We start from the raw sequence: 72,089 nt of genomic DNA, 5'->3' as shown, positions 1-72,089 counted from the left end.
TTTTCTTAAAATCCAGAACAATAACATTAATGACCACGACAATTTGTCGGGCCTAGCCTGAAAACTAAGAGATCACTAGATCGAACACAGTCGACCCACGATTTCTTAAGTTTTTGTGTCACCCTATCCTTCGCCTCTCAACGATGTGACTAGTCACCAGAAATGACGCGTGTTTCAGGTTTCACTTAGTCTGTTGGTCCCTCTTCCTCGATTGGATAATTGGGGTTGATTGGGGACAAGCAAGTCGCATAAGTGTCGTCCATTTGAAAGACTTTCATCAGGCCATTGAGCCACACGAATATATTGATATTATTACCATAGGAATTTCTCTGTAGTCTCGTGATCCGTTATTAATATTAAAATTAATATTCATTTTTCTTTTTGATGGTCAAATTATTGTGAGCAGTATATGGAAATGCAACAAAAACGTAATACACACAGAACACGAATCATCAAGATTTGTGTTTGTTGACCGATGTTGCATCAACTGGTCAGAATGAATAATTAAGCTTATCTTTCTAGCAAAACACGGTGCTATCAACTGTCCTTTCCAAATTATCGAATGTGTTAGTACAGTATTAGGTCACAATATGTTATCATATGTTTACCACTAATAATTAATAAAATTCCTATTTGGATCAATTAAGTACTGTTGTGAAGGTTCAAAATCGATTACCGACAGATTCAGTTGTGGGACTTAACTGTTAATTCCGATGATTCATGTCCTGTCTAAATAATGTTTTTGTTACATCTGCATATGCTCCTCACCATTACTTGACCGTCTAAAAGAAACACGCATGTGACATGTTAATAATACTATTGGATCAAGAGTCTACAAGGAAATTCCTCTAGTAATAATAGTAATAAGTTCGTGTGGCACCATGGTCTGGTCCAAGTCTTTCAAACGGTGCAACTTCGGTGATTTGCGTGTCCCTAACCTACCCCTGGTATCCAACAGAGGAAAACGAACCTACACCACAATTAACGGGCTGTAGCTAGCTACTCTGACTTCAGTAATCAGAAGATTTATTTTTCAGTTATCCGTGCTTTCTAGGCGCACTGTTGATAAAACTAACAACCACTGTAAGTTGCGACTCAAAAGTCTATTTTTCTTTTAGTTCCGTTAAAGTATTATTTCCACATTAATCCATGATTCCCGGTATGTTATTGTGTTAGTAATGTATCTGGAAAAAACGCTCATCAAACTCATCACAGATAGCTTGCATTTTTATTACATTTCAATCAATATTTTCCTTGCTACGTCTACTATAAGTGTTGAAAACTAGGTTAATGAAACAGTTGAAGCCATTCCAGCCCCTGATAAAGGCGATGGGCGGAAACTGTCACCCTAACGATCCTAAATTTGGTTGCGATCTGTGACCTCTACTGACTTGTAACACAGGGTGTATAACAGGATCACTCTTGTCCATCCCACCAACGAATAATGTCCGTTCGTACTGGTAAAGCTGTTCATAGGATTTCGTTTAGCCATAATTTGACTGTTAAGAACAACAGCAAAAATTTGCGTGGGTCTTGCTATAAGGACTGTCTTTAGACATAATCTTGTTCGCATACAGACATAATATCATTTTAAAGCCAGTAAAGAAAAAATCTTACGGTTTTTGTCTCATCCCTCTATAAAATTCCCATTATCCGTACCTTTGGGATACACCGACCGTCCTTCTCCTCATTCACACGTGATCAAGGTAACAGAAAGCAGAAGTAATAGCTACTGTCAACAGTTCACTTCCCGTCAGCACCGAATGTACTTGTCCTCATTCATGCGTGTTCAAAATGACAAACCAGAAGTACTAGCTAATGTCAACAGCTCGCTGCCCATCACCCAGTTCACGGAATTCCATCTGATGTTCACACCACTTTACTTCAATTCTTGAGAAATGTCAACTAATGCGGCTCTGATCAGCATTATTTCGCGAGCAGGTCTGTAGGCCGTGCTGTGCGCTACTTGGACAGTTTATGAGTACTGAGCGTGTCTACTCACCGGTGTGAAGCATTATTTAGGAGCAATTTACTATTCTGTACTGAAATTATGAGTTGGTTGCGTGTTTGTGGGTTGTGTAACATGACCCCAGGCACGTCAGGGCGGGTGTTTTGTATCAGTGTGATGATAGATATACTCCATCACTAAATAATTTGTTTCAAAATAAATGGAGTGCACTCCTTTCTTACTCTCCCCAGCTGCTAAGCGCAGCCTGAGTCATTTTGCCACCATTTTCCTCCTACATACCACCATATGAATTAGGCCAAGGAGGGTTGACAGTACCCTGTGGTGGCAGTAATGTGTACTAGGTCAGTTGGAGTCTAGATCTCGTTTTGGAGACATTGATTGCAAAATAGAAACTTATGTCCATAGTAGAGAGTCGTTTACCTGTCATTTTGCCTCACCATCTTGGATTATGTAATGCACTATGCATGTTAGTACACGTTAGTGCATGTTAGCCTGGCATCATGGGCTGGTAAGGGGATGTGGGGGTCGGTTGAGGATCGTGGTGGAGACTTTAACTATTTGATTCCAAGTCCAGGTGAGTGTGGCATTCGTGAAAATTGATTCCAAGTCCTAGGTTCTATCAAGTCAAATTGTGTGACTAATGCAGTAGCCAATAGGAGTCCAGCATTCTAGGGGTGGGGGGTGCTAGATCATGAATTGACACTGCGCTCATAGTGGGAAAATGTGGAACTTGTCATTTGATCATTTAATATTGAAATTGTAAATTGACTTATTCAATATGATCAAAATTGAAATGGAGTTAAGTACTTAGCTAATTAATACGTTAGATGGTCACTGTGTATGTTACTTTAGTTAGAATATTTATAGAAGACTATGTCCAGCGCGAGTATGAAGGTCTAGGCTGGAGGCTGTCACATCAGCGGCCACTTGCTCGTGGGCCGCTGACGCGACACGTGTCTGGTTATGATGCGAGAGAGAGAGAGAGAGAGAGAGAGAGAGAGAGAGAGCAGATGATCTTGTGTCATCACCCGATGTCACAGTAGTGCTCTGTGGTGGCCATGATATGAACTAAGTCGGTTTGGCTCTGGAGCTCATGGCGAACAGACTGGGTGCAGCCATCTTGAATAATGGTGCTTGCGCCATGATATGAAGTCAGGAGAGTGCTCTCTGGTGGCACCGATATGCACTAAGCCAGTTGGAGTCCAGACCCAGTGGCGTACACACGTGCTTGAAGTTGGTTAAATAGTAAAGACAAGTCCTTATTTCTCGCCATTTTCTTTGCTTAGGAGAGATAACCAGGGTGTGATGTATTAATATGTTGGAATTTGAACTTTGTGCCATTTTTCTGGGGGTGGGGGGGGGGCGTGGCACTTTCCCGCCAAAATTCAAACATCCCGCCAAAATCCGCCATCTTCATTGACATCACAGCCACTATCTTGAATGACATAATGCACTGTTGCCAAATCTACACGACGCCATCTTGGATGACGTCATCGGCGCCACCTTGGATACATCTGGCAACAATGCGGAGTGTTCCTGTACCGCCCGTGTCCCAATACTAATAGTGTGCCGTTTTCCGTGTCATTTATACTACCAGTATCAGTAACAAGATTGTCCAGGTTCTCCAATAATGTACACAAACCAAAGCATTCTTCAGTTTGTATTGTCTTCCGTCCCAATAGCTGAGAGACATTTAGTGCTTTGGAGGAATCCATGGTGACACTTTCAGCTACCACAGAAGACTGATTGGTAGTGGCTCTCAGGCTTCCTTTTATACTATAAAGATTCAGGGTGACTACACTTCTGGTCATGTGCTCTTCCCGTCCCATCATACATTCTAAATCTGGCCGTATTTGGAATCCAATTGTAAACTCCTTGCCCAGATGCGGTATTTTGTGTGCAAGGTGTTCAGAGGTGGGAGGGACACTGCTACTCATGAGTATCACCGTAAATGGCGCGCCACTTAGCACGAAGAATTGAAGTGCGATAACCCCATTACAGAACCGTTTTGGGATAACATTATGAGTGTTAAAATCTGTGATCAAGTGGATCGTCTGGAGCAGTTAGAGATTGACAGTCTGTAATGTTAAGTAAGGAGATGTATGGATAATTTAACTATTATCTACTTTGTAAATTCTCCAAATTCGACACTCCAAGACATGGTGTCAAAGGGAAGCTCCATTTTCTCCTACACTGGAACGACAATGTGACAGCAAAAGAAATACTAGAAAAAATCGGCAAGGAAGTACTGGGAACCATTTCCACGAAATATAAACGTCCTGTGGCTATACCATATAAAGTTAAATTAGCCGAAGTTAAACTGGATGTTCTAATGGAAAAGCTGCCTGGAATATTGCAGCAGCTACGTGTAGACGACTGTTATCCTTTGGAGTTTGACATAACGTAAGACTTTACCTGAATTTCTAATAAAATTGAGATGTGCGACTGCTGAAAATCAACCCAAAAAATCTGCATCGAAGGAGACCACCACGAAAGCAGTAATGTGATTGTGGCCAACGATAAGACAATTAGAATATACTGCTTAACACGGATGACCTCTAATTATAAAAATATATATAACAAATTTACATGTGTAATAACAAGCTCAGAAGTGAGCAGAGTTATCGGTAACAACCTAATTCCTAATAGATTTTATAAAGTCTCCACACATGAGGCTACGAGAAACTTGCATCTGTCCTCTTTGACTAAAGAGCATGGTATTATCAGACTGGAGGCTATTAGATACAACTACAAAGCGGATCGTGTGTTTGACCCAGTGCAAGACTGTTTACGTGTTTTAAACTCTGACAAACGGTATTTACAATGTGCTCGACTATACTCTGTGTCAGTCACATCCATGTGGTGCCAGCAAACTGATAACTTTCAGAACAGCTGCTGTATAGTGTTTATTCACGTTCTGCAGCTTGTCCTCTGGGGTAATAGGAACATCCGAAAATTGACTGGTGGACAAATAAACCTCCTAGACACTCTAGACCAAGGAAAGCTTATAAATTATGTTCTGTCTGCATTCAGTTTTATTTATCTACCTGTAAACTATGTGGTAATTCTTAACACTGACTCTAACAAAGACAACATAAGTATTGGACAGAAATGCTATATTAAAGCAAGAGAAACATATTTGACCCAGTCTAGTACAGTGTTCTGAGAAGACTGTCACATACAGATATCGCCGAATTAGGACTGGTGCCAACAAACACTGTTATTCCAAAAGTGCTAACAAAATGAGTAAATGCATCACACAGGCTTCAGGCATTCCCCATTAACGAAATTACGCCTTTACGTACAGTTAATGCGGTGTGTGTACGAACAATATAACTGGAAATGAAAGAGATCAAAGCCAAAAAACGAAAACTGGAGTAAATGGAGAAGACGACTGCCATAAAACAAGAATATAAACTGCAATTGAAAAGAAGAAGCTATTGTAAACGTGCAGGTAACGTTTACACATTGCTTTAAACACGGTGTGTGGCGAAATGTGGTTACCACTGGGGAATATGTCGATCAATGTGTGTAAATTCTGACGGACAAACTGCTGAGATCATCGGTCCCTAGACTTACACACTATTTAAACTAACTTCTGCTAAGAACAACACACACAGCCATGTCCGAGGTAGGACTCGAAGCTCCGGCGGGCGGAGCGGCGCAATCCGTGACATGCTGCCACAAAGCGTGCGACCACTCCGCGCGGCCAGAATATAAAACGTTTGCATTTACTGTTAATAGCATGGTAAGTGGTCATTGTTGGAGTCCTGGCAGAACATGACAGATTGGAGTATATTTACTTTATTAGAGGACACACAAAAGCTGTTTATAAAGCTCCATTCACATCTGGAACTGCTTAAAACAGATGGTTACATTAAATATAAGTGTGCTGGACTATATGTTGTGCAAATTACAACAGAACAAACGTTTGCAGAGCTTAAAAACCAACTTAATAACAATATTAAATTACCACTCATTTGCAAAAGCTGTAAGCATAAATTTCGGAAATTCCACAAGAATGTGCAGCAGAAGAGCTGGGAGCGAACAACCAGGAAACTGTGGAGTGTGAACAATAGTGTTATAGAACAAATAAGAGGTAATATCAAAATCACGAAATTCTCTCATCTAGAAGAATTTCTGGAAGGAGCAGTGCTAACTGTTCAAGCCTCAAAATACATAGTTTTCAGGGAAAACAATTAGCTATACACATATCAAAAAAAGTTTTGCATCACTCGGTTTCGAGAGTTCCGGAACCTGTACCGAAAATTGGAATAGAGATCAATATAAACATCATTTCCGCCCTTGTTATTGCTCCTGAAAACCACGCATTGCATGTTGTACTACCATACAGCGAGACCTTCAGAGGTTGCTGCACACACCGGTACCTCTAATACCCAGTAGCACGTCTTTTTCCATTAATGCGTTTCTCTACTAGTCGTGGCATACTATCCACAAGTTCATCAAGGCACTGTTGGTCCAGATTGTCCCACTCTCCAACGGCGATTCGGTGTAGATCCCTCAGAGTGGTTGGTGGGCCACGTCGTCCATAAACAGCCCTTTTCACAGGCGTGTTGGATAGGGTTCACGTCTGGGAAACGTGCTGGCCACTCTAGTCGAGCGATGTCGTTATCCTGAAGGAAGTCATTCACAAGATGTGCACGATGTGGGCGCCAATTGTCGTCCTTGAAGACGAATACCTCGCCAATATGCTGCTGATATGGATGCTCTATCGGTCGGAGTACACCATTTACGTATGGTATAGCCGTTTTCACGCCTTCTATGACCACCAACAGCGTACGTCGGCACAACATAATGCCACCCCAAAACAGCAGGGAATCTCCACCTTGCTGCACTCGCTGGACAGTGTGTCTTAAGGCATTCAGCCTGACTGGGTCGCCTCCAAACATTTCTCTGACGATTTTCTGGTTGAACGCATATGCGACACTCATCGGTGAAGAAAACGTGATGCCAATCCCGAGCGGTCCATTCAGCACGTTGCTGGGCCCATCTGTACCGCACTGCATGGTGTCTTGGTTGCAAAGATGGACCTAGACATGGACGTCGGGAATGAAGTTGTGAATCACGAAGCCTATCGCGCACAGTTTGAGTCGTAACACGACGTCCTGGAGCTGCACGAAAAGCATTATTCATCATCGTGGCATTTCTGTCGGGGTTCCTCCACGTCATCATCCGTAGGTAGAGGTCATCCACTGCAGTAGTAGCCCTTGGGCGGCCTGAGCGAGGCATATCATCGACAGATCCTGACTCTCTGTATCTCCTACATGTCCGAACAACATCGCTTTGGTTCACTCCGAGATGCCTGGACACTTCCGTGGTTGAGAGCCCTTCCTGGCACAAAGTAACAATGTGGCCGCGATCGAACCACGGTATTGACTGTCTAAACTTGGTTGAACTACAGACAACACGAGCCGTGTACCTCCTTCCTCGTGGAATGACTGGAACTGATCGGCTGTCGGACGCCGTCCGTCTAATAGGCGCTACTCATGCATGGTTGTTGACATCTTTGGGCAGGTTTAGCGACATCTCTGAACAGTCAAAGGGACTGTGTCTGTGACACAACATCCACAGTCAACGCGTATGTTCGGGAGTTCTTGGAACTGAGGTGATGCTAAACTTTTTTTATGTGTGTATATTGGAATTCCAATAAGCTAATACGTTAGCTATGACTGTTCATGGCACCAGCAACCACTGGTAACGCAGCTGATTTTAAAGGGGTTGTTTCAATAATTTCCGAGCTTAGAGAGAGACATATCATCAGATAATTATAGAGAGAACAATACAAACCAGCAAACAAAACGTACCCACATAGAAAAGTTATATTAAAAGTTTTGGATGATATAGCAGGCTGATATTATGGGTACGAGGGACTACTAATCTGCGAATAATGGTTTCAAATGTATTTCAATGGTCATTGATACATGCTTTAAATTCACTTGGACATTACTGTTAAAAACAAAGATGGGCAGAGATGTTGCACAGGTGTCTGAACAGTTGTTGTAGACAGTAGCAAACTGATGTCTATACAATCCGCAAACCAATCACGGTAGAGAGTTTCACAATGGAAAGCCAAGGCTGTGATGGAGTGGTATGGAAAACACCACAACTCAACATTCATCCACCTGAAGACGATTATTGTGGAACGTCTGAACAGAACAATAAAAGGTCAATGTGGATGCTTTTTAATATTCATGGGTCACACAAATGGACAGAGATCGTCCCAGTAATAATTGCACAGAACAATCAAACCAAACATCACATAGTAAAAATGAGACCGATTGATGATGGTTATGATGATGATGAGGATGTCTGGTTTGCGGGGTGCTCAACTGCACTGTCATCAGCACCTGTACAAAGTACCAATTTTTACACAGTCACGAATGATGATGATGAGATGATGAGAACAACGCAAACCAATGGATGTTCATGATAATGGACTCCTAGTTATGGTACACTATCGTATTAAAATGGTGGTTCTGTGCAAACAGAAATTTAATGTAAGTGATTTAGTACGTATTTCAAAACACGAGGCGGCATTTGAGATGTCATACCTACCAAGCTGGTAGAGCGAGGTATTTACATCTTCCAAAGTACGGAGAACAAATCCCAGCACCTCCACCTTGAAGGAAAGTGGCAGTACTGAAATTGCAGAATGCTTTTACACAGAGGAAATGGAGAGGAGCAGCTTGCTTTTCCTGCAACAGAAAACAGTTGGATTGAAGCCAACAATTTTCTATATAATGGAGTGTGCAGACCACATTCCCACAGTAGTATAAATTTTGTGGTAGGAGACACATTATAGGAGGTTGTGGTATTCTTAACAGACTACCAGTCGAACATCATATTTCCGGATATAGCTTCCGTGGCCCGGAACAAAGCTTCAGAAATGGTTGGCGCATGTTAATAATGGGATTAATCTGCATGACGAGGTGTATATGGAACATGATATTGCATACACAGCAAATAAAAATCTCCCAACGCTGCAGATCAAATTTTAGTTGATAAAGCCCAGGCAATATGTGCAAGGGGATACTGGTATCGGACAGTACACTGCAACATTTGCAATTAATAAAACTGTACGTGATAAAATTGAGCTGGGGTTGGGGATGAATGTAAGTCAAGTCACGAACGCCAGAAGTTGTGCACAAAAGATGAAGAAGAAGAAGACAATGACTAAGAATGCAAATATGGAGAAAAAGTGTTAAAAAATTGTATCCTGGCAGCGTTGTATGCAGCTGAAAGTGCTCTGAAGCAAAAATGAGGGTAATGATTGATTAAAGCACCCAGGGTTCTTCCAGTACCCAAGACGCCAGGTGCAATTATTCCCTTCCTATTTCCAGCACTCGTCAGTCTCCCAGTAGTGGGTTCACTGGCTGATGATGCTTTATTTATTGGAAAGACAGTGAAGGATGCACAGAACTCTCAGGAGCAACAGGAGAAAACAAGAAGACGTAACTGTATGATGGCAGCACCCATCAGAAAAGCCCTATACTGGAAACCATACAAGAAAGGACTAGGTCTCTTCATAAATAAAAAGAAACCCTTAGCCATTCTATCAGGTAGAGGGCTTATAAATACAGATCTGCTGAAGTTTGTGACAAAAAAATTCAACATTCTAAGATTCTGCGGCGTTTATGTGGGATACATTATCAAAGATTATATGGAAATCTTGAGAACGTGGAATTGTCAATTTAGATGTTGCGGGAGGATCTCGAACCCCTGGGTGGCGTATGTTAAAAAAGATACAAATAACGTCTACTATTTCGACTTATTTGGTGACCTGCAACCTCTGGTAGACGTAACTGTACGACGGTGGCAGCACCCATCGGAAAAGCACTATACTGGAAACCGTACAAGAAAGGACTGGGTCTCTTCATAAATGAAAAGAAACCCTTAGCCATTCTATCAGGTAGAGGGCTTAGAAATACAGATCTGCAGAACTTTTCAGCAATGATACTTCACCAGCAGTGGACATGTGTTCTACAATTTTCAACGCTATCAAGACTTCAACATTTACCTATGTGGTTATCTGTACATCAGATTCCTCCTGACATCTATGAAGAATGCATTAAGCATCCATTCACCAGTTGAGGTTCAGATGCAATGTTGTATACTCTGACTTTAATCTTCGAGCAGGCGTGCTGTAGTACTGAGTAACCCATTGCAGAATTTCATAGCACTGCATCACTCTAGGTGATTCCTCCCCCCCCCCCCTCACACACACACACACCCTACCCTCCCTACACTCAACTCAGAGCCCTCAGCATTGTGTTGCTTCGCAAGGAAAACGGTAGTGGGACACTCCATACCCTGTGCACCCGCTCAGATTATACTTTCTTCCTGACAATTTTGAAGGTGTGTGCCATTTTCACTTTATCTAAGCAAAGGACTGAACTGTAAAATTGCCTTTTCACAACAGTATTTATTACAAGGATCAGAAAATATGTAATTAGTTTTTGTGTATTTTCCACGCTGTAAGAGTCAATCACCAACATTTAGGTTTTTTTTTTATTTGTCTCTAGGTCCAAAGATTTAGTAAAGCTTGAGGACATACCTGCATATCTTCAAGAACTCAATGAATTGAGAGACTTGGAATAAATCTTGTGGGGTTAGCTGAAAGCGAAGTTGATCTGAGTGATGAATAAATTCATTTTAGCGGCCAAGGCCATGAAACTAACTCCAAACAGGAAGATAAAAGCGGGGGTGAAGAAGAAAGGAGTTCAGAAATTGAGTGTTTCGTAGTAAGAGACGAGCTATCAGACTGGAGTTAAAAACCGGCCTCTAAAACAGAAAACTAAGTAAAAAATTTTATTAATACTTCACCAGGTCCCACAAGCTATTCAAACAATATTTCTCATGAAATTGATGCGTTTTTCAAGCTTTTAGAAATTGGTATGGTAAATATAATAATATCCCTTACTAACAAATATATTAACAACCTTAGAACAAATTACAAACATACAAGAGCTTGTATAGTTACTGATAGACGCGTAGTTATGGGACTATTTGGCCTTTTGTTTTTTATACGTAATAAGAAAGGGAAACACGTAATTATAAAAGAACTATGGGAGGCAACGGTAGAGGTGTGGATATCCTGAGGGGCACAATGAGTTATAAAAGATTTCTGTTTGTGAGGAAAAAATGTGACAAGTTAGCTGGTGTCAGAAAGCTTTTACATTTGTTTACAATCAACCTGAAACTATCTTATAGTGATACTGAATATGTGACGATAGACGAAATGTTGATTGGATCTAGGGGCCGCTGCTCCTGGACCCAGTACATACCGTCCTAAAACCACTAAATAGGGGATAAAAATATTTGTCATGTGCGATGCAAAAGGTTTTTACATCAGTAATATTGAAATACAGCAGCCAAGTAGACCATTTCAAGAATCAAACAACCCAGCAAAAATTGTAAAAAAGCTTATTAGCAATATCGAAGGTTCACAGAAAAATGTGCCCCCTGATAATTCGTAAATGAGGTTCAAATTAGCGGAAGACATGCTAGGGGGAAAAACTGGCCGTTCTAGGCACTCTTTACAAAAACAAAAGGGAGATTATGCTTGAATTTTTGCCTCTAAAAACCCAGCCTGTCGGAATTGGAATTTCGAAATTCATTTTTAAAAGTAAAGCACCTATTGTCTCAAACTCATAAAAAAAGAAAACACCGAGCGAAGTGACGCAGTGGTTAGCATTTGGATGGGTGATGGTTCGAGCCCGCGTCCGGCCATCCTGATTTAGGTTTTCCGGGATTTCTCTAAATCGTTTCAGGCAAATTCCTCAGCCTTCCGTAATCCAGTGAGACTGATGACCTGGATCTTTGGTCCCCTCCCCCGATTCCACCAATCATAAAATAACGAAAACAGTCATTTTCATATTACGTAAAAGTTAATTGTTAATTCTTACATATTTGTATCATGAATTACTTCATTCAGGTGCTGATTAAACCTTTCGATTCAAATATATAATACTATTACTGCAAAATATAAATATTTAACTGATTCATAAGGAAATTATAACTTATCATAGACGGTGTGATACTGAATGCGCCACATGCCTCCTCATTTCATAAAATATCGGCGCGCCTATTCGAAGGATATACAAGCGATCGTCAGAATTACATGCAAGTTACATCCCACCACTTGGTTTAAGCACTGGAGATTGGAGTATTGATCTGACTGGGCTGGAGACGTACAACAGCATCCCATATATCACAGAGACTAACAATAAACTGCATTTGGGAATCAATGGCAAAAAAGAAATTTTGGAAATAGAATCTGATGCATATGATATGAACTATTTAAATAAAGTTTTAAAACAGTCTTGAAATTGGATTAGCAACATGTAAATATCACTAAACTTAAATCTGAAATATTGTTGCAGAAGAAGCTGAGTAGCACCGTCACTGTGGTGTAGTGGTTATGATGGTAAATTGTTGTATGGAGGGTCGTGAGATAAAAATTCAACTGAACTGTAAAACTTTAATTTCTGTATTCGGTTCGAGTACATTCTAGAGGTATTCACAAATGTCAAGAATCATTGTACTGGAAGGTTCTGTAACTGTATATATGCCGTATGTGTTCTGGCCGGCCGGCTGGGGTGGCCGAGCGGTTCTAGGCGCTACAGTCTGGAACTGCGGAACCGTTACGGTCGCAGGTTCGAATCCTGCCTCCGACATGGATGTGTGTGATGTCCTTAGGTTAGTTAGGTTTAAGTAGTTCTAAGTTCTGGGGGACTGATGTCCTCAGAAGGTAAGTCCCATAGTGCTCAGAGCCATTTGAACCATTTTGTTCTGGCCGGAGGCAGTTCGCCCTTCGCTCTTGTATGTGCAAGTACTGAATAAACCTTCGTTAAGTGAAGTTACCGTTCGACATTCATCTAATCACAGATTCTTCTACGTGACATTATTCTGGTGGAGACGTTGGATATTGGAACTTGTGATAACGCACATTATCGAAGACACAGTGGCTCCCACCAGGCTACGACAGAGCCGCCGTTTACCTGGCGAGAAACCCGAATTTGAGCCATATTCAACAAAACGCAGTCTATCGGAGACAGAAAAAGAAGAGGACGTTACGATGACAGTAACTGTGTGCCACCACATGAGACATCCTTCCGGGTTCTCTGGTGACGATGGCCAAGATCCAAACAAGTGGCTGAAGGTATATGAGCGTAAAGCCAGATTTAACCAATGGGTTGACACCGTGTGTTTGGCTAAGGTATTTTTCTACTTGGAGGGCACTGCCAAGCAATGGTATGAGAACAACGAGGAGAAGTTCACAAGCTCAGAAGTATTCCAGGCGGAACTGCGCAAGTATTTCGGCGACACACAACGACGGAAGTGCAAGGCTGGAGATAAATTAAAGTGCAGGGCACAGCGTCCGGGAGAAACTACAGCATCCTACATTCAAGACGTCTTGGAGCTGTGTAAAATAGTGAATCCTAGAATGAAGGAGGAAGATAAGGTTGCACATCTCATGAAGGGTGTTGCTGAAGACATGTAAAGCCGTACTCCTGAAGGAGGTTTCGACAGCAGACGACTTCATAAAATGGTGCCAGTATATCGAGACAATGCATGAAAAAAGATTTACACGCAAGAAGTTTGAACGGCTTACAAAGGTAGTATCGATGTGGGTGATGGAGTAAGGAACTGATTTCACAAGTGTTCTTCGTCAGATAGGAAGAGAGGAAGTTCAGGAGGCACTTGGATTGCACAGCGAGCAAAAAGCCGAGACGTTTCAACAGGTCATAAGGGAGGAAGTGGAACAGACATTGAACCGAATCTCTTGTCCTTCATTTCCCTTTAAAACGGTGAAAAAGTCGAGACCCAGGTGGAGTTAACGTTCCTACAATGCCGCATGAGGAACCTGTTTGGGCACCAAGGAATACTGACGTCTGGAGGACCCAGTATAACCAACCAGTATGTTTCCACTGCGGACGACCGGGACATATGGTGCTATATTGTCGAGAAAGGCGGCGGATATTTGATGACGCTCGCGCCAGAAGATAGAAGACCGATCTTAGCCGACGCCAACTCAGGTACGACGAAGATTAACAAGAAGAAGTGGGTGCAGGACGACGTAGGTCACTATCGCCGCAAGCTAGCCGCTGGAGAGGACGCTCCGCATGCTTGACACGCGTTCGACACCCACAGAAGGTGCAACTACTTTTATGCATGATCTTTAGACTCTAATTGCAGTACATGTTTGGCGAAGGTTTTTGACAGCTATGTTGGGGTACTGTTCTTGCAATATACACTCCTGGAAATGGAAAAAAGAACACATTGACACCGGTGTGTCAGGCCCACCATACTTGCTCCGGACACTGCGAGAGGGCTGTACAAGCAATGATCACACGCACGGCACAGCGGACACACCAGGAACCGCGGTGTTGGCCGTCGAATGGCGCTAGCTGCGCAGCATTTGTGCACCGCCGCCGTCAATGTCAGCCAGTTTGCCGTGGCATACGGAGCTCCATCGCAGTCTTTAACACTGGTAGCATGCCGCGACAGCGTCGACGTGAACCGTATGTGCAGTTGACGGACTTTGAGCGAGGGCGTATAGTGGGCATGCGGGAGGCCGGGTGAACGTACCGCCGAATTGGTCAACACGTGGGGCGTGAGGTCTCCACAGTACATCGATGTTGTCGCCAGTGGTCGGCGGAAGGTGCACGTGCCCGTCGACCTGGGACCGGACCGCTGCGACGCACGGATGCACGCCAAGACCGTAGGATCCTACGCAGTGCCGTAGGGGACCGCACCGCCACTTCCCAGCAAATTAGGGACACTGTTGCTCCTGGGGTATCGGCGAGGACCATTCGCAACCGTCTCCATGAAGCTGGGCTACGGTCCCGCACACCGTTAGGCCGTCTTCCGCTCACGCCCCAACATCGTGCAGCCCGCCTCCAGTGGTGTCGCGAGAGGCGTGAATGGAGGGATGAATGGAGACGTGTCGTCTTCAGCGATGAGAGTCGCTTCTGCCTTGGTGCCAATGATGGTCGTATGCGTGTTTGGCGCCGTGCAGGTGAGCGCCACAATCAGGACTGCATACGACCGAGGCACACAGGGCCAACACCCGGCATCATGGTGTGGGGAGCGATCTCCTACACTGGCCGTACACCACTGGTGATCGTCGAGGGGACACTGAATAGTGCACGGTACATCCAAACCGTCATCGAACCCATCGTTCTACCATTCCTAGACCGGCAAGGGAACTTGCTGTTCCAACAGGACAATGCACGTCCGCATGTATCCCGTGCCACCCAACGTGCTCTAGAAGATGTAAGTCAACTACCCTGGCCAGCAAGATCTCCGGATCTGTCCCCCATTGAGCATGTTTGGGACTGGATGAAGCGTCGTCTCACGCGGTCTGCACGTCCAGCAGGAACGCTGGTCCAACTGAGGCGCCAGGTGGAAATGGCATGGCAAGCCGTTCCACAGGACTACATCCAGCATCTCTACGATCGTCTCCATGGGAGAATAGCAGCCTGCATTGCTGCGAAAGGTGGATATACACTGTACTAGTGCCGACATTGTGCATGCTCTGTTGCCTGTGTCTATGTGCCTGTGGTTCTGTCAGTGTGATCATGTGATGTATCTGACCCCAGGAATGTGTCAATAAAGTTTCCCCTTCCTGGGACAATGAATTCACGGTGTTCTTATTTCAATTTCCAGGAGTGTATTTTTGGATCTTTATATGATCTATAGGTGAAGTTTAGCCAAGACATTTAGATGTGTTGCCACACTGTATTTCATGATCTTCACATTATGTTTGGATCGGTAACTGTGCATAGATACGTTTATGATTTTTGTAACTGATCTAGATTGATGATCCGTAGCATCTTAATTACACAACTGGGGCATTTAATTGTTGGATATTTTCCCCACCAACAGCTTAGCTTTTCCCGCCAATTTCCAGGTGGAAGAAGAGAGGTTGCTTTTTCCAGCACCCTCTGGTGACGGTATTTGTGAACTAGACCACACAAGAAAATCCTTCCAACAGGATAACACCTACACATACCAAAAATGATGAAGTAAAGAGATCCTTCCACAACAATAGCTCAGCACAGACTGTGATTTTTCTGCCAATTCCTAGGTGGGAGTGAGGAGGGGGGAATGGGGTTTTCCCAGAGGGATGAGATCATCTTATGAGATCACAAGTGGTGTTGCCACAACGTGCAGCAGTCGCTATCTTGAATAAATTTGGCAACAATGCAGCATGGCCTCATATGACCTTTGTTCCACTGCTTACGTGATGGCTCAAGAAACTCCCCGTCTCACCATTCTTGGCTACTGGTTTACAGAAATGTTATGGCTACATGCTCACTAGTTTCCAACGATCACGAGGTGGCATGGTCTTGGAAGTTATAGCAGGGCGGCCACAGGTCCAGTGAGCATTTCTAGTGTGACGAATCTGCATTTCCTGCCTGCTGATACAAATTTGTGAACAACATTAAGCCACGTTCCGTCTGGGAAAGTTCTAGAATGTAACTGCACAGATGGTGTAAGCAAATCAGAAGGGTCATCAGCATAGGCACTAGCGGTTGAATATCTGAACCAACGGGTGGCGACACAGCGTATAGAGTTTACCAACCCCTCGCCAGTTTGTGGGCTTAGTGTAAACGATAGTGGAGAAGTTTTGGCAGATTTCCCCTGAGTTTCAGAGTGTTTAGAGGAATTCTTGGTCGTCAATCCTCGTCTTCTACCTCTTTTCTGGGAAAAGAGAGGAACGTAAGAGAGTAGGAGTTGGTGCAGTGGCGCCTGCCTGAGAGGGCACATCGAAAGAGAGAGAGGCGTCAGGTTGCGGCCGAGTACAAAATACGATCGGTTTCTTCAGCATGGCTCTTACTGTGATGGTCTTCCATTGTAAAGCAGAGGCTCCTACACGGAACGGCATACATGTAGTACGAAATATAATTAATTTGTGTGATAAATGACTAATAAGAACTACTCTCATTTCCATTCAGTACAGTCTTGAGATCACAGAACATTTTCAAGTAATGTGATTAGAAATTTGCTGGGTTAAGGCAACATAAGACTTACACCAGACTGTGTATCTTTCGTGTAGTAAGAAAGTAAATGTGGCAGACAAATAGCGCTTTCCACTGCCGAGCTCTAGCACATAACATTCACAGCAGTGATCTACAGCTTGTACAGATACGCATATGCAGGGTGGGGCAAAAGTCACGAAAGGCTTATACCTGTCAATAAATATTTTATTTATTCTCTTCTCCATTCTTTTGTTTCGTATTCTGACAGAGGAAGGACTGGAGAAAGACCCAGCCTTGATCTTTATGTCTGTGAAGAATCAGTAGAACCAGTGAACATAATGATAAAGAGAACCATTACTCACAGATTAGCACATTATTGTCAATTCATGGACCTGTTTGCCACATGTCTGTTACCATGATATGGAAACTACAGTGTTGTCCAGGTACATTAAGTAACTGTTAATTACCGGTATAGCATATTTTGCACCTGTAAACAACCAAATGAATGCCTGTGCTTTATCTCACTTGCTACTGAGCCCTGATTCCAATTTCCACGCCTTCTGAAAAATCTTTGTCATGTATAGAAACAGTCTCACATGTCTCTCTACGACCTTTTATTATATGCCCAACGCACTTATAGTGGCACAGCAGTGCACTGCAACTTACAGTACGTTAACAACAGTATTGTTAACTTCATACTATGTACCCACTAAGATCTGAAATGTTATATAACGAAGCATGTCAGGAGTAGAAGAAAAATAATTGTGTCCTCTAAAAGAAGAGTAGATCTTTTGAGCCAAACATGTTTGCTAACCTATTGAAGGATCTCCTGTCAAAAGTGAACATGTTCTCAATTTCTTGCCCCCTTCGTTTCATCCAAATTTCGAGTACAAATAAAAGGCCAAGGTTGTGCCACGGTTACAGAATTCAATGTTGATTTTGGAGAACAGGGCTTCTAGTCCCTGTATGACCACCCAGATTCAGGTTACGGTGATTTTCCTAAATCTGTTTATGATATACTGAGGTGGGATAACGATATACACTTATACAAATGGCATGACTATCACCTACACAAGGCATAAACGAGCTGCCCATTGGCGGAGCTGGCATTTATACTCAGGTAATACATGTGAAAAGGTATCCGGCGCCATTATGGCCACACGGCGAGATTTAACAGACTTTGAACACAGAATGGTAGTTGGAGCTAGAACATGGGACATTCCATTTCGGAAATCATTAAGGATTTCAATATTCCGAGATCCGCGGTGTCAAGGGGGTGCTGAGAATACCAAAGTTCAGGCATTACCTTTCACCATAGACAATGCAGTGGTTGACGATCTTCGCTTGACGACCGAGAGCAGTGGCGTTCACGTTGAGTTGTCCATGCTAACATACAAGTAACACTACGTGAGGTAACCACAGAAACCAATAAGGACGTATGACTAACGTATCCGTTAGGACACTGCGACGGAATTTAATTTAATGGAGCGTGGCAACAGATGACCGACATGTGTGTCTCTGCCAACAGCACAACATAACGTGCAGTACCTCTACAGGGCTCATTCCTCTATCGGTTGGACCCTAGACGACCGTAAAACAATGGCCTGGTCAGATGAGCTCAGATTTCAGTTGGTATGCGTTGATGGTAGGGTTCCTGTGTGGCGCAGACCTCACAAAGGCACGGACCCAAGTTGTCGACAAGGCATTGTGCAATCTGGCAGTGGCTCCATAATGGTCTGGGTTCTTTGTTCCAGCTGAACCGGCCATTGATTGGAAATGGCTATATTCCACTACTTGGACGTTATTTGGAACCGTTCATGGACTTCATGCTCCCAAACAATGACCGAACTTTTATGGACGACATTGCACCATGTCACTGGGCCACAACATTCTGAACAACCCGAGCGAATGATTTGACCACGCAAATGGCCAACATTAGTCACATTACACATTTATGGGGCGTAATAGAGAGGTCAGTTCATGCACAAAATCTTGCACCGGCAACATTTTCGCGATTATGGACAGTTCATTGAAGGGAGAACCGATAGAGGTACTGAAGGTACCCTCCGCCACACACCGTCAGGTGGCTTGCGGAGTATGGATGTAGATGTAGATGTAGCTATAGAGGCAGCATGGCTCAGTATTTTTTCAGGCGACTTCCAACGACTTGTTAAGTCCATGCCACATCTAGCTGCGGCACTACGTCAGGAAAAAGGAGGTTGAACACGATATTAGGAGGTGTCTCATGGTTTTTGTCACCACAGTGTAAGTACCAGGATGGTTATTTTGAAACGGACAGTTCCAGTTCCTACCTCATCCTTGTATTATTCAAGCCTGTATGCCTTCAGAGATCTGGTCGTTGATGGCATGTTAAATCCTACACTTCGTCTCCTCCTTCGAGTCTAATCACGTGTTATGCATAGGCCTATATTATGCCATAGCCTGTTCATTGTCTTCGTTTACTTTATTATACTTTACAAGGATAAGATACTTTCCTCCATTTTGTCTGTCCTAGTCCTTGTTTCTTCTCTTGTAGTCTTAGAACAGAGACAAAAAGTTTCCTAACAATACAAATCAGATGAATCACATAAGGGAAGATAGGCATTTCTGCTTCCTGATGCAGGTCTGTTGAAGTCGGCGACAGAGGTGTAAGAAGGGATGCCTGGTAGTGCCAAGCCAAAATCCTTTTTGTTGTCCGACACCAATCAGGCTATTTAGTGTGTTATAGAAAGAATCTCACAGTTATTAAAAGATCACTTCATATCTGTTTGCTGTGGTGACTGGTTGGGCTGTGTAACCATGATTGTAGTACTATTATAATAATGAACATTAAAGTATAACAGAAAACGAACACCTCTACAGGCGTGTTGACGATATTTACTTGGGGCTCCGACAGGAAGCAGTAGGTATAAATCCAATATTGTAAAGCAGTGTGCTGAAGCACGAAAGAAATGTCGTTGGCGTGCTGACACAGCAGTTTATGCTCTGGAACTTTTTACTGGTTAAAAAATTTGATACATGTCTAAAGAGGGCACTATTGAAGATTATTTGCGCAACTGATTGGATATCAGGGCTTGGAGGTGCGACGTTGTTTGGCACTCATGAGCTCGTCGACTCCTATGCTGTAGTGACTATGGTGGCTTTCGTAAGAAGTGCCACAGTTTACTGTGCTATGAAAGTGGTGGCTAGAGATTGGTTCACGGTGTGAGGTATGGCGTTTATGGTCTCATTTTATTTCAAACCGGTGTTTATGATTATTAATGTGACTGCTTTGCCTTGTTTTGCGTTCACTGCTCGAAAAAAGTTAAATTTGCTACTCAGCAAGACTAACATCTCTGACGAAAACCAGTGAGATAACGAGACATGCAACAGCGTAATATCCTTCTAGATGTAACTGACAACGAAAAAAATGCTTGGCAAATGTTTTTCAATATTATTTTTTTAAACTTACTTGTTTCCGATAGTTACCGCTTTCCTTTGGTTGTTATTTGACGCACGTAGTGTTCACTGCTAAGAGCGCCAAATTTTGTTTTATGCTTTCAGCCTAACGTCTTAACAATTTAGAAATAAACGACATTCGCGTAACAGAGGAAACATTTTCATACATAGCGGGAAATTTCGTGTGCTGATGCTTTCATAGCAGATCAACAGCTATAAAACAAACCGTAGACTAATTTGTAGTGCCGCTAATCTGCAAGAATAATGGAGGTGGAGATTCGCCCTGACAAATACGTACGTAATAACTTGACAAGGTATGTTAGTTTTCTGAAATTTTGATTGTATTTAACTATTTACTTCACAAATGTAATCGTAAATGAAAATAGTAGCTAATAAATAGTGTTCAATCTTAATTTCACTAAAGGGGACAATAACTATTGCTGCAAACCACATAGACATTTTCATTTCTTTTTTTTTCCTTTATTTATTCATCAAACTTTTAGCAAAATTTTCCTACTGTAACATAATAAAGATATCCGAATCGTTTGATGTCTTTCAAACAGTAATGATTATGCAAGTAGACCATAGAGTATTGCCATACTTCATACATTGAGTGGTTTCCTGCATCCCACCTTGTAAACTTCAAGGAAGCTCCGTCTGAGAAAAGTTGCTTACAATATTAAGTTTCCTTTAAAAGTTAATTTTAGTAAGCTGCGTTTCTTCACACTGTGATTTCTAGTGTCTGGTGTCTCAATGAGAACTGCTGATTCCTCCCGTTACAGGTGTAGTGGCACTTCGTGCAAAAGCAACCAATTTACTTATAAACGGATGTACGTTGTTTACTTACGAATCACTCTGGGCTACTTTTGCTCAACTTTACCATCGCTAGACTTCCAAAACCACTACACAGTAGTCATAGAGCTTTGTAGGTAGGAAAATAGTTGCAGCATATTGCTCTCTATGAATGACTACAAATGTCATACACATTTTCAAAACATTTAAGTACGACCTTGACCACTTACAAACCTTGCTTATACCACACTTTTTGATCTCCAGAATCTCACTCATAAAGAAAACGATGTGCGTGCCATCAGCTTCTTTTATAGCTCCACTGTATTAAAAATATGAAGCAGGAGATAATACTGGTGCTGCTATTACTTGTAATTGAAAGGACTATGTACGGTAGTAATTGGAAACTGAAAATCTTTTTTCTCCTTTAATGAAAAAGTTTCACATTTTCAATTTCTGTACGTCTCATATGTAGAACTACATAATTGGTGCTCAGATATACAGATGTAATACAGTACATTAACTGTTATAAATGTGATGAAATGCAACATCTTCTGCCCTATACTGAGACACATAGAGTATTCAGTGCTAACTGTGCTATTTAAAAAAGAACTTCTGTTGAATATACTTACATTGCCCATGATTACACATTGCAAAAGGCTTCCTTTTTTTTCATTTCTGTGCATTGTTGTGCCACCCTTGTCCACTCCTGCGTCTGGTAGCACAAACAACATGTAATACAGAAAATATTTCTGTCATACTGTGGGTACATTTACTGAACAGGAAATCAATATTCTTTATACATGAGCTGTTTTATGACTAAGTATGTGAATAAAAAAAAGCACTTACAAGGGAATAAGATGCCACCTTAATATATAGTATAATAAAAAAAAACCTGCTCCCACATATCTTACTATGTATTTATATGTCACTGGAAATGAGGCAATTATTGCAGTACATAACTGAAGTTACTATATAACATGACTTGTATTATTTCCCTTTGTTCCTGAGACTGAAAAGTTTGTATGTAAATGAATGTGTAGCAAGTCTTAGAATAAATAAGTTAATTCATAATTTCTGACCACTTTCATCACTTCCTTTTGTTCCTGTGATTAGGGGATAACTTAAGTAATCGGACAAAAAATGATAAATACTTGCAATTTGTTTATATGTTGAACATAGAACAATCAGTCATTGCAGTGCCATTTAATAAAATTGACATGTGAAGTATCCCACATTAAAATAACTTTTCGAAATGTTATCATACACTGCTCTTATCAACTAAAAGCTAATATTCTGTGCTGATGTTATTCGAATTTCTATGTACGTTTTTGTTATTTTTAGTGGCTTTGTGCTGAGTTTTGGTGAATCAGTCCGGCGTAGTCATAAGGGAATTGAAGTTATGGATAAATTTCCTGGAGATCTTGGAACTTTACTTACAACAAACTTCCGAGTGTTCTGGTATTCTGACACCCATGCTGGTCGTAACTTATGTGAGTATCTTGCTTTCTAAAGTAGATGTCCGAGGATCACATTTCCCTGTTCATTCATATGCTATGTTGAGTAGAGTCTAGTATAACACCAAATATTATCTCATATTAATATGAAAGTTACCATTATGTCTGAGGAAAGTGAAAAATTTCTGCTGAGTGTAGCTGCTGTCCATCTATTGGACTGTACTTCATTTATATGTATGTATATGGAATCATGTCAAATGATGATAACTAAGTGGTGCTTGGGGGTTTGCCAGTGTAGGAACATTACACTATATGATCACAGCAACTTGAGCACATATCAGATATTGCACTTCTTATTTTGCATGCAGCAGGGATCTAACATGTTAGCACAGTAATTATGTGATAGCTATGTCATCTTAATATTAAAAAATGTACGTTGTGCACTATGACATTCTATGTAATGTCTGTTGATGAGTTTGTGCCTGGATTCAGATATGTGTTAGAATGAATTGATATGTGATGAGTATGGTCATCATTATTGAAGGTGACAGTCTTTAAAACAATTCTGAAGTGTATGTGCTTCATGTATAGCTGAGTTTTTGTCTTGAAGGGAACCAGTACAAATATAGTGAAAATAGCACCATTACTCAGGACAGGCAGGATACAAATAATTATTGAGATGCTGAAAATGGTTTATGAATACTTACCCATGCCAAAAGGTTTCATGTTCTTGATATATACACATGCCTCACACTTGACAACAGATGTCACCAATATGCACAGCCTGAAATCTAACTCTGCACATCTGCATATGAGACAATGTATTCCAGTCCCATGAGAGCAGATCTAGTGAAGATTGAAAACGTAAAAGAAACAGCCTGCCAGTTTTGATGTATGTTAAGACTGAAGTTCATAGTCTTCATGGATTTTTTTTAATTTAAAGATCATTTTTTCTGCACAATACATTTTTACTTTAGCACTGTATCTTTTATACCAAAAATGGCTAATTTGTGGGTTGGGGGGAGGGGTGGAGGGTGGGGAGGGGGGCTGCAGGGGTAGAGTGGGGTACTGTGCCACCATAATTATCCCTAAGAAATCATATGCAGATACTAATGCACTGATCATAAATGAAAACTGAGTATTATGATTTAAGACAAACTGTTAGATCTACCCACAAAGATTAAATAAGTGTTGGGAAAGCTTACAAAAAGATCGGGGGTTCAGGTGTGGTATGTTTTGGTAACAAATCCTGAATTCAAGAAGTTATTATTGAAGGAATTTAAGTTTACTGGGACTTTTATTTCATCACTCTCCAGCTGAGAGAAAGGAGAAATCAGCTTGTTTCATCAGAATTTTTATTTTAAAAGTAATGTGATTTTTGACTCAGGCAAAAAGAAGGCAGTTCAGTGTAATTTTCTTAAAGGAATTTGGCAAAAAAGTGATCTACAGATGCTGTGAGCCACATACAATGTAGAATCAGTGGTCTCAGTGGAAAACTGCTCAACTGTGTAAGATTATAGCAACTCCATATATATTTTTTCATACAATATATGGTTCAAATCAAATGGCTCTAAGCACTATGGGACTTATCATCTGAGGTCATCAGCCCCTAGACTTAGAACTACTTAAACCTAACTAACCTAAGGACATCACACACATCCATGCCCGAGGCAGGATTCGAACCTGTGACTGTACCAGCAGCACGGTTACAGACTGAAGCGCCTGTAACAGCTCAGCCACAGCGGCCGGCACAATATATGTATACCTGTTCGCTGGAAAGTTATATTATAGTTTGTGCTCCATGTGAAGAGTGTGCTAACACAAACACCATTAACTACATGTTCACATTGTTTCTCAAATGCCCCCACAGCCTATAACCTTCCTTAACAATTCATATTTTTTGTTCACTAGTGAACCTCCATTGTTGTTCATGCACCATTGCCCATTCAACACACTACATGTATATGTTTTTCATACATACCTATGAGATATTGTTTCCTTTAATGTTTAGATAAACAATGCTGCTTATTTAAGGCCTATCAAAACACCAGAATGTGATGAGGACGTTTTAGCATGGTTTGCAACATTCCTGCCCTTCTGGAGAGCACAGAATCATAACATAAGGCAAACAACTATTTTGATGGATCTTACATAAAGAGCAATAGCATCCAATTATCCGTAAAAGATTTGGTATGACACACAGTGGGCTTCACAAACAAAATGGAGCAATAAATTTTTTTAATAGTGTGCATTTTTCTATGTGGGTATTTTACCCAGTAAAGGTCATTCCTCTTGTTTTATATGGTGTTATGGTGCAGCATCTCTAACAGTAACAGTAGATATATTTGGTATTATGAAAACACAAACACTGATAGCCTATCAGCACCAATTTATTCTGAACATAAAGACAAGTATTATTGTAAATATGATCAGAAACTATACTTGTCCAAACAAGTAAGTGGACCCTCATATGAAGTACCCAACATTCATATCTTAGTAGGAAAGCTAAAAGATGTGTTGTGGCTTATTGTCTCATAAATATAATCAGAAACTGTACTTGTCCAAACAAGTAAGTGGAGCCTCATATAAAGTACTCAACATTCATATCTTAGCAGGAAGGCCAAAAGATATGTTGTCGCTCATTTTTCTGGAAACAATATTAACATGTAGTGTGGGTAATGAAGAGTCAGTTTTAGTGCTCCTATTGTATTGATAGGTCAGCCAGCAGACATTGAGGGAAAGTTTCTTTTAGGATTGTGTAAACAGATTAATTTACTATACTACAGTCAAATCTTATTTGAAGATAGTTTCTTGTATTGTCACAGGTGCTGAAATTGTATGTTAGTTTACAGATGTACTTGAATGTACAAGACTATATATGATGTATCACTGTACACCTTCTTGTGACCAAGAAGGGCACTATACTGAACAGTTCCTGTACAGAACAAGGTCTACTTTATTGAACATTAAAGTAATCTGTGGAGCATGTAAGTAACTAACTGAAAAAAGACTTTAGCTTTCCTTACAGAAACTATGTTATTACATTACTTTTTCACCTACTTCTGTATACTGGGTGATCAAAAAGTCAGTATAAATTTGAAAACTTAATAAACCACGGAATAATGTAGACAGAGAGGTAAAAATTGACACACATGCTTGTAATGACATGGGGTTTTATTAGAGCCAAAAAAACACCCCATATTGCTAGACACACGAAAGCTGTCTTGCACGCGTTCTTTGGTGATGATCGTGTGATCAGCCGCCACTTTCGTCATGCTTGGCCTCCCAGGTCCCCAGACCTCAGTCCGTGCGATTATTGGCTTTGGGGTTACCTGAAGTCGCAAGTGTATCGTGATCGACCGACATCTCTAGGGATGCTGAAAGACAGCATACGACACCAATGCCTCACCATAGCTCCGGACATGCTTTACAGTGCTGTTCACAACATTATTCCTCGACTACAGCTATTGTTGAGGAATGATGGTGGACATATTGAGCATTTCCTTCATCTTTGCTTTGTCTTACTTTGTTATGCTAATTATTGCTATTTTTTGAACGTTTGTATTGTTTTGGTTCTAATAAAACCCCATGTCATTCCAAGCATGTGTGTCAATTTGTACCTCTCTATCTACATTATTCCGTGATTTATTCAGTTTTCAAATTTATACTGACTTTTTTATCACCCGGTATGTGAATTATTTCCAGCACTATCAGAGTTCAGGCCTACATGAACAGTCAAGATGGCATTTAACTGAGTTCTTACTAATGAGTGCCATCCATTATTGGAAATATATACAGCTGATTTGCTATTATATGCAGTAGTAAATAAACAAATGCAATTATACACTCTTGTCTGTATATCTAGAGTATTTCACCTATTCCAAGACTAACATTTATTGCCCTGTTACCTTTAGGACACTTAATACAGTTTTGATATAAATTTCTGAAATCCTTTTGCCTTTCAGCTATTGGGTTTGAGAAAGTGATTGCAGTTGGAAGACGGAAAATATATAGTGTAAGTTGTGTTCTTTTTTTTGTGCATTACACATTCATATTAGTAATGTGACTGTAATAATGTACACAAGCTTTATAAGCAAAGTCTTTAAGTAGTATACATTTCTGCTTTATTTTATAACAATACAGTAGTTTATGTTCGAGTATGACATCTCCTGGGTCTAATGATTTGTAATGCAATGTAAGTGGAAGTAAATCCATTCCACCTTACCTAATATAATAAAATGTTTTAAATAATACACATACACACACATCCAAAATTATGGTAGTATATAAATGACAGATTAATTAAAATTTAAGGGGTGATTTCCTTAAGCCTTACGATTTGTTGACAGTAATTCGGACTACCATATGTAAAATCTGTGTCGCTTAAAGATTTGTATGTAACTCCTTAACGGTCATTCTGAAAGGTTTTATATGGCCTGAAGAAGCACATGTATGCATATACTTGAAGTCAACAGTAATATTTGTAAATTAGAGCAGTAGTGGACCTATTATAACCTATATTGACATATACACTCCTGGAAATGGAAAAAAGAACACATTGACACCGGTGTGTCAGACCCACCATACTTGCTCCGGACACTGCGAGAGGGCTGTACAAGCAATGATCACACGCACGGCACAGCGGACACACCAGGAACCGCGGTGTTGGCCGTCGAATGGCGCTAGCTGCACAGCATTTGTGCACCGCCGCCGTCAGTGTCAGCCAGTTTGCCGTGGCATACGGAGCTCCATCGCAGTCTTTAACACTGGTAGCATGCCGCGACAGCGTCGACGTGAACCGTATGTGCAGTTGACGGACTTTGAGCGAGGGCGTATAGTGGGCATGCGGGAGGCCGGGTGGACGTACCGCCGAATTGCTCAACACGTGGGGCGTGAGGTCTCCACAGTACATCGATGTTGTCGCCAGTGGTCGGCGGAAGGTGCACGTGCCCGTTGACCTGGGACCGGACCGCAGCGACGCACGGATGCACGCCAAGACCGTAGGATCCTACGCAGTGCCGTAGGGGACTGCACCGCCACTTCCCAGCAAATTAGGGACACTGTTGCTCCTGGGGTATCGGCGAGGACCATTCGCAACCGTCTCCATGAAGCTGGGCTACGGTCCCGCACACCGTTAGGCCGTCTTCCGCTCACGCCCCAAAATCGTGCAGCCCGCCTCCAGTGGTGTCGCGTCAGGCGTGAATTGAGGGACAAATGGAGACGTGTCGTCTTCAGCGATGAGAGTCGCTTCTGCCTTGGTGCCAATGATGGTCGTATGCGTGTTTGGCGCCGTGCAGGTGAGCGCCACAATCAGGACTGCATACGACCGAGGCACACAGGGCCAACACCCGGCATCATGGTGTGGGGAGCGATCTCCTACACTGGCCGTACACCACTGGTGATCGTCGAGGGGACACTGAATAGTGCACGGTACATCCAAACCATCATCGAACCCATCGTTCCACCATTCCTAGACCGGCAAGGGAACTTGCTGTTCCAACAAGACAATGCACGTCCGCATGTATCCCGTGCCACCCAACGTGCTCTAGAAGGTGTAAGTCAACTACCCTGGCCAGCAAGATCTCCGGATCTGTCCCCCATTGAGCATGTTTGGGACTGGATGAAACGTCGTCTCACGCGGTCTGCACGTCCAGCATGAACGCTGGTCCAACTGAGGCGCCAGGTGGAAATGGCATGGCAAGCCATTCCACAGGACTACATCCAGCATCTCTACGATCGTCTCCATGGGAGAATAGCAGCCTGCATTGCTGCGAAAGGTAGATATACACTGTACTAGTGCCGACATTGTGCATGCTCTGTTGCCTGTGTCTATGTGCCTGTGGTTCTGTCAGTGTGATCATGTGATGTATCTGACCCCAGGAATGTGTCAATAAAGTTTCCCCTTCCTGGGACAATGAATTCACGGTGTTCTTATTTCAATTTCCAGGAGTGTAGATAGAGGTTCACATGCCTTCTCATTCGCTCTATAATTTCGTTTAATAATTTCATTTACCATTTGCTCTCCTAATATGTCAGTAGTGGGTGTTGTAAGTTCACTACAATTTGAGTTGAATATGCATGCCTATATCTGTTTTTTTTGGCACTTCACTGCATATACATAGCTTACATTTTGCTTTCAGTCAGTGAGAGATGATTGCCACTGCTCAGAATAATACTTTTTTCAATTTCTACATTGTTTATAATCAACCCACAAACAATTACCTGCAGATCATAAATTTGCAACATGTTACATTAACAACTTTCCTTTAGTTTATTTCATTTGAGGAAGTCTGTGTTGTGAGATTGGCTAAATGTTTTATGTAGTGTTCACTGAAAACCGTAATGTCTCCATTTGGGTCCAAAATTTCTTAGCTTTCCTTTCTCAGTGTTTTATTTCCCTGAGTATGCCAGATCTATCTTTTAATTTTACATTTTTTTAAGTCAAGTACTTGCCACATTATCACCTGTTTCAATACCATTACTGAAGTAGTATAATTCAGCCACTCTTATTGATCTATTGTACAGTTTATTAACGTTTCAGTAATTCTCTTTAGTGCCTTGGTTTCAGTCAGTTCTGAATGAACCTTACTTTTTGCACATACTTCATATCAGTACCACTGCAGTATTACTGAATCATACAGGATTTTTAACTTGCAGCTTTAATTACTTGTTACTAATTAGATCGTTTAAGTGTCTGTCACTGGAACAATCTTTCAGTGTATTAATATTAATGTTCTTTATGACTATTAAGTTATGAGAATTTCTTCAGAGCCTTTCTCAGTACCATCTCCAATTGCTTTAGAAACAACCCACTTCTGTGTTGCAGAATCTACATGGTTCTATTGGTGAACACATCCCGGTCCAGCAAACATTCTCACTTGTTGTGGTTATTCTGCATAAAGTTCTGATGCAGCTGATATCATTAGTTCCTTCACTTTCCTTTCATTTCTTCCCCATCCACCATCAATTTACCTAATGTTTATGCATCTGGCACAAATGCAAATTGTAAAAAATATATCTGAATATTTAAATAGAAAAGCAAATCACTCACCTATCAACTTTACTCACAGTGATAGCTAACTAAAATATACCATCTGTTTATTGGGACAAGGAATGCCAGCCACTCAGCCTCCTACAGTTAAATTTATACGGTTCATAGCCACAACCAATTTTGAGTCAATGAAACGTTCAAACTGTTCTTAAATTACAAGAACCTATTTCTAAAACTGAAATATTGTAGTAACTAACTGTGTGTAAGCAGTTGTAATTATACACAAGCTAATGTGTTTTTATGACCTCACAACAGAAGTTACATACATACTGACTAATCGCAGGTCTGTGGATGCATCTGCATCTTACTGACAGTATGAGCTATTCATGTTTTTTCTGTTCTCTTAACACTTTGATGTACAACCACTTAGAAATAATTTCTGCTGAGAAAACTAACTGTTTATGTCATTATTGGAAATTTTAGTGGCACATTTGTGTTAGATGTATAAATGTAATACACATTAAAAACATATGAAGCTCGAAGGTTTATTTTATTTCTCATATTTATTTTAGTTCTTTGATATAGTAAATATATTACACTAAAGATGGCAGAAAGTATAGTATCCTTACAAAATAAAGAACAAAGTGTGTTCTTGAGCAATTCCACACCTAACTGGCCTTTGTATGGAAAAATCTGAAGTATTCTGTCATGAAGAGAGGTGTGTTTGAATCACGATAATACTAGTTAGTTTCTTTAATTCTTGTTGTGCCAATAAATTGTGTGCTCTCCTCCAAACAAATCTGGAAATCCTGTCTGTGTTGTATACTGATTCATCATGAGAGTTAACTGTAAAATATAATTAAATTGTAATTACAACAGTAATGTATGTAGCAACAATATTAATAATAAGAAATTGTAGCAGACTGCAGCTTGCCTTAATATGAATCTTCTTTATACTGCTCCCACTCAGATATCTCTCTCTCTAGTCCAGAATCATTTAATTCTTCCCCCTGAACTTCCAAATTATCTTGATAACTAAACAAATATGACATATTCATAGCAAAATTACAACATACAGCAAAACTCAATGAGTAAACACATAAAACACACGACAACAGAAGCCGACATTGACTCAGTCAGTCATAATAACATCCCTTATGTTCGCTAATGTTTCTTTTGAGTTTATTCTAGAAGTTGACAATGTAAGGCAGCACCTGTGAAGTAAGAAGTCTGTAAATTGTTATCATACAGAATGAATCCAGTTATTGAATGATCAATCTGTGAATCAAGAAAATTATGGCCGATGATGTACTGAGGTGCAGTCTCCTGAACATAGCGTTGTTGCCTGAGCTGTGCTTTAGCTTGGTTGCCAAAGTGTTAAAATCCTAAAAAAAACTACAGTTCTGTGATAAGAGTCTAAATACCTCTGTGAGTGAGTAACACAATACAGATCTGATAGTTCAGCACTCAGTTCTTGTGCAGTAATAGAAGTTCTCCTGACTTTTATTCCAACAATTGTTCCAACTCTTTGTATAAGCAACATGAACTGACAGCAGATTGATCAAAGTACATTTTAAACTTTGTGTGTACAATACTAGCTGGATGAATTAGTTAAAATGTAAGATAGAGAGTCTGCAGTTTGATACAGAATTTCATCAATTTCTGAAAAGTGTAAGATGAACATTACTAATATGTAAGTAAAATTAAGGAAATTTATTGAACACTGTTATGTTTGTAGCTTTTGTGTCAGTTATGTTAAATTATTGTTTAGGTATTATATTCAGGAAAGATCAAGTGTTAAAACCAGTATGCAGGTGAGTTAAATTTGCCCAAGTAACGATAGGAAGGAATGTAGTTTTTAGTTTCATTTTTTGTGGTTCCACCAAGTAAAGAAACTCATAAACTAGTAGAAATTTCTTTGCGTCTTACACATGGATATGGTGAATTTGTTATGAGCATATATAATCACAAATTATGTAATTTCTGCTCTTCACTTTACAGTATCCCACATCATTACTGTTGACATTACCATTATATCAGATTTTGTGTATGTATAGAATAAAACGTATAAATTTTTGTCTATCATTTTAATGTTGTATATTTTTCCAGCTGTCCTCTTGTCTCATACTTCATCAATTCTGTCCCATAGTCAATATTGTACCTCCATTTTCTCAATTTTATTGTTCCCCCTCTTCATTTGTTGTGTACTAGCAAAATAGTATCATATCCATCATCTAATATACAGCACTTTTGATCTCTCCAGTTTTAAAGTTAATATTATTAAATAATGAACAATAATAAGTAACATTTCACATGATTACTTTCTTATTTTTGTGGCTTTTAAGCATGTCTTGTAACCGTAAATATCATTCAACAGGGTGAACCAGATGAAACACAAGTGCTGTGTTTACTCACATATGATAGTCCATTCCACAGAGAATATGTGTTCAAAAACTGTAATAATTTGTATGATCTAGATCATATTAAAGTAATATTGGATATTTTTAGGTAAGTAGTATCATGTATTGTATACTGGAGTTCTGTCATATATTGATGGTATACCAACAACCACATATAACCTATTTCCTGATATTTAGCATTTAGTCTATTTGGAAAACATTCAAATTAAGGAATCTTTGAATATGTAAAACATTTTTTTATTGTTCTGTTACCGCACACTATTGCCTATGTTCCTACAGAAACGTTTAATTAGGGTATAATGTACCAATTTATTTATTAACTGTTTACTTGTCTGTAGAGGAACACTGAAAATCTAACAGATAATCTGTACTTGCATGCTGTCTTAAAAATATCATGAATCAAGACATCATGTTTCATGTATACAACAATGACTGCTATAAGTGCACCATGTGGTCTACACTCTTGGTTTTCAAAAATTGAAGCTTGTGGAAATGTGTGGGACTGAATGATGATGTGGATATACATGTTACAGAATTTGCCAAATAGTATAAAAATTAAAAAATATAAAAAAGCTTCACACTTTAGTTCCTCACAAATTTTCCATACTGTGTGCATGAGAAGGAAAAGTGAATTTCTGTATTCTCCTTTGAGGAATGACATATAACACTGGGTGCTCTTCAGTTGAAAATAACAGTGGCAGTAATACTTTCGTGACTTTACTGTTGGTAATGTATGTGCTTTGCTGTTGAAACTGATAATATAGTTATTGGAACAGAACTTGGCATCATATGAAATGCATGAAATACTAGCATTAAAGGTCTCCAGCTGATTAATTGAAATTGATGTTTTAAATTTCTGACTACAATAAAAAGCTCCACGTGGATAGAAATCTACTTTAACTCCATTGTTTTACAAAACTCTTGCACACACAATTACTCACCATATCTAACCCAAATACTTTCTTTACACCAGAGCATACATTCAATCAATTGTCCATTTATATTTATGTACAGTTTAGATTTCTTCATTCAGGAGAACGCTAAGGGATCAGAAAGAAATCATTCTATACATAAACAATAAGAGTCAGTAATTGTAAATGAAATCTACACAGTTCATGCAGAATCAGTCGGCATTTCTGTGTTATATATACTCAGTAGATATAAATACTAAATTTAAGATACTAAAATTGCCATAGCTATCTCTAGCTGAAAAAACAGTTTATTTAATTTAACTACACTGCTGCAGAAGCAAATCCTACAGTACAATAGGGAGCTAAAGCACGTAATAAAATTGCAATGTTTCACTTCAAGTTACCTTCATCAGTGATACTTCCAAATACAAAATACACTGATCTAAAATTCTTGATTTATTTTTATATGTTATTGTTTATACATTATTTCGGGTGTCAACAATGGAAGGGAGAGGAGTACTCCTTCACCATGTGATTAAGGAGCCAAACAAACACAAACACACACACACACACACACACACACACACACACACACACACACACACACACAGTTAACCTGACGTAAACTCAGATGGTTCAATACAACTGGTATGAGTTGAGTGTTGTGGCCTCACTACTTCTTTCACAGTTACGAAGTACTTGTCAATCCATTCTGACATTATTTGGGATCAGTCAGGTGCTGCATTATCTTCTGAAATGTAAAGGTGTCATTCTGAGTTGTGCAGGTAAACATAGGTTTGTACATAATATGATTTTGTAATAGTATAATGTTCATCAGTAGGTGATAATAGTAGACATATGAAGGGAACAATTTGATGTAAAATAGCTTCCAAATCAGATTATCCCAACCACCTTCTTCAGTGGTGAACCAACTGCTGAAAATGTATATCACCTAATGTGGTTTTCAGTGTAATCATATACTGCCACCTGCATGTACCAGCCCAGTGAGAATATTTTTTTTTTTTTTTTTTTTTTTGCATAGTGGTTTGATAATACTTCATTATATTCATCATTTGCTGATGGACACCTCTGCAGCAAAAATATTGATCATCAAACTTGACTTTGTCAGTTGCTGTACTCTCTAAATTGATGAACACAGTGTCTGACCCCCGGTAGCTGAGTGGTCAGTGCAGCAGAATGTCAATCCTAAGGGCCCAGGTTCAATTCGCAGCTGAATTGGAGATTTTTCTCTGCTCAGGGACTGGGTGTTGTGTTGTCCTAATCATCATTATTTCATCCCCATTGACGCACAAGTCGCCGAACTGGCATCAAGTCGAAAGACTTGCACCTGGAGAATGGTCTACCCAAAGGGAGATCCTAGTCACACGACATTTACATTTATGAACACAGCAAACACCTTTGGCACAGTCTTGTATGAAAAGGACAGAACATGCATGACTATAGAAGTGGAATATCCCACTTCTCAGCAACCTTCAGTTAGACTGCACTCAAATGTGCTAATGGAAAACCCTGTCACTACTGCACTCAACCAACAGGATAACAGCCTATTCATGTCAGTAGGCATACCAATCATAATACAGCAGATTTGTCCAGGTATGTTTCTAATCAATACACAGAACACCACAATGAATACTAGGCTACATAGCTATGTTCCCAAAAAATGTATTTTCACTTTGCAGTCTACTTTCGAATAGTAAACAGTTATGTTCTTAGATAATTAATCTACTGATGCCATTTTAGCTTATAACTCACCTACAGAATAAGAAATTTTATTCTTAGGATTTCACTTAGAGTGTGTGAAATTTTGCCTCAATAACAGTTTCATACAATAGAATATCATCTGATACATAAATTGTATATTGCTATATTGTGAGTTTTCTTCTATTATTGTGGTACAGTCTTGTAATGTTACTTTCTGCTCTCTCTCTCTTATTGAGGTGAAACTACATCCTTACTGAAATTCAGATTTTATTCCATTAATAGCATAAAGTTTCAGTTTATTAATCAGATTTATGTGACGAATTCTTATTTCACTGGCAAGATTACAGAAAATGACATCAGAATAATTACCCTCATTTAAAATTGGCAAGGCTTAATTTGTGAGACCATGTTCATCTTCTTCTACAATAAATGCAAAACAGGAACCATACTGACAGACAGTCATTGAGAAATTGGGCCAGTCTTCACAGCTCCCACTGACTACTGAAAGAAGTTACATAGATCTACAATTAGACATTATTTGGTTGCCTGCAGTTTTACAGATGAGTGAATGAGTGACATGTGCGTATTTAAGTATTTAATGGAAAAATAATAGCATTCTATTATAGAATGAATGATTTATTCTGTAAACTGCCCATTCATTTTGTCTAACAAGGGGACCACATGGTGATTGAATTTTTTATATATGTGGTACATGAAGTTCAGAACTCTAATATAGCTCTCCCAAAGCAGTTAGATGCAACTCTCAAAAAGTCGTAAGCAAACTGACTTAGAAGTTTTCCAACCATGTTTAATATGCTAAAATTAGTCATATGTTCTTGATGAGCTGTGTAGCTCTGTGGTCGAGTGCTTGCTAACTATGTGGGGAGCATGGGTTTGATTCCAGTTGGAACCAAATTTTTAAACAAATGTATAAGTGCTGGGAGAGTTCCTTTAAGAACAGAATACAAAAAGTGGAACAACTCGCAACCATTACATTGACTCTCATTTTGCCATTTCTTTTTTTTTTTTTTTTTTTTTCATTTTATTCCAATCAGTTTGAATAACTATGTCATTTAAATATGAAGTGTATCAAATGTGTGCTCATTCCACACCTAATTGTCATTTTATGACAATTAGACATCTTCTTATTTTTAATTATATAGTGCACCCAAAAATCCAGTTTTCATTAAAAACAAAATTTTTTAATTACCAATCTCTTATAAAAGAATATTAATCAATATCTTATAATTTATGAAATAATAAAAAAAATTGCTTTTTAGCTTTTTGTATTTTATGCTTCATACAAATTTGCATACAACAGACACCTTTGTTTAAAACTGTGACTCTGGGGGGATTCGAATACAGCCTCCTGTACCACATCAGCACTCTACCATATAACCACATTGTTTGTCAAAAGAACAGCACTTTAGTTTAGCATAGTGAAAAAGGTCAGAGAACTATAGAGTCATTTTCTTAAGTAGTTTTGAGTGTTGTGTTGAACCACTTTGAGAAAGGTATTTTTGAGTTCTGAACTTTATGTATGATAAATACAAAAAATTACAAAAATCCAATTGCCATGATGTCCCCTTCTAAGATCTTCTTTGTGATATTCTTTTTCCTAGGGGTGTTAGTTGGCACATGTGGACAGGCAAGACTCATTAGCTAGTAGCTTTTCAAAAGGTAATGACTTTTTACAATTATGTAACTTTTGATGTTAGATATTTTGTCAAATTATGTTTCATTTTGTATTTTGTAATAATTTTGATAGCTTTTCAGTTTCTGACACAAGATTCAGTCATTATAAAAGCAAACCAGGTGGTATCCACTGCTAAATTGCTTCTCAAAATGTTATCGTCAGATATTTGCATGTCACAAACATAGTTGTAAGAACATTTCATCAGAAAACTTTATTTCCATTATTAACTCACGAGAAAATAAACTAAACATTATAAAGTTATATGAGAATAAACATCAAAGATAATTTATTGATATTTCTTCATCTAAAGTTGTTATAGGCCAGTGACAGACATGCTAATTTCTAGTGAAGACCCAATACACAGCTAAAAGTTTAGTTGTAGTCAATACACAACCGGATTCTGTATTAAAGTATCTGAAACATGGTAAAAAATGTTACAGTATCTGTTCCTGTGTTAATCTCTTTAAGTTTTTGTAGCTGTCTTCTTTGGCCCTTCTATTGTACTCACACAGTATGTATCACAACTACAGAACTGGTAGGTTGCCTCACATAGATTTACAGTGTGGTTGCGGTGAGGATGGAGGTGTCATTGTTTTTTTACTGACTCCCATCCCACTTTCTCCCTTAAGTACAACTTGTTCCCATCATTACTTCTAACACATCGCAGACACCTAGAATTTGAGTAACAATAACAATCAAATAATTAGCTTATGTCACCTCTCAGCACATTAATGTAATATAATCTCCTAGAAATTACAATTCAGAAAATACGTAAGATGAACTGCATTCATCTGAAAATTTGAGATATATGAGCCTCATGTAGTTCATTCAAAAATTACAATAGATAAAATTGCTCACAACTTTTGCAGTGTCATAACTAACACAAAGCAAAAATCAGAGTGCTCATTTATCACTAATCACTGTTCACTTTCTACAATGGCTGTGAACACAGTTTCCCAACTATAGCTTTCTGAGCATGTAAATGGGAGGAATACCATCTCTGCCCATCATTTCCACCTACATTGTCCTTTTTTTCTTTCTCTTTTCTTTCATTCTTTTTCCTTTTTTTTTTTTTTTTCTTGCCTCAGTCAGCTTACTACGGCTTGCTAGATCTACTGTGTGTATCTACAATAGATGTAGCTGTGTAGGGCTTCTTGTTGACAGCAGATGTGATCAACTTCATAATGTGCACCCTTATGTTCTGAAATGTTTTCTGTAACTGAACAGGCCATGAGATCATCCACATGAAGTAACAACTGAGAAGTATCCAGTGTTCAAGATTGCTTTTTTGTAATTTTCTAGAATCTTTGCCATTTTAGAGATTTGAAATTTTGTTGCTACTTTATTCTTCAAAAGTTAGAAATAGATATATGTAGGTAGGAATATAAATTGTTTTAGTAAAATCTTGTTTTGGTGGGAGGGGGAGGGGGGGGGGATGTCACAGTCACACATTGAGTGTATTATTTCAGTTAATTGAAGTGGCTGTAGTATTGGTGGAGGGGGGGGGGGTGATGCAGAGTGGTTAATGGTTATAAAACAGTCTACTGTTTTTAATGTACACTCAGATATGTTCCATTACAATAACTTCATATTTTAGAACATACATCTTCTTATTACTACATATATCTTCATGTAATTTAAAGAGTGAACATATAGCTCCTACAAATTTGAGTGAGTAGAGAACTGTGACAGTTTTGCAAGGGCTCTGCAAAAGCATGCAAAATTTTTCAAGATAGTGGAAATATGTGAAACAATCTATTTTCCCCTTTTTAAATACCTGCTACAGGTTTTTCTTGACTAATATGTCTCATTATTTTGAGGATGGGTTTTCCAAATAAGATTGTGATATATCTGTAACTGTTAGTTTGCATTTTGCTATCGGTTTCAGGAGTTATTTTTGTCATTTAATGGTAAACCAGAGATCATAAATACAATACTTTCATACATGAAATATAGACACCTTATTTATATGTCAGTTTTATTAATCCTGCTTACCCAAGAATTGCAAGATAAATTAGATAGTCTGTTACAGAAGTTTCTCAGACTAAGCAACGGATTTTAGAGTGAGCACTTATTTTAACAATTCCTTTTTAATTCTAACAAAATCAGAGCATATTTAGTTATACAGTAAGGAACAGAGTGTATTTAACCCACAAATGGGAAAATCTGAGTTGGAGCAAGTGCCCTGTAGAATGAACAACATGCTTCCTTTTTACAGTAGAACATAAAGTTAAAAATAATGTAACTATTCCAGATGTAAGCATTACAACAAGTGATGGAAAACACAATCATACATATAAAAATTAATAATGTGTCATGACACACACTGAGGCATTCATTTCTACTCAGTTATGCACAAGTTTCTTATAGATTTCACACATTCACATCTGCAACTACAGTTTTAGTCGTTGTTGGAAATTGAAAATATATTTTTTGCATCTAAACTTACCATAGTATGGTATGAGTGATACTATGTACAACAAATTTTTTTCTGGCCACTAGCCACTGCTGCATACCATCATGGCAGAGAGTAGTATTGTGGGTTGAGTATCATTAAGATGATATAACGCTAGTGAAATATAATAAACTTGAACTACAGTTTAAATCACTTGACTTATGAGCAAAGTTTTGTAGTCTTCCATTTTCTTGTGATGGTAGATAATTTAAAAAATCTTTTAATAAAGATTATAGGAGACATAGGTTCCTTAAAATCACATCATTTCTACTCTGATGTTGTGTGAGTCAGGTTAATGCTTACATAATTCATGAATAATTGTAAATTAATCCATATGCAAAGGCCTATAACTGATTAAAGGTCTATGGAAATCCTTCAGGTTTTCTAGCCATTTCTGTTACATTATCATTTCCCAAGCTTTCAACATCTCTGTGAGACAGTTGTTTCAGATAGTTCTCTTGCAAACAGGATGATCAGAACTGTTTCTCTGAAGGTACAGATTGATTTGGATTTTGCCTGTAAATAGTTTTCATCATGCTGTCCTGAAGAAAACTATTCTAAACACAATAGCACATATATCTAAGATGACTTCTCATAATCACCCTCTCCTGTCTACTCTGTCTTATTTAACACATTAGTTCAGGAACAACAGTATATTAGATAATTGTGGCACTTGCTCCATGAGAGTGGTTATACTATCACTAACAGTAGGTGACCTTGTGCCTGTTATTTTTGTGCAGTTTACCACTATCTTATGTTTATACTGAAAATATTAACATAAAATGTAGCAACATATTCTAAACAAGAAAAAATAGCTTACAGCATATGAAATTAGATGTAGCTACTGCTTTTGCCTGATCATCACCCAGCAACTCTCAGTACACTTGTGTGCTGTGTGACCATACTGTCTACAAGCAAAACAAGGTATAGGTATAAACTTAGTGCATGGTTCACCATGGCCTTTAAAATTATAAATAGTACATCCCACTGGTTCCAAATATGTTTGTTTATGTTTTCCTCTGAATTCTGATAAATCAGCAGGTTCCATAGGTTTCATAAAAGATACTTTGGACAAGCATGGTAGTCACCATGACTAAACTCAGCCATATCACAACCAAAGTAAGACAAAATGTCGCTTGTGCTTACTGTATTGCGGTTACTGTTGTGAGGTGCAGACCTCTGCCTCAAAATTCCAGGTATTGGAGTCGAACACTTCCAGTGGCAAATCTTCTGATGACAGCTTGATGCTGTGCACACTCCTGCAACAGTTTACAGAGGGGCAGAGTAGAGACACCTCTGCATGAAGTCAGGATAGCGACTGGGAACCTGTGAAGCATCTTCAATGCCAATAAAACGTTATTAGAGTTCACTCATTTTTTCATTGTGTTGCTCTCCCACACTAGCCTCAGCTGTTGCTCATTCAGCTGTGTGGTAGATTCTAGCTGACATCTGTACATTCAGCTCTTCTCTGTATGTTGAGAAGAAGATGTCAGTGTACTTGGCACTGTAGTGGGTGGTCGGTGAGCAGGCGCAAACATTACCCTGCACAAAGTGGTCTTGCACTGGCTGCAGGAGCATCCTTGGTGACACTCAAATTCTATGATGACCCTTTATGACTCATTAGAGAGGATCCTGGTGGTGGTAGTCCTGTAGTCAGTCAATCTTCTTCCTATTGGCCTGGTAGATTTCAGCACCTGAAGATGGTTGAGTGTTGAGCTGGAGTGTGGACTGCAGGGGTCCATGCTGTTGGCATCTACACTAAAGTTCAGTGCTGCAGCACTCTGTCTTGAGGTATTGTTGAAAGACAATCAGTTTTGTCTGTCAGTAGATGGTACACAGAGAGCTGTGTGAAATTCATCAGGTGAAAACCATCACTTTGAGTACATTATCAGCTAGATCATAGACTGCCTGGGCATCTAGGACATACATTCAATACAGCATTGTAATCATAGATTTAACTACTATTACTGTGGATGCCATTGATCCAAATGATCAGCTGATGAGAACTGGAAAACTGGAGTATTTAAAGGGAGCTAACTTGAGGCTCTGACATGAGTACATACGCAATTCTTATTCTGCCACATTCACGTAACAGATTGTTAACTGCTGTATCAGGTCCTTACTACATGTCCTTGCACCATGTCTAATGAGCTAAGAAATATGCTTGCCTCACTTCCCTTGGTTTTCTGTCACAGTCTTCTTTCTGCTGAATGTGTATTCTTATTTGGCAGATGGTGTTGTAATGTATCAAAGGCGTGATCCACTTGTGACATACCAACACACTACTGCTTCAGTCTCTGTCTCTGGCTTAACTGGATACTTCCTGTGGTAATGTGAATTAATTTTAATAAGAATGTATATTTTCCTACCCACTACTATTCTCTGCTTTAACACTATGCACAGCTGCACTGACCACATGTGACATGCAAAAATTGAGCCAGATAATTTAGCAGTGGAGTTACAATGGCTATATAAGGGCTAGCACATATTCTTGGAAAAGGTAAGACTTTTGTACCACATAACAACTTTTTGGGCTTCATTTGTAAAAGATGCAGCTAAAAATGTATCATCACACAGGAGTGCACACTTTACAGGCAAGTGGGGAAAATTTTAGACCCAGGACAAAAGCAATGACTGTTCCTGTTGCTGCTTTAAAAGACTTCAGGAATAATTAGAGGCATATGTTGACAAGGATTTGCTGTGGAGTGCTGTTTTAATATTTCCAGCAAATTTAACTGCTCATACACAAAGTAATGTTATATTATACAATCATATTTCAGTAACAACCAATGCACATATAAGATTTCATTTCTGTTTATATTAAGATCACTAAGATACTGCGGCCTTTCATTATGCCCTTCCTGCTTCCCCATTTGTCTATCCAAATGGTTGACTTTACCCCACCTCACCACTGCCCCCCTTCCCCAATTAAGAATGGTGGAACATTGAGAGCCATAACACATATTAGGTGTATTATTCCTTATTGAGCTTTATAAATGTACACAATGAAAATACAGGATTGAGCAAGATGTTACTAACAAAAAGAAAGACTAATGCTTGTGATATTACTGTTGTAGCAGTTTCGAGACATTTTAACTTGTTTTTCAAACAGTAAGCATTATCAAGCAATCAATGTTATAGTTTTATATGGATGAACATGTCTGGAATACCAGTGTCTGTTCCACATTATTCCTCTGACTCCATCTTCAGGTTTCCACTTTTCAACACATTTACTGCCTTGACTGCTGAGCTTGATGGCTCCAGAGCAAATAATATGTAAGTGAAATTCATCTTCTGTCAATAATGGAAGTAGAAATATGTTTGTTAAGAAATATGTTCATAGAAATTTGGGAAATAAACAAAGCAGACAAGGAATCTGAAAGTAATGCAACTTTTAGTTTCCTTTGAGCCTCTCACCATGGTGTTTAGGGAAAGAGTCAGTTGTTTCTGATGGGTGAGGGTATATGACATTGTTGATGGTGAAGACTTTGTTGCATGGGGAAACTGATCTGGTGCTACTGGATGGGATTGTTGGTAGCTGTTATCCTCTCTTACTTTTCTCTCATCATCACCAAGCTCACAAACAGTACACTAAAATTCTGCATGCACTTGTCTCATGAATGAAAGTACCAGTTATGGTCACTGAGTTGTTACCTCTTAGATTAAGAATGGCTCTCAGTATCTAGTACACCTCACGTAACTAGGTCATGTAACCCTGATGCATCTCAGTATATGAGACTATGTGTCAATGCCTAGTTTCATACACTGCCAAGAGGAACCCCATCATGAAGTGTGCATTCTTTATGAATTGCTGCATCCCAATTTTTAACATTTTTCTTTGTTTTGATATGAGAGCAGAACTCCCATGAAACAATTTATTTTAGCTGATAATGGGGAAAGCATTGTGTGACCTTGTGTTTTTTGTGGATTCCTGTCTAAGCTTTTATGATTAGGTTTGTAGTGTGTTTGCAGAGTCACTGGGTCATATGTGTTTAGTTCAGCAATCAACCATCTTTCTGTGCTATATTGGTATGCTATATTACTAGATATTTCTTAGGCGAAATAAATTATGTTTGATAAGTGTGTATCTATAGTGGTAGAAAAATATTCACTTGTTTTTCCTCATATTCATACAGACACTGTATGTACCTGTGTTTCCTATTATTTATGTGGACACTGTGGGGAAAGTAGCCTATCTTTATCAAGTGTGTGCATTTACAATTATGTAGTACTGTAAAGATCTAGTTATTGTAATTATTAACATAATATTCTACAGTTATACTAGTAAATGTATGGTAAATTTTTGTACCCATGCTCCAGAATAACTCAAAATTGCAGGGCATACACTTCTACAAGATCATACCATGACGTTCTGATTAACTGTGACCTCATTGAAGACAGACAACTAAACGTTTTGCCATCTGAGGAAATTATTTCTTGTGTGGATGGGGTGTGGAACTTGAATTATGTTGAGGTACTACATGTATAGAATATGATGACTACTATCTATTTCAGGAACATTATAACAATAATTTAATCAGCTATAATCCCTTTTCCAGAGACCACTTGGTACATTTATGCTGACAAATATTCGAGCTGTTTGGTTTGCCTATGAAAATGAAACAAACAATTTATCCGTGCCATTTCTGTGTGTTGAGAAGGTAAGTATGTCACGTACAGTTTTTATAACAGCATAATAAAAAAAGTTACTTTTAACTGTAAGTCTTTCCAGTAAATGATTTGTTAACAATCAGGCAGTTTTTACTAGCTCAAGGGTACTGTACATATGTATACTCATTTTGTGGTTGTTTAAACCTTAGAGCAAATATTAATTTAGACATTTAAATTTTCGTAATAATAAATGTTGCTCAGAAGGAAGAAGATACTGTTTCAAGGAGCATATTTTGACGCTTCCCTTAGGGTTTGGTACTTAGGTCACTAAAAATGTTGGAATACACAAATGACTCATCTATGACATTAAAAGACTTAATGTAAACTGTATTGTTTGCTCCTAATATGGGGTTTTAGATGAAGAGCCATAAGTCATAATTCCAGATATAGCCAAGATGATGGTGAAAGTGATATATAAATTAGAGGAAGTAAGATTAAATTTAAATTTTCTGTTGCTGACAGTTCTGTTAGAGATGAAGTACTAGTTCAAACTGGGAAATCATTGTGGAAGAATACATATGTATTGTATTGAAGTGCCTGTGTTATTCCAAGTTATGAAGTGCCAATACATTTCATGTATTCCATGAATACAGATGTGTCTTTTTCAAAGACATCAGCTTGTCATTTGCCTTAAGCAGTGTGGGGAACCAAGGGAAACCCACATCTGAATGGTGAGATGTTGAATTAAACTGATCCCCCCCCCCCCCCTGCCCACACACACACACACACACACACACACACACACACACACACACACACACACACACACACCACACACCACACACACACACACACACCACTCCCCAAATACAAGTGCAGTATCTTACCACTGCATGGTATCATTTGGTATTTATAAATGAGCTAATGAGAAACACTTATCTCTTGCAGTTAGTGCAGTGTATGTATTTGATCATGTCTGTATAGTTTGATGCAAATGTACTTCATACTTGCAGACATATCTGATCTACAGTCATACCAAATTATGAAATGTATGAACAGATTTTGAATATTATATTACATCAGCTATATGGTTTACTACAGACACATGAAATTTGTGACGGACAGGGACTTCAACATGAATTTCCTGCTTATCATGAATGGTCACCTTAACCATTTTGGCTATCTGTGCATGTCTCCTGGACTCATCCAAACTTCCATATCTCCTAGTGTCCAATTCCACAGTGCTCACATACGGTTTGTTAAATTCCCATGGAAATTAAGTGACCAGTAAGGATTCTTAATATATAATAAATTTTTGCACTAAGAGGAAGAGAAAGTGCTAAATTAATTCTAATATACTCATTCATTTTGTAAGGAAAGAGGGAAGGAGAGGGAAAGATGAAAGGATGTGGGTTTTAAGGGAGAGGGTAAGGAGTCATTCCAGTCCTGGGAGCGGAAAGACTTACCTTAGGGGGAAAAAGGGACGGATATACACTAGCACACACACACATATCCATCCACACATATACAGACACAAGCAGACCTATTTAAAGGTCTGCTTGTGTCTGTATATGTGTGGATGGATATGTGTGTGTGTGTGCGAGTGTATACCCGTCCTTTTTTCCCCCTAAGGTAAGTCTTTCCGCTCCCGGGACTGGAATGACTCCTTACCCTCTCCCTTAAAACCCACATCCTTTTGTCTTTCCCTCTCCTTCCCTCTTTCCTGATGAGGCAACAGTTTGTTGTGAAAGCTTGAATTTTGTGTGTATGTTTGTGTTCGTTTGTGTGTCTGTCGACCTGCCAGCACTTTCATTTGGTAAGTCACATCATCTTTGTTTTTAGGTATATTTTTCCTTCGTGGAATGTTTCCTTCTATTATAACCATTCATTTTGTAAGTTATACAAATTATACAAAAATTCAGGGCCGAGTCCTGCACTCACTTGAAAGAGCCTTTAATGACTTGCTCACATATATAATAAAACATTTGAAATCCCTTAAATATAGAAGAAAATTAAAAAGTCATGCCACACAATACTACTGTAGTGATCAGCATATACCTTTTTTACCTTTTTATTTCTCTGACTGCAGGTATTTATTTTTGAGAGGAAGAAAAATTATATAGTAGCTTCTGTCTACATTCTTTGAGTCCATACATACCAGACATTAAGCTAAATCAATCATTTACGGGGAAATGAATCTCATAGTAATTACCATGTGGTGTAGCAAACATAATATGGTTTTTTTTTCCCATAAGATCCCACTGAGTCAGTAACTAGTAACATTAAGGTTGCTCTTATCAACATAAATCTTGGTGACATCGTTTTAGAGAGTGATTACAATAACTATCTGGACCATGTACACTGGAGAGTAGTCGCTTGTGGAGTAAGTCAACATTAATGTCACATGAAGATATCTTGTTGAAGCTGGGGGGAGATAGAAATATCCTCAAGACATGCAAGCATACAGGCTAAAACATACTATTTGCAGAGCAGTTGATAGAAAAAGTTAGTAAGTCAGATACCAACAAACAACAGCCACTGTCACTCATTACATTTTATTAAAGGTACTAGAAAATTAGGTATACAAGAAGATTAATGCACCTTTCACAAAGTAAGATACTAAGCCTCAATTAGGATTTTAATAGAGGCTTCCACAGAATTTTTCAATTTGTGAATTATACTATACTGTTCATTTGTGTGACATGACAATGGTATTTGTTTCATACTCTCCTAATAGAGAAATGGAAATAATACGGGATGAGGGGATGAGGCACATTGTTTGACATTGGTTTTCTAATTGATAACCACAGCAATTGTTCACAATGAAACTGCTTTTTGTGCATGAGGAGTAAACTCTACAAATCTATCACAAGTATCAATTTCAAGACCTACTACTTTTCATTTTGGATGATACCAGAACGAGGAGTGAAAATGTTATAGTGTTGTTTTGTATTTCCTATTTTCCTGCCACTATCTGTGTATGCCTCCTGGACCCATCCAAACTTCCATATCTCATAGTGTCCATTTCCACAGTGCTCACACATGGTTTGTTTAATTCCCATGGAAATTAAGTGAGCAGTTAGTTTGGGATCACTCTTCACTAAAGAAGTAGGTATTTACTGCAAAGACACACATTTTAAGGTAGGAGTCAGCTCCAGAACTTCTTACAGATGGCTGTTCAGGTTTGAATGTATCAAGAGGAAAATTCTCTAAAGAAAACTATGAAATTTTTCTAGGTAGAATTGCTGGCAAGTATATATTTTGTACAGGTCACATATTGAGTACTGCAGAAGGACACAAACAGGATGATTGTTTATAAACTAGTATTATACTGCAGAGATAGACTCCTAACTGGAAATGGAGGAAAAAAATTCCAGACATATGTTCATAGAACTTTTCTTCCTCCATTTCCAATCAGGAATCCATCCCGGCAGTTTGTCAGTTTTGTTAATATTCACTCTTTTATAAAAGTAGAAGTACACAACACTATCCACTGTTAGTTCCTTCCTTATGAAGGAGAGGGATAAGTTGTTGATGGTGGAAAAAGTACTACCTAGAATGAGGATGATGTTAGGCAACCACTTTGTCATACTGACAACAGCTTTCCAATATATTTATTCACCTATGAAGACGTTTATTATGTACAAGGACTAACTATTTGAAAATAACTCTAACAATTATAAATACAGTGCTAGAAGAACAGATTACTTACACTTTCCTTCATTGAGCCTTACTATGGCACAGAAAAGAATGAGATTTCAGCCATAAATATCTCTGTTCACTGACCCAATAATATCATGAAGATAACAAATAATAAAAGTGTTTCAAACACAAACTGAAGTCCTACTCACTTGAGGACATTATCTGCCCCTGCCATCCAAGGACAACATTCCGTGACATCCTGTACTTATGACTGGAGTCTGTCTGTACATGTACAAGGGAATTACCAGTCCTAGCATAGATGGCTGTTCATACCACAAAAAAAGCTGAATTACAAGTGCTCTGGTGACTGGAAAGCATGGACTGTTAATTAATGGTGTCACATTATGTTCAATGATTAATTGCATTTTTGCACTACTGTGAATGATCATCATCAGGGAGTATTTCAGTTACAATGTGAGAAGCTCCATTTTTCCAATTTCTTGGAGGGGTAGAGTAGCTTTACTCTTCATCTCATAGCGTGGGGAGCTATGTGGTATGGCTTCAGGTCATGGATGATAGAGATTGAGGGAAATCTTAGTGCCACAACAGTGCATCATGGTGGACATCCTGCATCATATGTTACTTTTGATGTGACAGTATTGTGGTGCTATTTTTCAAGAGGTCAGTGCTCATCCACACATTGTATGCATCTTCATGAACTATCTGCACAATGTTGAGGTACTGCATGGCCAGTGAGATTCAAGATCCATCCCCAGTCAAATATGTGTTCAGCTTTGTCCCAGTTCCAGTATCCAGGATACCAATGATCAGTTACAAAAGCTGTGGGCCATCTTGCTTGGGGAGAGGATACAACAGCATTCTTGCACCCTTCCCAACGGAATCGAGGTATACATCCAGGCCAGAGTAGGTGCAATTTTATAGTGGTAAGTATGTTCATAATGCCTAGTTCTTTGTCAATTTGACTCAGTTCTTTGATCAGTCTAATAACATCACATAATCTCTCAACCCATGAAGTCACATTTTGTTTCCTCTTTCCATTTTGGGTGCTCCACATGTTTTCTGAGGCCTTTTATGCTTTTCACTGAGAAAGTGTATCATATGTGAAAACTTACCGACATGTACCAAATCATAGCAATAGATCACGGCTTAACTGATGGATCATGGCCTTAACCAATTCAAAGTTCATTGCTAAAAAATGACCCCATTGAAGTGTTTAAGTGCATGCTGTTAAAATATTTTAGAAGGAAAAGACTTCTTGCTAACGGGAGACTATCGAACATTCAAAGTGTGTAACTGATGTGTATAAAAAGAAAAAAAAGATGTGGCTAGTACTTGATATTAGTGACAAACACAAATACTCCTCCTCCATACTTGATTTTTATTTTAGATTTTACCTGACTTTTGTGTCTTGTGCTACTATGCCCTAGTAGTGTCACCTGAACTAGTTCACCAGCCTTTAAATATAGGAATGGAGTTTAAGCAGAATGAACCAAAAGTTACATGTTCTGTCAACACTGTTATATCATAGCTTACTGTAACTGAAACTGTTGTCCCCATCATCATCATCATCATCAGTGTTCTGCCAAAAGGCTGGTTTTCACATGGTAGTGTCTTCTGTCATCATCTTCAGGCCTGCATAATTTTCTCTTCCCTTTATGTCATCTATCATCTTGTAACTCTTTCTCCCTCTCAGTCTTCTCCCACAAACCAATCCTTCCAAAGCATCTGCTAGCAAGCACTCCCTTCTCAATGAATGTCCCAACCAGTTCTTTTTCCTTTCTCTTACAACCTTCAGCATACATCTTTTCTCATGAACCCTTTCCAATACTACTTCATTAATCACTCTTTCAATCCAGCTTATTCTCTCCATTCTCCTCCACATCCCAAATGCTTCTAATCTTTTTTCGTCCTCTTGTCTCAGTGCCCATGTTTCTGCCCCATTTAGTGCCACACTCCCGACAAAACATTTGCCAAGCCTTTTCCTCAGACCTTTATCTAATTTGCCACATAAGAGTCTCCTCTTTCTGTTGAATTCCTCCTTCGCTATGGCAATTCGAGTTTTCACCTCCTGGTGACATCTCAAATCTTCAGTTATTGTGCTTTCAAGATATTTAAACGCACTTACTTGGCTGATGGCAGATTGTCCTATTTTAATATTGGACAGTCTGCATCTTGTACTGATGACCATACTCTTTGTTTTTGCTGTGTTTATTTGCATCCCATATTCCACACAAGCTTCATTCAGATCTTTCAGTATGTTATTCACTGTCCGCTCACTTTCTGCCACTAATACCATGTCATCAGCAAATCTTATACATTCTATTCTCTTTCCACCAATACATATTCCTCTTTTCCCATCTAAGCCTAGTCAGAAACCTTGTCTAACACCTCTTCTAATGCTGCTCCCTCCTGACATTTCTTTTCCAACTGTTATCATTACTTTCTGGTGTAAATATAGATTCTGTATCAGTTGTCTCTCTTTCCAATCTACTCCTTTCCTCTTCAAAATGTCCATCAGCTTGTTCCACTGAACTCTGCCAATTTCCCCCAGGCCAATAGCATCTCTTGTTCCTTTTCCTCTTCTAAATCCAAACTACTCCTCTGCAATCCCTCTATGCAGCTTGCCATATAGCCTTCTAATCAACACCCTCAGAAAGACTTTAGCTGCATGAGACATCAGACTGATGGTCCTATCCTCTTCACATTTTTTATTGTTTCTCTTCTTCTCTATTGGTGTCATAACTGTCGCAAGGAAGTCCTCAGGCCATTCCCGTTTGCCATATATCTCATTACAGAGAAAGACTATTTCTTTTCTTACCTCATTTCCCAGACCCTTCAACAGTTCTGCTGGCAAATCATCAATTCCACATGCCTTCCTGTTCTTGATCCCCTACAGCACCTTTTCTACTTCTGTTTCATCTTCTGGCACATATTGCTCCTCTTCAACCTTAATTTTACTTTGTATTTCATTCCCCTTATACAGACATTCAATATATTCTAGCCATCTGTTGAAAACCTCCTGTGGTTCTTCTGCTTGAGTACCATCAGATCTTTCTATTTCCATGTTTTTCCTCTTTATTTTACATTCAAAAACTATCTCACTACCCAGTCTATACATCATTTCATACGTTCCCTCTTTCTCCCTTTACTCTTATTTCGTCGCATTTCTGTTGATTCATTTTTCCCTTGCTTCTTCAGTTTCTACGTTTTTCCAATTTCTCCGCTCTTCCATCTTTTCCAACATGTTTTCTGTTATCCATGCTTTCCTGGTACTTTGGGATGCTCTAATTCCTAGTACTTCTTTGGCAGATTCCATGACTCCTTCCATGATTTTTATCCATTTGTTATTAACACTTTCATCAACACTACCTCTGTCCCATTTTTCCATAAATCTGTTTTCCAAATCTGATGCCCTATCTACCTCTTTGAGTCTTTCTATGTTTAGTCTTTCTTTTGCTTTACCTCTCCAGACTTTTTTAACTTCACTTGCATTTCTCTCACTACTAGGTTGTGGTCTGAATTTATATCCATTCCTGAATAAGCTTTGGCATTCTTCAAACCGTTCCTAAACTTTTTTGTATCACGATGTAGTCCAACTGATATCTTTCCTTATTCAAATTTGATATACATGTGAAATGTCTCCTTTTATGTTCTTCAAGTAAAGTGTTACCCACTGCTAATGAATTTTCTTTACAGAAACTAATTAGTCGTTCACCTCTCTCATTTCTTATTCCTAATCCAAATTTTCCTACTGTATCTTCATCTCTTCCTTCACCTACCACTGTATTCCAGTCCCCCATGATGAAAATGCCGGCATAAGGTAGAATTTTCAAAATTTTTAGGTGTGTCCATTGATGAGAGGTTAAACTGGAACCAACACATTGATGGTCTGCTGAAACGTCTGAGTTCAGCTACGTATGCTATTAGGGTTATTGCAAATTTTGGTGATAAGAATCTCAGTAAATTAGCTTACTATGCCTACTTTCATTCAATGCTTTTTTATGGCATCATATTCTGGGGTAATTCATCGTTGAGTAGAAAAGTATTCATTGCTCAAAAACGTGTAATCAGAATAATTGCTGGAGCCCATCCACGGTCATCCTGCAGACATCTATTTAAGAATCTAGGGATCCTCACAGTAACCTCACAGTATATATATACACTTATGAAATTTGTTGTTAATAATCCAACCCAGTTGAAAAGTAATAGCAGTGGGCATAGGTATAACACTAGGAGCAAGGATGATCATCACTATGCTGGGTTAAATCTGACTTTGGCACAGAAAGGGGTAAATTATGCTGCCACAAAAGTCTTTGGTCACCTACCAAACAGCATCAAAAGCCTGACAGATAGCCAACTATTATTTAAAAATAAATTAAAAGAATTTCTAGATGACAACTCCTTCTACTCATTGGCTGAATTTGTAGATATAAATTAAGGGAAAAAAACTTAAACATTAGTGTCATGCAATATTTTGTGTTATGTAATATCTTGTACAGACATCTTTTATTAACCTGACATGTTCCACATCATTACGAAGCATCGTATTCATAATCTATGGAACAAGTATTAATCTAATCTAATCTAATCTAATTTCTATTTTCTTTTTCGATGAGTTCTTGTATTTTCTCGTAATATTCTTCAACTTCCTTATCTATATGCTGGCTTGTTGGCATATATAACTGTATTAATATAATCTTTTTATCTACCCTTCAGTCGTAGCAGCATCAGTCTTCCATCAATATATTGTACCTTCTTTCCCTTATTTTTCAGCTTTTGCCCTATCAATATTCCTACTCTGTTTTCACCACTCTTGATTTCCCCTGAGTAAAAGAGCTTATAATCTCCACTTTCCCTATTCTCTCCCCATCTCATTTCACACAAACCAAGGGCATCTAATTTGTTCCTTCTCATCTCCTGCTTTGCATTCTCTAGCTTTCCTGCTTGCAGTAGTGTCCTCACATTCCATGTTCCAGTCCTTATCTTTCCTTCCTTCACTGTCCTTTTCTTCCTTTACTCTCAATGTGTTCCCCTCCCAGAGATCCGAATGAGGGGAAGTTTTAACGCTGGAATCTTTCACATGGAGAGACATACCATGTACTGCTTGGGAATGTAATGTGGTAGATTCCCATTACTTTCTACATGATCTTGTCTCCAATAATCCATTTACACTCTGCATAACAATGTTCTTTTCAGTGTTCCTGTCTTCCTGTGAAACTTTCGTAAGTTCCTTTACATCAACACAGATTATTTCCATTATGAAGCAATGTGTTTTTACAGTCTCCTATTATTGAGGAATTTCCCGAAGTTTAGGGCCACTGTTGTTCTCTATGTACACAAATGATTTGGTAGACTGGGTGGACAGCAGTCTGTGGTTCTTTGCTGATGATGCCATGGTGTACAGTAAGGTGTCGAAGTTGAGTGACTACAGAAAGACACAAGATGACTTAGACAAAATTTCCAGTTGGTTTGATGAATGGCAGCTAGCCCTAAATGTGGAACAATGTAAGTTAATGCAGATGAGTTGGAAGAAAAAACCTATAATGTTCAGATACAGTATTAATAGTTTCCAGCCTGACACAGTCAAGTCATTTAAATATCGAGGCATAACATTAAAAAGTGATATAATGTGCAACAAGCATGTAAAACTGTGGTAGGGAAGGCAAATGGTTGACTTAAGTGTATTGGGAGAATTTTAGGAAAGAGTGGGTCACCTGTAAAGGAGACCACATACAGGAAGCTGGTGCCATCTCTTCTTGCGTACTGCTCAAGTCTTTTGGGATCCGTACCAAGTTGGATTCAAGGAAGACATTGAATCAATTCAGAGGAGGGCTGCTAGATTCATTACCAGTAGGTTAAATAAAAAAATTTAAAAATTAAAAAAAAATCATAAGTGTTATGGAGATGCTTTGGGAACTGAAATGGGAATCCCTGGATGGAAGATGACATTCTCTTTGTAAAGCACTATTGAGAAAGTTAGGAGAAACAGTATTTGAAGCTGACTGCAAAAGGATTCTGCTGCTGCCAACATACATCACACTTAAGGACCATGAAGATGAGATACAAGAAATTAGAGCTCATACGGAGGTGCACAGACAGTCATTTTTCCCACCCTCTGTTTGCGAATGTAACAGGTGAAATGACAAGAAGTCTTACAGGATACCCTCTGTCACACACCTTAGGTTGGCTTGCAGAGGCTCTATGTAGATGTAAATAGCCCCTGATGGAGGAATTAAGTAATCCACTATCACTCACTAAGAGACAGTTGTAGTAACAGTGTATTTTTTATCTTACTGACAGCATGAAGTTCCTGGCATTTACGTGACATATTTTAAGTTGTAAATCTAGTTATATGAATGGCAATATTGTAATGCATTCATTGCATTCATTGCATGCCTGCTTCATATATAATTTGATTTCCTAAATCTATTTGTGAAAATCTGTGATGTAACTGTCAGATGTTTCACACCCACTGTTCAGAATTTGAAGTAACAAATACATATTTACTTCTCTAGGTTAATTGTGTACCTACAGAATATGGAGAAGCTTTTGTTGTGGAAGTTTTGGAAGACAATAAACCATATGGATGGAGATTTATGGGAGAGACTGAAGAGAAGCAAGCGTTTGTTTTAGGAAGTTTGTGTGATCTGCTTTATCATTTTAAGGAATGTCCATTTGTAGGATTTTAAAAAAAAGCAATTTGTGTGCAAGTGATGTTACTTTCCCACCATATCACACATCTAAATTATTTATCGCTGAAGGATGTAGACATATCAGTATATGATAAATTACACTATACAGTTTCTCAAACAACAAATAATGGTGGTATCTTTCATTTTTTGTCTTCACATAAGTTACAGATCATTATTAAATGTGCATCTGTCTATGAATGTTATTTGAAAATTCATCTATTTTTCAGCTCTGTGTCTCTAGAGTAAGGTATGAAAACATTTATCTGTTCCTTTAGTAGCTTCCAACAGATGAATTGTATGTTTCCTATGTGTTTTTTCAAAGTAATCTTTAAAGTTCCTTAAGCTGTGTGAAACTGTTGATAAATTTTTGTGAATATGTAATTCAATGTTTATGAATGAATAAATGGAAACTTGTTATTGACACTTTGATGATAATAACAATGTTAAACATGTGATGTGTTGATAAATATATAGCTTTAAAATGGCATCTAGCATTATGGCTATTGTTGATGCACAGACATTCATGTAGCTCACAATGTAGCAGCAGGTAAATTGGAAGCTTTATTTTGGTACACTACTTAAATTCACTTATTTTTAAAGATGGAAACAGCTTTTTTTCAGTGCCATACTTGACTTTATTTACTTTTAAAGAATTATCACTGTAAATAAACACGGCAAATATGTAAGCAACTTAAATTTCTGGGTAAAAGCCAATAAGCAGGACTGGAATTCTAATCTGGGCTGTTGTCTTTTATGGGTTGTAATTTATGAGTTGCTTTCTTCAACTGCGGGTTTGGCTCAGTGAATGGTTCAGTCTGACTATCTCTCTTAATCTTGATTGATTTTTCTAATTCCTCTATTCCCAGAATATACATGCATAATATGAAAACCTTAACAAATGATGAGGGAGTCTTCCATTTAATTATTATTGCTGCTGGAAAATGAAGTAGTTTCCTGTAGCAATAAAATTAGCCAAAAGTAAACAGTTCTGTAAGATATACAGGTAAGAGAACTAATGTTCTGAAATATTAATCTAAATGTTCTTTTATCATTGTTGTAGTCATACAAGGGACAACACCTTATCAAAGCCAGATTTGGTGGCATATTACGTAGTTCATGTGCTCCATGCAAGTAGTAGCAATGTACAGCTTCCAGTAATACCTGTCATACTGAATACATCTGAAATGAGAGGCTGACAGACACATCACAACCATGCCTTCCTCCACTGACCATTCAGCCTACTGAGTCTTGATAATTAAAGTGTTGCAGAACAGCTGTAACTGATTTCCAGGAATTACACTAACCATGTACATTACACAAATATTCAAGTAATCTGTCTTTTCCACACTCCTCCTTACCACAAACATTATGATAAACAGATCCTGTTTCACATCAGATGTAGTATGCAGGTTTGTACCATCACTTTACTGGACAGAAAGGTGGTATTAATGAAGTAAGCACAGCTATGAAGTCACAGCCCTTTTTTAACACATTCACATTAGGCCACAGTGGCTGTGTAATAATAAAACAATGCATATTTTGGAAAGAAATTTGTACAGAATCATATGCTTTATCAGGGCTAATATATTGAGTCACATTTATGTCTTAAGTGAATACTGTTACGAACTGGAACACTCAAGAATATTTTACATAGGTGTTACTCGATTGCTTGCCAGTCATGGTGTTTCATGGATATAAACACTGGTGTATAAATATATTGTGATGCCAGATACTACATTTTGGTTTGAAAAAAAGGTTTGTTAGACTTAGTTAATTCAGATGGACTATATGTTATGATAGTAGTCCTGTTTACAAAGTATGAGGTGGTTTAGGAAAATGCAAAAGATCATGGAAAAATGTTACTGTTTTGAGAATAACCCACTTAGAAGCACAGGTGACACATTTAAGTTTATAATCATTTCTGTCAAAACCTACTAAATCTTAAATAATGTATTAATTATCTACCAATGAGTGTCATTTTGTCCAGGAAATGCAGGGTGACAAAAGCATGGTGATAAAAGTTGGACTCTAAGAATGCTAAATTTACCATGGAAAATATAGGTACATTTGAATTTTAACTTTAAGAATATGTTAAGTTAACTGAAGTGCAAAGGAATTAATGACATTAGCTGCTAGTGGGCCTTCATGTAAACCAATGGAGAAAGTCGAAAATTTGTGCTGAACAAGGATTTGAACCTGAGTCTCCTGCTGACTAGGCAGAAGTGTTGACCACTGCACCATCTGTGCACAGTGGTTATCACAATTGCATGGGCACTGTAACACATCTCACATCAAAACTGAATTCTCAACATACCACACACTACTCAGTGACATGTCCAAAAGAACAGACACCGTTTTGACCCTGCAGCCACTATGAATCGACACCCAAAGGAATTAATGATGTTATCTGCCAGTCAGCATTGGCGTAAATCAATGACGAAAGTTGATAATTTGTGCTGGAGCTGGATCTGAATGTGGGTCTTCTACTTATTAGGCAGATGTGCTGACTCTTGTGCTATCAGGACATACTCATCAATGTAACTGTGTGGACTACTCTAGCATGCCTCCCATCAGACCTTTGCCCATTGTCCACACTACTCACAGAGTTTTCCCAGTTCCTGTAAGCAATTGAACATGATGTGCTTCCACAGTGAAGTTATCATTGGCCATCCTCACCTTCATTATGTACATAGTGTCTGTTATTTAATAAATGTCTGAAAGAACAGACACCACTTTCAATGTGCAGCCACTATGAATCAAGACTAAAATGAATAAAAAACATTAGCTGCCAGTGGGCACTTATGTAAATCAATGGAAGAAGTTGGAAATTTGTACCAGACTTGGATTTGAAATTGAGTCTTCAGCTTACTAGGCAAATGCACTGACAAGTGCACCATCGGGTCACAGCATGCCTTCCATCAGACCCTAATTCTCAGTTTACCCACACACTACCGATGTAGTGCCCCTTACCCATTATCCTCACTACGAACAGCTTTTCGCTGATTCTCTAAGAGTTCAAGCATGGTGCGCATCTGCACTGAACTGAACACTGGTCATCCTCACCTTAATTAGATATGTGGCGTCTGTTCTTTTGGACATGTCCGAAAGAATAATGGTGTTTGTTCCTTTGGCACTCCTCAACTTAGTTATAGGTAATGCCTTTCTGTTCTTATAGATGTGTCTGAAAGAGCAGACACCATATTTATAATTAAGGTGCGGACGACCAATTGATAACTTCAGTGCAGATGCATACCATGCTTGAACTCTTACGGGAACTGACAAAATGCTGCAAGTAATGAATATAATGGGAAAGGAGCCCTACATCATAAGCGTGTGGTTAATATGAGAATTTTGGTGTGACAGGAGACATGCTAGGGTAGTTCATGCAGTTTGCAGAGACCATTTTGTCAAGATGGTTCAGTGGTTGACACATCTGTCTAGTTAGCAAGAGACCAGGATTTGAATTCCGGTCTGGCACAAATTTTTAACTTTCCCCACGGATTTACACCACTGGCCTCTGGCAGATAATGGTGTTAATTGCAATGTGTCTTAATTCATAGTTGCCATGGGGTCAAAATGGTGTCAGTTACTCTGGATATGTCTGGAAGAAAAGACACTACATATTTACGATAACTAGTTTCAGTAAAATTAAAATATGCTACTATAAAGTCTGGAAATAAGTCTTTCTAGTGTGTGGTGCATCATTATTGAATCTGTCTATTAGCTCTAAATATATTCCCCATAATATACTCTAGTGGAATTTTCAGGTTGTCATTACTAATAATAAACATAGTTTGAAACAAAACTAATTAGTGATTTTCTATCAGCTGAACTGACACTATAACTGGATTAATGAATCTGAAAGGTATCTGTACCACATACTAAACTAACAGATTGTTTTTTACACAAAATATACATGTTACAGAGAAACAAAGTTAAATAGTAATTATTATTAATAAGGGTACAACAACAGCAGATTGGAGAGTCCAGTATGCTCTGTTTCATCACTCTCCCCTCCCCCATCCACATGTATTGAGTTATAAAGAGAGATATTGACAGAACCTGACTGGACAAATCAATGGCAGGTGGTCAGTTCTTAAATAAAATCATAATAAATAAGGACAATTCAGTTTATCTAACAATAAGAACATCACAAATATGTATGCTATCAGAGCTGTCCCTAGCTACTGTCATTATATAGGTGATATACAATTGTGGGACTGTTTTATAGACAATTAGTCAAAAGCTCATACTGAATATTTCTTTAGCAAATTCATCTCTTTCTGCAACGATTTTCACTGTATTGTCAGGAATTTTGTTGTTTTTATAACTCACAGTCTGGATGACAACACTTAACATAGAATTTGTTGTGAGTCATGTCCTCTCTTTTCGAAGGTCAAAGCTGTGGGTCCATTTCCCAGGCACTCATGTCAGTGTCCATGGTCCACTTGGTTTCAGCACTCAGATACATGTAAATGTTCACACAGTATCCAATGTCAGCAAAGCAATACATGTTACTTCTAAACTTGAAAAAAGTTATTCATATACTGCTATGGATGAAATACAGCTCATAAATATAAACATGGTATAACAACTTCTTCATAAGTATGCATAAATTCATTCAAACAGGGTGGAAGCTATTTGTAGTCTTACATTTCTATTGAAACAAAGCTCAAAGTTACTGGATTTACCAAACAATATGCAAAGTCTGAAATTATTATTTCGTTGTGTCAAAATACCACTGATTCATTTCATTTGTTGATGCTGTTTTGGGTTGATTTGGTGGAAGAGACCAAACAATGAGATCATCGGTCTCATCAGGTTAGGGAAGGATGGGGAAGGAAGTCAGCCACGCCCTTTCAAATGAAACATCCCGGCATTTGCCAGACTGAACCATCTTCCTTCCGAATGCAAGTCCAGTGTGCTAACCACTGCACCACCTTGCTCGCTGATGCTGGTTTATTGTCAATATATTTTTCTTTTGCAGGTTGTTAGTTGAAACCATTGGTATCAAAGACATAAACAGCAAATTTCAAAGTCAAATAAAATAAAATATGTATCAGTATATAGTTGACAACCTGTCAAAATACTTCATTCAGTTTCTTCTTTACAATGCTATGAATTCTGTATACTTCTCCTATGTGCCTTAGCTGACTTAGATGTTTTATCATAATAAAACCATGTTTGATTACACACAATTACCCTTCATTATCTCTTTATGTCTTCTTTTTAATTACATTCTCTCCTTATAAACCTAGAGACTATATAAGTGCATTTGCCAAATGAAACTGCTACAAAGACATGGTCCCCAACAATTTCCTCAAATGTAAAATACTACACATAAACTACTACATATAATACCACTTCATTACCTCATTATTATTTTGTTACTCATTTTACTTATATTGTCACTGCCTTTGACATCATCACATTCTGCCTAATCATTAGTGTTTTATCTCATTTTGTCATCACATTATCACATTGCTCAATTTATTACCTCACTTTTCTTCATTCTAGCATTATTATGCGTTCCATTCCTGCCTTGTTTCTCTTACAAAAAATTACTCTGCAAAAATGACATCCCATAGCAACAAACCTATGCCATTCTTTAGTAAAACTTCACTCTGTGTTACATGACAGGCAAAAGCTTATTTACCGTATTTCAGTGCACTAGATACAGATATTATTCTTTTTTTTTAACCCTTAAATACAGATGTTAGGCCTTGTTACAGAATTACACACAAAGAGTAGCACTCCGTCTTCAGGCCACGAGTGGCCTACCGGGACCATCCAACCGCCGTGTCATCCTCAGTGGAGGATGCGGATAGGAGGGGCGTGGGGTCAGCACACCGCTCTCCCAGTCGCTATGACGGTATTCTTGACTGAAGCCGCTACTAATCGGTTGAGTAGCCCCTCAATTGGCATCATGAGGCTGAGTGCACCCTGAAAAGTGGCAACAGCGCATGGCGGCCTGGATGGTCACCCATCCAAGTGCCGAGCATGCCCGACAGCTCTTAACTTTGGTGATCTCATGGGAACCGATGTATCCACTGCGGCAAGGCCGTTGCCACACACAAAGAGTGAAATTTATTATGTATAGCTATTCCTGTTGTCTTATTACTCTTTATTATCACCTTTTCTTAATTTTATATATAATTAGGGGAGTTTATAAGAATTATGGAAGGAAATTACAACTTGTAGTAAATCAAAATCATGTTTAACACTAACGTATTTATACAAAATAGAAACTGTTGGTTGAGCTATAAAATTATAAATTTCTCAGAGAGAAATTTAAAGTGAAGAATAAGCACATTGGATGCACTGATGTTCAGACTTTGAAACATGATTGCCATTGACCATTCTTCTGGTCCTACAACCATTGCTGTAAGTCTTACCTTTTTTACCTAGAGTAGCAACTCCACGTTTTGTATTGTTGTTGTTGTTGTTGTTGTTGTTGTGTACCAAGCGAGGTGGCGCAGTGGTTAGCACACTGGACTTGCATTCGGGAGGAGGACGGTTCAATCCCTGATTTAGGTTTTCCGTGATTTCCCTAAATCGCTTCAGGCAAATGCCGGGATGGTTCCTTTGAAAGGGCACGGCCGATATCCTTCCCTCACCCGAGCTTGCGCTCCGTCTCTAATGACCTCGTTGTCGACGGGACGTTAAACACTAATCTCCTGTATTGTTGTAGAAACTAAAAATCTCTGGCTTGTGAACTTCATCTTCAGCAGGGGATAAATTGTTATATGACATAAGCAGTACAGCTTTGGCCCTCTTTTGCACATAATGATGTCAATATTACTTCCTTTGAGGAAACATTAATAAACTTCTGTTCTCTTGAGGGGTAAAAATTCTGATGGTATTTCCCATTTATTCTTTTTTAGTATCCTAGCATATGTTACTTCCTTTTGCATCAGGATTTTCACCAGCTTAACAGAACAAAACCAATTATCTGCATTGATATTTCTATTTGACCCATGCACAGCAGAAGACAACCTCGCCTCCACTTGAATTGGTTTCTGTAGCTTCCTTTCCTCTTTTGAAAGTGTTATGCCTTTGGAATCCCCTCCACATTATATGTATCCATTTAAAAATAATTATTTCTAGCATCAGTTAAAACCATAACTTGTAGTCCATACTTATATTGCTTACTGGCTACATGTAACATAAAGTTACACCCTCCCCTAAAACCTACAAGCATCTCATCTACACAAGCCAGAGAACCAATACTGTTGGTTGACTGGCAGTTAGCTACAAATTTATTGAAAATTTCTGATATTGGTGTTGTAGCTTCATCTTCATTCCTTTTATCTTATGTATTTAGATTTAAGTTCTGAAGTAGAATGGCAAAGCGATTCACATTTACTGTGCATTGGAATGCAACACTACCAGCTCCATCTGCTGCTAATAATGAGGAATATTTTCATTGTTTGACTGAAAAACAGCAGTATGAAACAATAATCCAACGAAACCAAGCAATTCTTCCACATCCAAAACAATCCAGATCTGATTTTATCTATTTATTGTCCCTGGCATCTTGTGGTGCATAGTGTACAAAGATATAGGACATGGTTTACAGTAACTGTGTAGTGATTGTTTCATTTTTTATAAATTGTAATACAAACAGTATTAAAGTTAAATATTTTCCAATGCATAAGCTTACATGTATGATGGCATAAAAAACTGTCAAAAAGCTAAACACACATAGGGGACAGTTTAGATGAATGATTCAATTAAATTTTTAATAATATAGTATTGAAGTTAAATATTTTCAAATGTGTAAGCATGACTGAACTAAAAACTGACATAAAGCTAAATGCACATAGGGGACAGTTTACTTTTACATGGGGATGCATAGAACATCATGTAACAGTAATATACACTACTGGCCATTAAAATTGCTACACCACGAAGATGATGTGCTACACACACGAAATTTAACCGACAGGAAGAAGATGCTGCGATATGCAAATGAATAGCTTTTCAGAGCATTGACACAAGGTTGGTGCCAGTGGCGACACCTACAACGTGCTGACATGAGGAAAGTTTCTAACTGATTTCTCAAACACAAACAGCAGTTAACTGGCATTGCCTGGTGAAACATTGTTGTGATGCCTCATGTAAATAGGAGAAATGCGTACCATCACATTTCCGACTTTGATAAAGGTCGGATTGTAGCCTATCGCGATTGCGGTTTATCGTATCGCGACATTGCTGCTCACGTTGGTCGAGATCCAATGACTGTTAGCAGAATATGGAATCGGTGGGTTCAGGAGGGTAATAAGGAATGCCGTGCTGTATCCCAATGGCCTCGTATCACTAGCAGTCGAGATGGCAGGCATTTTATCTGCATGGCTGTAACATATCGTGTAGCCACGTCTTGATCCTTGAGTCAACAGATGGGGACGTTTGCAAGACAACAACCATCTGCACGAACAGTTCAACGAGGATTGCAGCAGCATGGACTATCAGCTCGGAGACATGGCTGCCGTTACCCTTGACGCTGCATCACAGACCGTCATTTTTTCGAATGAATCCTGGTTCTGTTTACAGCATCATGATGGTCATGTCCATGTTTGGCAACATCGCAGTGAATACACATTGGAAGCATGTATTCATCATGACCATACTGGCGTATCACCTGGCGTGATAGTATGGGGTGCCATTGGTTACACATCTCAGTCACCTCTCGTTTGTATTGACGGCACTTTGAACAGTGGACGTTACATTTCAGATGTGTTATGACCCGTGGCTCTACCCTTCATTCGATCCCTGCAAAACCCTACATTTCAGCAGGATAACGCACGATCACATGTTGCAGGTCCTGTATGGGCCTTTCTGAATACGGAAAATGTTCGACTGCTGCCCTGGCCAGCACATTCTCCAGATCTCTCACCAATTGAAACTGTCTGGTCAATGGTGGCTCATCACAATACGCCAGTCACTACTCTTGATGAACTGTCGTATCGTGTTGAAGCTGCATGGGCAGCTGTACCTGTACATGCCATCTAAGCTGTGTTTGACTCAATGCCCAGGCATATCGAGGCCGTTATTACGGCCAGAGGTGGTTGTTCTGTGTACTGATTTCTTAGGATCTATGCACCTAAATTGTGTGAAAATGTAATCACATGTCAGTTCTAGTATAATATATTTGTCCAATGAATATCCATTTATCATCTGCATTTCTTCTTGGCGTAGCAATGGCCAGTAGTGTATATAGGCTTACAATGCATGATGGTAATTAAGAAACTACAAATTAGAAACGTATAGGCTTATTTCTGTACAGTCTGAACACTATTGACTCACGATGCAACTTATTTCAGTATAACAAGGTAAAGGTAACATAAAAATTAATTTATCGTGTTATTTGATGATTAGTGAGCTTGTGTACTTATTTTTCTGGGAAGGAATTTGGGACAGCTAGTGTAAATTTGCCATTAAGTACTCATCAGTAAAGTAAAAGGAGCACATGACAAGTAGTTCTTTTACTTTTATCCTGAATCACATCTCTTAACTGTTTCTTATGATCATAGGAAGAATATTGTATAGCTGAGTCCCTATATTCCTGACACCTCATATTGTGATCGTGTATATACCTATACATTGTGAAGAAGTGCATGGCCTTTGAAAATCGGCTTTGCTGATGATCAAGCATGTTCTTGCTTCATTATCTTTAATAGCCTTTTCTGCTTTATAAGGATTTTTTCGTGTGATGATCCCCAGAAGGGGAAACCATATAGTTACAATGGAATGAACTAGGCCAAAGCACACTGTTTTTAATGTATCTATGTTGCATGTTTGACTGAGGATTCTAAATGCATAAAATGAGTTGCTCAGCTTATTGAGTAGTTTATCCCTGTGCACATCCTGCTTCAAAGTGTTATCTACACATATTCCCAAAAATTTCATTACTTGTACTTGATCAATTTCATGGCCTTCTATAATTATTGGAGTCATTTGAGTAGGGTGATTTTTTCATTGATAGAAGAACATGTGGGCTGTATTATTTGCATTCAGCAAAAGTATATTTCTGTGAAGCCAGAACGGCAGTCTACTCATTGCATCTGATATCTGGTCACTCATTTGTTGCACTGATGTGCTACTGAACAACAGATTTGTGTCATCAGCAAATAGTAGAGGAGAATTTGTAGGAAGATTCAGGGAAAGATCACTAATAAAAAGCAGAAAGGAAAAGGGACCCAGGGCAGAGCCTGACACCACAAGTGATCAGGTTTTTTTTGAGTAAGATTTTTCTTTGGTAGTGCTAGAGATTTCAATTACTTGCATCCTGTTTGTTAAGTACTACTCAAACCACTGATTACATACACTTTGAATATCATATGTATCTAAGTAATATCTGGTGATTAACCAGATCAAATGCTTTGGTTAGGTCAATGAACCATCCAGAAGAGAATTCTCTGTGATTGAAAGAAGAGAAAATTTGGTCACAGAGAGGAAAAAGGGCATCATTAATGGATCTGTGCTTCTGAAACCCATATTGACCTTCAGAAAATAAATTTCCTTTATTCAGGAATTCTAACACATGACTGCAGATGATATTTTCAGGGACCTTTGATACTGCTGGTAGGAGGGATTTTGGCTGATAATTATTTACATCATGTGGTTCACTCTTTTTGGAAACTCGTATGACTGTTGATATTTTGAAGAGTTCCAGAAAGCAACCACTGCTTAATGAACTGTTTATTACATCACAGGGTGGCCCAGCAATTTTCATGGCAATATTTGTTATTAAATGGTCAGAGAAACCATCAGTACCACAAGAGTACAAGTTTTTTGTTCCTCTGATAATTGTTGTAACATCTGCAGCTGGTGTTGATGTTAAGAAGAGTGACCTGTCTGATTTTTTTCACACTGTTTCAAAAGTTTGTTGTGGTTTGGTCGTTCCTGAAGAAAGGTTTCTTATGTTATTTATGAAATGTGCATTAAAATAATCATTATTTCTTTAGAATCTGGTATTTTTTCCCATTCTCATTCAGAAAATTTTTTGCCATTCTCATCTAAAAAATTTTGCATTCTCTTTGTACTTTCTTTTCATTCCGGCCAGTTTCTGGTTTGTATATTTCACATCCATATTCCAAAATCTCCATGCATAATTAGCAGCCGCGCGGGATTAGCCGAGCGGTCTAAGGCGCTGCAGTCATGGACTGTGCGGCTGGTCCCTGTGGAGGTTCGAGCCCTCCCTCGGACATGGGTGTGTGTGTTTGTCCTTAGGATAAATTAGGTTATGTAGTGTGTAAGCTTAGGGACTGTTGACTTTAGCAGTTAAGTCCCATAAGATTTCACACACATTTGAACATTTTGCTTAATTAGCTGGACTAAGCTTTCTTTTCAGTCACTGAAAGCTCTCCAAACTGTTTTCTGAGTCTAGGTAATTGCATCACTATATTACACTATGGCTTTGTAATTGTGTTGTGGCATTGCAAAATGAGAGCTTGAACTACTAGAAACTAATTTTTCCAAATCGAAAATCTCTATAATTTGTACCTGAGCTATCTTCTGAAATGCCATGATTTTTCCTCTAAACTGGCACTTTCTTGGTTACTGCTACTCTCATGATAATTTATAATCGTTTCTGCATCAATAATATCACTGTTATCATCATTTGGTGTCTCACTTTTATCAAACCTCTTCAGTGTATGTATCACTTGCAAAATTTTTTTCCTGCTGGCCAGGAGTAGTGACTCCATTATACACTGAAAAAACAGGTGTTAATAGTAAAATTCAAAGATTTTTAAAACCTTTTATTCCATTTAAGTAATTAAAAGCATTTTCCAAATACATAAATCAAGGCATGAGGCCTACCAATTCTTTCCTAGTTACTTGCATACATTGAGTAAATCTGACTCTTTAAAGTGCACCAATAAGTTCAGCAACAAATAACACAGTAAGAAACAGATCTTGGGTCTTGACACTGCACATGCAGTGTAAGGAAAGGTAAATTTGAAGACTGATAACATGGCACAGTTAGCAGAAGTACAATGACACTAAACTGTGAAATATCTGACTATGGTCAGTCCGACTCTTGTCCGTAGTTACAGGCTAAAATACTTACTTTGCACTCACCATGCCTGAAAGACTTTCTGAAAACCAAAATTTATTTTTTGTAATCCTTACCGTAGGTAACATTACTTACTTGCTCTTAAATTACTTACAATAGCCTGAGGACCCATATGATGACATATTTTTATGAACACTGGCAAATTACTACAGCAAACTGATTTTACTTTTACTTTAAATTGAACAAAGTGACCGTAACTTAATTATACTGCTGCTAAATAATTTACTTGTTGCATTCTCATTTAAAACATAATTAATGTGAAAAATCTCCACATTATTCACACAATTTTCTCAACATTATTAAATCCTAACATAATAAAACATTTTCTTCATAATGCTTTTAACTGTCATAGCATGAAATGTCTTTTATTCCAACTTCTTACACTGATCAGCCAGAACACTATGATTACCAGCCTACTACTGACACAAAAGCATCCAGGTGATAGCACTGTCACCTGGCAAGGGCTGACCTCTACTCATACAGATGCATGGTGCATGTAATATCAGTGAGCATATGGTCCATGAGTAGAATGGGGAAGGCATGCAATCCATCTGAGTTTGAGTGAGAGCAGATGGTGATGGCCCAGAGACTCAGCACAAGCATTTCAGAAACTGTTCACCTTGTGGCGTGTTTGACGAGTGCTGTGGTGAGTGTCTTCAACTTGTGGCAAAACGAAGATGAAACCACTCCCAGATGTTGTAGGGTTGGCTGCCACCCCTCATCACAAATGATCGTCGTTGTAGGCTGGGCAGACTGGTAAAACAGGACAGGCAGCAAACTAGTGCAGAACAAACAACAGACTTCAATGCTGGGCAAAGTTCAAGTGTGTCTCGACACACAGTGCCCCAAACTGTCCTAACCGAGGGCCTCCACAGCTGATGACCCATGCATGTGCCAGTGTTAACTCCACGATATCGGCAACTACGAATGAAAGGGGCATGTGACCATTGGCATTGGACTTTGGTGGGATGACAGAGCATCCCATGGTCTAATGAATGTCAATGCCTTCTCCATCATGTTGATGAGAGGACAAAAATTGGTCGTCTTCCAGAAGAATAGCTTCTTGATACCTGTATTACAGGACAGAGACAGGTTGGCGGCGACTCCATTATACTCTGTTGAACATTCACGCAGGCATCCATGGGTCCAGTGGAGCTCATGCAAGGCACCATGACAGCCACGGAGTATCGTACACTGGTTGCAGAGCACATACACCTCCTAATGAGGATCATGTTTCCCAACATTGGTGACATTTTTCAGCAAGATAATGCACCATAACAAAAAGCCTGGAGTAGTTTCAGCAACACAGCGATTAGTTGCAATTGATGTGCTGGCCCCCAGCTTGCCAGATTGAACCCAACTGAACACAGCCGGCATGTGATTGCTCATCGCATCAGAGCTCATTGCCCCCGCCCCCAGAATTTACAGAAATTATGTGACTTGTGTGTGCAGTCCTGGTGCCAGCTGCTCCCAGTGATCTACCAAGGCCTCATTCCTTTCATGCCACAATACACTGCTGCTGTTATCCATGCCAAAGGTACAGGTACCATCAATTATGTAGATGGTCATAATGTTGTAGTTGATCAGTATATAGGTATGGATATTAATATATCCATTAACACCAAAACTCATTTACTGAATAAACATTTTATGTATCCCAGAACTGAACATAGTAGAAGATGATTATATTCTTCTTTCTTCCAATCTATGGATATGATAGTAGGAGAAAAGAGTGATTCAATAAAGGAAGAATGAGATCATCCGGCTGCATAAGGCAGTATCTTAAGTGTAGTGTGATACTAAAATTAGGTGAACACCTACCTATAGATAGCTTCACAATTATTTTGAGCCTCTGCTCCTTCATCTACTTTTGCAGCACTATGTGGATTTCTGCTCTTGTTATTCAAATCAATAATAAACACAGCAGTCCACCCACCAAAGTCTCTGAGCATACCATTTCCAAGAATTATAATTCCTTTGAACATACCATACACACTGTAAATTGCTACCTGCACGTTTACATTGAAAACTGCTTTCCACAGATAGTCCACTTTGCTGTCAGCTTTGAGAAATTTGAACATAAGTACCATTTGCTATTTGAAAACAGGTTTCTTTACCTTATGAACCTTCAAAGAGTTTTTTTATAATCAAGGTCATGTTCACACCAATTTTTTATTGACCAGTTTTGACAGGCAAGACTATTTTCAGATTCTTCAAAACTTTTTTGACTATCTCTTACATTCCATTGCATGTCCATTACTCATGCCATGTTAACGTTTAGTGAAGGGTATAGTTTGACACAGGTTTGTAAGAAATAATCTTACAAACAAGTTTGTCAGAAGTAAAAATGTATAGCTAAAATGCACCTTTTGGAACTTGGATGTCTACATGTGTAGCACTCCTCTGACACTTGTCAGTTGTTAAAACTGCAGTATATAGTAAAAGCCTAAGTTATACCAATTTTTACATTTACATGACAAGTGAAGTACACCTTGGAACCCTCTCACCTGAAATACATAGAGCAACTATGTATTCAATGTAGTGTAACTAGGTATTTTGACTGAGAAGGTCCCAAGATGTGCTACACACATCACTTACATGTAAACATTGGCATGAATTGCCCTTGTAGCATATACTGCAGATTTTAACAGCTCACAAGCATCTAAAGGGTGCTACATATGCAGACATGCCAAGTTCCACGCTGTGTTTTAGCTGTGTATATTTTTACTTGTGGCAAACCTGTTTCTAATTTTTTTTTTTTTTTTTTTGGCAAATCTGTTTGGAATGTGCAATATCCTCTTCTTTAAAAGTCTGGATCCCACATCGTACTGTTGATGGAAATTGACTCAATAAGATTCATGGATTCATGTATGATCTGGAATCGTTCTTCTACCTGACTTAGGTTCCACTTTAAAATGAGTTCAAAATCACCACTAACTACTGTCATACTCGTGTATGGCTGGGAAATAAACTACACAGATGTGGAAGCGTTCTAACAGAAAGACAAACGTCAAAATAAGAATTAGGGATAAAAACAAGAATAGTTAATCTTAAGCATAACATAATTCAATCAAAGAAGTTGAGCTCTTCTCTGAATGAATGCATGCGTACACCTAGACACTTGCACACTATTTATAGTGAAGTATACACATGTAGTACAGGTTTAGTGCTGTATTGACTGTAGTAGATACTGTGTTGAAGGACTTCTTGTGCCCACACCCTGTCTCATTTGATGGTGTACTGGCTGATCAACACTGAACAGTGGATCTTGGTGTCAGTAGCTCACCAGCTAGTCGCCATCTGGTGCATTCTGGAAGTATCTCAACTGCTTCCAATGTCTGCCTCAGCATCATTCTTTTGGTTAATGGGCTGGTTCAGTGATGGCTTGTCCGCACTGTGATAGAGTGAAGTAGCAATTGGACTTTTAATGTACTGTGGATATGATTTCAAGATCTTTGTACAGTGAATGTGCATCAGTACTGGAGTCCTCAAATGAGTACTGCATTATTACCAGTACAAGAACAAAGGACTTTTCCTTGTCCTTATCTCAAGATAATATGAGCCTGACTTCCACTGCCTGCCATGGACAAGAGGTGAGGTCACCAAACCATGGAGTCAGTGGTGGGAAAAGTGGTTATTATTCTTGTATGCTAAGGTCACCTGTGCATGTGTTGACCACCCTAGGCCAATAGGAATAATGGTCTTCCTCCTCTTTACTTTTTTACTATTGCAATTGTGTGAGTCTCATCATTCATTTGAGGTCTGCACTCTGTAGTGAAAGGAGAAGGGTCTTTCTCACTGTGAATAATAACAGGCATGTACCAAAATTATGGTTTATTTAGAATAATTCTTTTTACAAAATATTTATTATATATACATCAGAGAGATATTCCAACATGTATCATTTGTTATTTAAATACTTTTACACATTATGTACTGTATGTGGAAAAAAGTGAGACTAGATTACATGACTAACAGCAAGTGAAGAAGAAACCACGATCGTGCAGACATGTGTATAGAACATTATATATATATACACATACATATATGCACCCCTACAACTTATGATCGGTACTACTATTCCACACATATATACAGTGCAAATACATCCACTCTCTCTCACTATCATCCAAGTGTACAACATGAGTGTATGAGGGTGCGTAGTGTGAGTGCAGGGAGGTGCTGATCCCGTCCCCATGGATGAACTGTCTGTCGTCATTACATGACAGCCCAATATTTAGCTGCAGTACAATATGGAGTTCATGGCCTCACAATCAAAGAGACTACTTGGCACACTGAGTGTGGAGTTGCATCAACACCTTTGAGCAGGCACCTCTGGCAATCTTTGGTTGAGAGAACCTTTGAGGTCACACAATGTACACCGTCATCCTGTCTTTGGGTGGCACCTATATCTGTACAGTATACATACTTTCCATCTCAGCCCCACACACTCCACAAACCATTTGCCTCCTCTTTCATCAGGCTAATGACTGTCTTCTTTCGAGGTGTAATACCATAAAGATTATCAGCCACATATTCAGAAATGGCAAATACTTCAGTACGGTATCTTACTACGTTGTATGGAACTCTGTATCCATATAAAGTAACTTTGGATTCGCTAAGTTTCATTTCACTAACTCATAGTGGAAGTGATACATTTCGTGTTTGTAAAGGTCCAGCACACACATATCGAAGTATACAGGTTTCGTTACCTCCACCAAAACCTTAGTCATCACCATAGTGACTAATCCTTGATGGAAGATAGTGGCCCACTCAAATATTTGGCCTATTGCTGAATCTCTAATGCCAATCCCAATGGTAAAGTTATTGAATTTGGTGATGTTTTCTCAAATATTAAATAGTCTTCTCAAAAATTGAGTTTTTCATTAAATCAAAAAAAAATTGTTTTCATAACTCGTTACTGAGAGCCGTCTTTTCGATATTGACATGAATGTACTAGTGCTACCTGTATGACTGTTTGAAGGAGATAGCGCAGATGACTTTATTAAGTTCCGTTCCAAACTGAGGCACTGCTGTAGTTATCTGTAATGGAAGATACATCTCTTCTAGCTCCCCATTGCTCTGGACATAGTGGCAAGTCATAGTGTGCATCATGCAAATGAGTGGGATACGCCAAGTCAGCCTCTACAACTTATTCCCTATCATAATCTGCAGTCACATCTTTGAACTTACCCAGTCTGGTGATTTCCTTTAGCACCAGGGATTGAAATCCCCAATCAGAAGAGATTATTGCACAGCATGCCCATATAGGTTGTTTACATCAAAGTACAGCACATACTCCTCCCTCATTCATGGGTTATTTGCTTTACCATACTTCTGCAAGCACTGGCAAAGCCCCTCATGAATACTGGAGTTGAGAAAAAAACAGCGTGTCAATATCAGTGAACAGTTTGATATCAACATGTGTCTTTTTTAGCACTGCATTCCGTGAAACCCTTGGCATGGTTTAATATAAGTGTATGTGCCCACGCACACATTCTGCAATTGCTCAAAAATATCTGCAAGTGGGCACATGTTAGTGTCTGTGTATAGTCAGGCATTTTCCCCAAAAGCAGGGATGCCGAACTCCTGTCACACATTCAGCACATACCCATATGCATTATTGCAATGCCTCCAAGTTTACTGGTGAATGCTGCTATTATGGACAATGTGGTTTTATTGAGTCCCTCCTTCTAATCCAGGTATTAAGGAAGGGGTCAGTTTGTGCAGCTCTAGTGATGTTGATATCCTATGCTATTGCTCTGCAAGCCTTGGTGAAACTAGGCAACAGGACCACGACCACCCCTTCAGTTGTGCACGTTGTGAGGTGCTTGTGCACATATGTGGGTTGCATGACGTAATTGCCTTACTGGCAAAATACTTATGGCTTTAATTGACAACGTGCATTACTCACGATGTGCACAGCTAGCCCTTTCCACTCATATAGAAATTTATGTCAGCTGGTAACACACTGTGGCAGACTTATATTCCTGTTTGCTTGGCATAAATTGTGCTAAATCACACGCTACATACTGCAGTAAAATTAGATCAATTGTCAAGTATATTTTAAAGTTGTACTAATAGTAAACCTATTTTGTGGGTTTCTGAATGAGTTGTAGTATATTAAGTTATGAATTTTATCATACAGTAATCAATTTGGAGTGCTGACAAGGGAACCCTCCCCCCCC

The 72,089-nt window shown here is 38.8% G+C and overlaps 1 protein-coding gene across 1 annotated transcript; it reads left to right on the top strand.

The window, feature by feature from the left end:
• The first annotated feature begins 20,679 nt into the window (after window positions 1-20,679).
• LOC126184230 (Bardet-Biedl syndrome 5 protein homolog) lies at window positions 20,680-55,018 on the top strand. Its single transcript, XM_049926598.1, has 8 exons — window positions 20,680-20,729; window positions 22,549-22,697; window positions 26,627-26,676; window positions 32,030-32,160; window positions 43,195-43,330; window positions 43,416-43,517; window positions 53,646-53,752; window positions 54,883-55,018. Exons 1-8 carry the CDS (start codon window positions 20,680-20,682, stop codon window positions 55,016-55,018), a joined length of 861 nt encoding a protein of 286 aa, XP_049782555.1.
• Window positions 55,019-72,089: the final 17,071 nt, after the last annotated feature.

This window comes from Schistocerca cancellata, chromosome 4, assembly GCF_023864275.1.
Source record: "Schistocerca cancellata isolate TAMUIC-IGC-003103 chromosome 4, iqSchCanc2.1, whole genome shotgun sequence".
NCBI classification, from domain to species: domain Eukaryota; kingdom Metazoa; phylum Arthropoda; class Insecta; order Orthoptera; family Acrididae; genus Schistocerca; species Schistocerca cancellata.
The sequence above is the reverse complement of the archived record's forward strand: the minus strand, read 5'-3'. Positions and strand labels throughout refer to the sequence as shown.

Bases quoted from the DNA above. Each gene is read 5' to 3' on its own strand.
- LOC126184230 (XM_049926598.1), top strand. From the start codon at position 20,680: ATGGAGGTGGAGATTCGCCCTGACAAATACGTACGTAATAACTTGACA. The intron at 20,730-22,548 runs GTATGTTAGTTT...TGTTATTTTTAG, and splicing joins GTACGTAATAACTTGACAAG to TGGCTTTGTGCTGAGTTTTG. The intron at 43,331-43,415 runs GTACTACATGTA...TCCCTTTTCCAG, and splicing joins GGAACTTGAATTATGTTGAG to AGACCACTTGGTACATTTAT.